The following is a 72,089-nucleotide window of genomic DNA, read 5'->3' on the forward strand; positions in this document are numbered from 1 at the left end:
AACTGATCAGCAAACTCTGTGCCATTTTGCCATTTCCACACCAGGCCTGTCGGTCTGGAGAGGCCAATCCAGTGGTGTACAGGGCGAGTCAGGTTTACTAGAAAACTCAGATCCCATTGTGTATCAATCAATGCCAAAGTGGCACCAAAGGTGGAGCATTTAGCCTCACTACTATTCCAATCCCTTTCATCTTCAGACTTATAATAACATCTCCCATGGTACCCAATCCAGTGTTGTGGGCAGGCAGTGGTGCCAAGAAAGGGGCATGGTGAGCAAGGCTGTGCCTTTTGGACAGCCATTACAATGATAATTATAAGCAGAACTGCACCCACAAGGGGAACTGCTAAAGATTTCTGCTTCCATAATACACTTCGGGATCCTACAGCTATTGAATGCTGCTGCGGGGACCCTTCTGGGACATCTAAAAAATCCAAACTCCTCATTTTTCTCCAGGAGTTTATCTATGCCACAGTCCTATTTATAATCCACCCCAAACTCAGACCAATGATTTGTCGAGCTGCCCTTGGCCGCATTAGTCCGAGTTTGAAATAAACCAAAAAAAAAAAAAGGCGACTCGTCAAATCCTCAGGGGCGGCCCAAGGCTGGGTGGTAATTCAACCTCTAAGCTCCCTGGGGTGGCTGTCCGACCTTTGACCTTCCAAGCCAGTAGGGGACCCTCCCGAGTTTTCCTTAGGAAGCACCACCGTGTGCGTCCTACGCCTCCAGTCGGGCCCCTGATTTGACCTCCTAGCAACCAAGCAGTCGTCTCCCCCTGTTCTCCTACCCACAGACAGATATTATGCCTGTGCCTATGGCGCGGTGAAGTGCACCAGCAAAGGGTCAGCAATCCTGGGGTATTGATCCAGGGTCCTACCAACCTACGGAACCTCTGAAGGGGGCTCCAGTGAGGCTGATCCTGCAACTGAAAGTCTGGGGAGGGATTCATACGGTTGTACTAGCGAGGTATCGTCGAGGTACTGGCCGACTAACTGGCAGACCACCGCTTTGGTATTAAAGGGGTCCCACCCAGCATCCAAAGTCGCTACGTACCAGGCCAGTTCAGGCTCAACCTGTGGGCTAAGGCTAAGTGAGCTCTTTCCTTCAGAGCAGCGCTTACAATTTCGTGAGTGAAAATCCTTCACAGCTAATGGGTGCTGGGCAATCAGGGGGGACCAATTCACCGCCCTCTTACTGATTACTGGATGGGCAGTTTGGGATTTAATCTCCCAGGCACAGATGCGATCCCCCTCTTTTTGTCTAAGAAAATACCACCGCGCCCAGGTGCCACTCCCCCCAGTGAGAGTCTTCGCTCGTCGCTTAAGTAGCCACCCAGTTGTTGTATCGTTGGACCCTTCCCACAATTGGACCCGAAGGTAGGGGCAAAGGGCCTCTTCCCAACAGAGGGACAATTTATTTGGGGTGCGCACCCAGGGACGAACTATATAATAAAACTTATTGCCTGGAGCCCGGAAGTCACAATCTGCCCAATCGTAGAAATGCCTCCCCTCTTCCCTGGTAAGGGAGGGAGAACACATATGGGAGCCTATTCAGCCGCTTCTCTGTGGTCCCGGCCCACCGTGCTTACGCAGGCGGGAAACGCGGTACTGACAGATCCGCTATCCCTTCAACCCGAAGCACCGTCGCAGGCACACACAATACTTCGTATTGAAGCAACAGCGGACCCGTCACACATCAAGCACGCAGCAGGCATACCAGACAGATTCTATTGCATTAATAAAACTCCTAAGTAATGAGGAGGCACAAAACCCTCCGTTCTTTCCCCACTTTTTGAAAGCTCTGGAAGAAGAGTGGGGTACCTTGCCAAAAACCTGTGTCAGGATGGCAATCACAAAAACAGCAGGGGCATCCCCCAGAGTATAAATCAGTGATGGTTAACCAGACAGGCAAAACATTGAAGACATATTGGACACACAATTTCCCTAAACATTAAACACAAAACTTTCCCCAAAATGGAAGAAGAGGCGGCCTCTCCCTGGCGGGTGACTCAGCCGTTTTAGTTTTCTTCTGTACTCAGTACCCTACCTATAGGAGGCAGAAAGGTCGAGTGCGTCCCTTCCCCTCTTCGAATGCAGCCCGTAGCCTAGTGCAGCGGCTGCATGCGGAACCGACTAAGGCCCGCCGGCAGAAGGGGCTAATACCGCCCTTCTCCGTCGATCAGACACTGTTGGAAGGCCGCAGGCGGAAGGCGACTGTACTCCTTCCCGCTCTGTGGGATCCCACGAGTGCTGCTCAGCGGGGTGTTCCTGCCCGCCCCTCACCGGAGGCGGGCTGTCAGGCGACCCGGTATGGTCACCTACCCAACCATCTCGGAGAGGTTCGCTACTGCAGTCAGACTAGTATACGTAAAAGAAAGCTACGTTGAGCACAAGGTCCTAAAAAAAAGTTGCCACGCCCTTGTGGTCAAGGTACTAGGTTGGGGTCAAGACTCACGCCCCGGGGTCTTCTAAGCAGGGCTGGTTCCTGTCGCCCCGTTCCGCTAGGTCGATTAGGCCTGGTCGAAGCCAGCCGGCGACGGGGGAGACTGAGGACGGTCAGCCCAAAGGAGGGCCGGTGGCCACTACCATTGCTCCAGTCCCACCAGCCAGCAGCCGCAGTCGGCCAGGCTAATAGAAAGGGGCTAAAGGCCCCAAACCGGCCAATGCACCAAATTATGTTGCGGGGAAACCCTATTTATACATTACCAATTTCTGCCGGATCAATAACGGAGGCCGCGGAAACGAGGAATCAGGAAAACAGCTTCTTTATTTAACGTGCATAAGCGCTCTATACACGGGCATCAGAGAGAGAGTCTGGACTCTAAACTCTGAGCAGCAAATTACCGTTGCCTGCCGCCTTTTATTGGGTTTCTTCACCCCAACTGCCAACTCAAAGCACTCATGTTCTCCTTCTTGTGGGAAGGTGCCTACGTCACATTTTAATCACATTTCGGGTTGTTTTTCAGCTTTCTGGGCCCCTGTTAGGGCTTCTGTAAACCCTTGTTCCCTTTTTCTAGAAACATTTCACCCACACACACACATCTTCTTGCTCCATTTCCAGCACCTGTCACGGTTCCTTTTAGGCTTCTTTCCACCGCTTTCACCCTGCGGTTTAGAAAGGTCAATGACCCTTCACAGTTCCCTTTTCTCTCTGCAAGCTAACACTCCTTTGCTACAAACTGCTTATAGAAGATTATTTCTCAAAAGCACTTTCATATATTTCTAGCATCGCTAAAGCCGTATATATTGATTACATATTTGTACTGCTTTTGGCCTGATGCCACAACACCATTTCTTCTATGGGACTCTTGCCCACAATAATAGGTGTAGTGATCCTCTGAGTTAAATTCACCCCTTTCCGTCCATTTTAGTTCACTTATTCCCAAGATGTTGATGTTCAGTCTTGTCATCTCTTGTTTGACTACATCCAGCTTACCTTGATTCATAGATCTTACATTCCACGTTCCAATGCAGTATTGTTATTTGCAGCATCGGACTTTCCTTTCACCATCCACAGCTTTGGCTTTGGCCCAGCCGCTTCAGTCTTTCTGTGGTTACTTGGACTTGTCCTCCGCTCTTCCCCAGTAACATATTGGGCATCTTCTGACCTGAGGGGCTCATCTTGCAGTGCCATATCTTTTAGCCCTTTGTTACTGTCCATGCAGTTTTCTTGGCAAGGATACTGGAGTGGTTTGCCATTTCCTTCTCCAGTGGATCACATTTAGTCTGAGTTCTCAGCTGTGGCCTGTCCATCTTGGGTGGCCCTGCATGGCATAGCCCACAGCCTCACTAAACCGCACAAGCCCTCTCACCACATCAAGGCAGCAATCCATGAGAGGGAGAGAGGTAGTAGGCATGGAGAAATTACCAATGTGGAAATGAGACAGGAAACTAGGTCTTGATTCAATTCAGATGGATACATTGTTTTAAGCTTTGTTATCAGTTGCAATTCAGCAGTATCTCTTTCTAATCTCCCTTTGAAATTCCTGTGTAAGATAACTGCTACTTTTGAAATTCCTTTATTGCACGAGTGATAATTAAATATTTTATCAGGCATCCTTACTCCATTAGTTCTACTGCTTCATACTGAAGCTCTGTAAAGTAGCTTAAAATTAGGTTTAGCTCCCTTTGTGATGGAACTCAGTTGTATGTCTGAAATAGCTGGTCCCCTATATTCAGGCAAAAAATCCAGATATTTGAGTATTATCTATTCATTGTTTATTTTTTATATCAAGGTTTCATATCATTCCACATGCAAGGGATGAATGCTTCTCAGTTTTGCATCAATACACATGATGGCAAGTGGACCCAGTTGGTAGGTGAATTTAATGAATATTACTGATGGTTGTGTAGCTAAGAAGTCACCCAGTTGTTCCACTACACCTGCAGTTTGATTTTCTGCCTTGAAGTAAGTTCTTTTCTGCACATTGCATTATAGACTCTAATTCAACTTGGCCTTGTGATGAAACCATTGATCAAATGTTTGACAAAAAAAAATATTCACCACACACCTAGGGATCATTGCAGATTTTACAAATCAACCCTAGTTTGTTGTGATATCCACATCAAGCTAATTTCTTCCATTTTCCATTCCCGTTATCAGGTTTTTTACATAAGTTTATAATTTCCTCCTCAGATTTTGAGTAACAATCCAATCCAATCCAGAATTACTCCCGTCTATTTACTGAAATAAATAAGCTTAGACAGGAGTAACTGTGACTAGGATGGCACTGTAAATTTAGTAACTGTATTATTTCACTTAAGAGTTTCCATGAAGAGAAAATGCTTAAAATATGTATATTTGAGTGGGCAGATCCTCAGTATAGTTGATATTTTCATGAGGGAACAACTTATATATCACATTTTTAGAAGTCTCTGAATCCAGTAAATGTTTACCAAATGACCAGTTGGCTGAATGAGCAGATCATCCCTGGCTGGATTACATTTTTTATACCAATTCACAATGTCCCCTATTTTACATATTTTCCCCTGGAGTAAGAATTTTTTAAAAGCAAAAAGACCCTGTCAAATTCACTGATGAAAAGGAAACACAGAAATTTCCCTTTTGACATGTTTGTGATTCTGAGTACCCCGTGTACTCAGAACATTTATGTCTAGCTGATTATCTATCTGAATACCAAAATATTCTGCTCTTGTAATCTTTTATCCAAAGATCCAAATGTTCAGATTGTGTATGTGTGTGTGAAAGAGAGAGAGGCTTTGTCCACTATCATTTCCAGCAAAGGAATATTGCTCTCTCTCTCTTTTTTTTAACACTAGATAACTATGCAGAACTACATTTTGTGACAGCAGATGAAAAAAATAGTAAATCTTTTCCCCATTAATGAGGAACACAGCAACTACACATATGGAAATCTTTTAGAAGTATGGATCTAAAGTTAGGAGCTGTCATGAAAAAAATGTATTAGATTATTTCCTTTTGGACTATAAGGGCTCTACTTCAGCTGAACTAACCCCCTCTCCCCCCCAAGTTGTCTTCCTGCACCTTTTTACCTTTGGAAAGTCATTGATTCTTCTCATATCATTCTGCCTAGTTCATTAGAATTTGCCAGCAGCAATGTTTAACAGCTGGGTTCACACACAACAGCGGTACTGATGTGATTGCCTTTTGGGCCACTATCAACCTTGTGCATAGTTATGCTCATGTAGAGATATACCCTTTGGAGGCACTCACTCTTTCTTTCTTCCTTTACTCCCTACTGTTAAATGACTCACCACATAACAGTGAGTTTAAAGGCTCGAGACTAAAATTACTTACTGAAGAGCAAGGTTAAATTTAAAAAGAAAAGAAACTGTATTGAGGGTTAGAAAGAGGTCCTTTGGAACTGTAATTTTTTTTCTTTCTCTGATCTTTTTTAAAATTGTTTCTGAGTGATTGTTTTAACAAAGGAAAAGAATGATTTAAAATACTTTATTACTTAGATTTCTCATGCACTTTGACATTATTTGTCTGTTTTTCTGTCTATCTATCTATCTCTAGCTCAATAATAACAACAAAACATTATGTGTATTATTGTGCATACATGTCCTGTATACAATACATGACATACAGGCATTCAATCAGATAGATAAACAAATATAGAGTCATAGAATTATGGAATATATACTATCTGTTTTGAAAAATTAAAAAAGTAAATTAATTACCAATTGTAAGATTCTCCAGTGAATAAATAGAAAAACAAAACTAAGAGAAAACAACTCAAAGAGAGAGAAAATGCAAACTGGTTCAAAAGGCTTTTTCTTTAAAAAATAAAAATATTTCTGCCTTGTCTCCGTGTGTGTAAAGTGCCATCAAGTTACAGCTGACATATGGCAACTCTGTCAAAGCAAGAGACATTCAAAGGTAGATTCCCATTGCCTGCCTCTGCATAGTCACCTTGGAATTACTTGGTGAACTCCCATATATGCACTAACCAGAGCTGACCCAGTTTAGCTTCTGATATCTGAGGAGATCAGGCTATCCTGGCCCATCCGGGTCAGGGCATTTCTACTCAAAGTGTTCACAAAATGCAGTGATACCCACCTTTTGTCTTGTTAGACTTTGAGAGAAAAGGGGAATTGCTAGAAGGTCAGGATCAGTTTTCAAACATATTGTTTGCAAGGCTTTCATCATCATAAAGCAACATCACAGCTGGGTCCAGATGGTCAGTTTAAGCTGACATAGGTATGGCCCCCAGATAGACTGAAAAATTCAAGTTCAGACGTGCACATCTGCCTCTCATCCCACTTCTGCACTCACCCCATCTTCCAGCATCTCTGAGGCATTTCAAAAAGCTACCACTTCAAAAGTGGTAGCAAACCCTTCATTCGTCTTCTGGGGTGTCTAAACATGGGAGTGCACAAGTGAGGTGGATTGGTGGTGTGAACCTGCCAGGCTGCCCCAAGATGCTTCCAGTAATTTTTTATTGCAAAAAACAAAAAGCTACCAAGTGCATGAGTGCTTGAGCACATATGAGCATGACCACTAAAATGAATTGGGGGTGGAGGGGAGGAAGAAACCCAAACTGAGATAAGGGAATGGTGTAAAACAACCGTCTGACTGTGCCAAAGCACCCCCCCCCACACACACACACACGTGGGATATGGGTGGCTCAGGAGGAAACGTCTGAACAAAATTCAGACACTCCATTTTGAACCAACCTGAATTGAGACACCTCCCATATGCCTAGAACTGCCTGTCTGTACTCAGTCCGTGGTTTGTAAACTAATTTACCCATGAAAGAGCATGGGGGGGGGGACCTTGAAAGGGCTAAAATGGAGGAGAAAATTTAGGGCTTAGTTCTGCTATTTTGATGATGGAAAATAGCTATAGTACCCTCCCTTCTTCATTGTGATTTCAGGAGGAGCCTTCACACAGCCACTCTGACAACAGCCACCCTACTATTCTCCCTTTGATTTGGATCAAAGGCTTTCTCTTGAATGAGAACATCAATGTATAAATGTTCCCATTTAAAGTGGGAGCTTCTGGTGCTCCATGCTGCTTGTGGAATCAGCTGTTTTCTCAGATCCAAAGCTGAAGTTAATATAACCTTTTCTATGTGTTTAGATGTGACCGCAGGTTAACTGCAAATGTCACTCTGGTACAAGCCTGCATACAGGATAGGATTTACACAGGAAGGAAGATACCTTCACAAGGTGTTTGTAAATTATATAGTCAAAACAACAAGTACAGAATTATTTTTGGAAGAGTTAAAAAGCTAATAGATGGTTAAAAATGTTATCAGGATATAAGATTAATAATGATAAATCAACATATTAATATTCAGTTTGATGAAACAGCAAAAGATAAAATTCTGTTGGATAAACAAATAATACTCTATATAAAATATGTTCAGTTTCAGGTAGAAATAGCAAAAGCTTTTTTAACCAAATAAAAATATTTACTTAACTGAACAAACCTTAAATTCAAATTCTGACAAATTCTTCTGACTACAGAAATGAATATACTGCCCTAGATAAACTTTAATTTTGAAAACATATACATAGTCATGAATAAAACTGAAATAGAATTGGATAGAAAAGGATATTATGAATTTTTTAATGAAATGAAACCGTGTCTCTGTATTAATGTAAAGAATACAGTATTGTGAAGTCCACAAAACAGGAAGCTTGAAGGCCAATTAGCAGTATTAGCAAATGCCAGTAACATAATAAGAGAGAGAAAAGCAAGGCAGGGCAAAATGATAAAGTTCAATTAAGTATATGCACATGTGCAGGAGATAGGCTGGAGAAAAGTCCACAAAGTAGTGGTCAAACTTCAGTTCTTCCCTTACAAAAGATAGTTCAGACAGAGCCATTAAAGTATGTTAAGGTGTTGAGGTCCAGATGGTTAGAGTCACTTGACTCATAGCCCCAAGAGGGTTTCTTGCTAATTCATCATTCCTTTCATCATCTGCCTCAGCTGTGAGTAGGAAGCAAATGTCTGGTCTCTAAACCTCATTTAAAAAAAGTAACAAAGTAAGTTGTGTTGAGTCTTTTAGTTAAAAGCAGGGCTTTTTTTGAGCAGGAGCGCACGGGAACACAGTTCTGGCTGGCTTGGTGTCAGGGGGTGTGGCCTAATATGAAAATTAGTTCTTGCTGGGCTTTTTCTGCAAAAAAAGCCCTGGTTAAAAGCAATAACAATTTTATTCCTGTATAAGAAATTTTTTTATAAATTATAAGCCCCCTGTGGCACTAATAGGGAAATTATCCTCTATAAATATTAGTGTTATTTGCACCATGAAGTGTTCCCTCTTGTTATCTGTAAGACACTAAAAACTTTTCTTTTCACATGCATACACGTGCCCATGTACAAGGCCTAAGTAGTATTTATAACATGACTTACCTAACTAGCTGTTATAGTCTTGCTTTCTTCTTGCCAGCATATGTTAGTTCAGTGAATAGGAATGTCTTTTCTTGGTTTGAAAACAATTTTATTCCAGTAACATATGGTAACAATCAATTCTTGCATTATTAATTTTCTTTTTAACTATCCCATATATTACTTTTCTAACCCCTCCTCCCCCTGTTACTTGACCCCCGCCGGTGTTATATACTTAAAATTCTAATATTTAAAGGTATCCTTAACTAACAAAACAAAAGTTTCTATTTTTCTTTCTTTTAAGACTTAATCATTATCAAAAATTGTCCAATGTCCTTTTATTTTCTATTCTTTTTCTATATAACTTTTAAACTTCTTCCACTCCAACTTAATAGTTTCTAGATCATAGTCTCTTAAAATTCTTGTCAATTTGTCCATTTCACTCCATGTTATAACTTTTATAATCCAATCCCATTTCTCTGGTATTCTTTCTTGCTTCCACAACTGAGCATATAATGTTCTAGCAGCTGAAAGCAAGTACCAAATTATAGTTCTATCTTCTTTTGGAAATTTTTCCATATATAATCCCAACAGAAAAGTCTCTGCAACTTTCTTAATTTCGTATCCCAAAATCCTAGATATTTCTTGTTGAATCATCTGCCAATACTTTTTTGCTCTTTCACAAGTCCACCACATATGGTAAAAAGAACCTTCATGTTTTTTACACTTCCAACATCTATCTGGCATCTTATGGTTCATCTTTGCCAACTTTTTTGGAGTTATAAATCATCTGTACATCATTTTAAAACAGTTCTCTTTAATACTTTGACATGTTGAAAGCTTTACAGAATTCTTCCAAAGATATTCCCAAGTTTCCATCTGTATTTCTTTATTTACATTAATTGCCCACTTAATCATTTGAGATTTCACTACTTCATCTTCTGTAGACCATTTCAAAAGCAGTTTATATCATTTTGAAATTAATTTTTTATTATCTCCAAGCAGAACTATTTCCATTTCTGTTTGTTCTTTTTTTATTCCTTCAGTTTTAATGTCTTTTTCCACCAAACTCTTTATTTGTTGCATTTGAAACCAATCATATTTATTGTTCAACTCTTCCGCAGTTTTCATCTCTATATTACCGCCTTGTATTTTTAATATCTGATTATATGACAACCACTTTTCTTCACCCACTTCAGCCATTATTTTTATCACTTCTGCTGGCACTATCCATAACGGTTTCCTTTCATCACCATATTTCTTATATTTCATCTACATATTCAACAGATTATTTCTTATATAATGGTGAGAGAAAAGACCATCCATCTTCTTTTTTCCATAGTACATATAAGTGTGCCAGCCGAATTTATTTCCATGACCTTCCAACGCCAAAAGTTTAGTAGCATCACCCATTCTTTTATCCACACTAAGCAGACTGCTTCATGATACAGTTTTAAATCTGGTAATTGGAATCCTCCTCTCTCTTTTGCATCTGTTAAAATTTTCATTTTGATCCTTGGTTTCTTCCCCGCCCACACAAATTTTGAGATCCTCCTCTGCCATCTGTTAAACTGTTTGCTGTCCTTCACAATCAGAATAGTTTGAAATAAATACATTATTCTTGGTAAAATGTTCATTTTAATTGCAGCTATTCTTTCCAGCAATGACAAATTAAGTTTATTTCATTTTATCATGTCTTCATCCATAGCTTCTCATAATTATTTTTAAACAAATCAATATTCTTCATTGTTATCTCAACACTCAAATACTTTACCTTCGAGGTAACTTCACAACCTGTTAGCTTTTGTAACTCCTTTTGCTTACTTACTTGCATATTCTTACATAAAATTTTGGATTTTTCTTTATTTATATAACCCCCCGCCGATTCTCCATATTCTTGTATTTTAGCTAACAGCAAAGGTGTTACTTGAGTTGGATTTGCATTTATAAATATTATATTATTTGCAAATGCTCTATATTTATAAGTAAATCCTTTTATTTTTATTCCTTCTATTTCTTTGTCTTCTTGAATTTGCATCAGCAAAATTAAGAACAACAGCGGAGAGAGCAGACATCCTTGTCTTGTACCTTTACTAATTATCATATCTTCTGTAAGGTCTGCATTTATACATAACCTTGCATGTTGATCAGTATATATTGCTTTCATCATCCTTATAAATTCTTCTCCCAACTCCATTTTCTCCATTACTGCAAACATAAAGTCCCAGTTTAGATTATCAAATGCTTTCTCTGCATCCGCAAAGAATAATGCTACTTCCTTTTCTGGATGTCTTTCGTAATATTCTACAATATTTACAACAGTCCTAATATTGTCTCTTATCTGTCTTTTGGGGAGAAATCCTGCTTGATCTTCCTTTATAAAGTTTGTCAAATATTGCTTAAGTCGTTCTGCCAGTATTGTTGTATATATTTTATAGTCATTATTCAATAATGAAATTGGTCTACAATTTTTTACATTCGTGACATCTCTATCTTCTTTTGGAATTAACAAAATCACTGCTTCCTTCCATGTATTTGGTATTTTACCTTTTAATCTTATCATGTTCATCAATTTTTGGAGCTTCGGTATTAATTCCTCTTTAAATGTTTTTAAAAATTTGGCTGTATATCCATCTGGCCCAGGAGCTTTTCCAATTTTCATTGCATTGATTGCTGCTTCAATCTCTATTCTTTCAATTAGCGCATTCAAAACCTTTTTCATATTTTCTGTTAAGGATGCTATTTTAATATTTTGTAAATATAGTTCCATCTTTTCTTTATTTTAACACACTTAAATAGTTTAGCATAATATTTTAAAAATTCTCTTTTTATTCCTTCTTGATCCACCATCTCTCTTTGTTCCACCACAATCTTACTGATAATTTTACTTTCTCTCTTTTTTTTCAATTGCCAGGCCAGGTACTTTCCAGGTTTATTTGCTCCTTCAAAAGACTTTTGCTGTAATTTTTTTCAAATTCCATTCCAATTCTTTATTTAACAAATGTCTCATTTGTGTTTGTAATATTGTGATCTCCCTCATAATTTTTTTTTCCCTGGCCTTTTCTTTAATTCACCTTCTTTTTTCTTTATTTCATTTTGAATGTCCAACATCTGTTTATCTTTTGCCCTCTTATCTTTGTTGTTCAATGTTATCAATATTCCTCTCATTACTGCCTTATAGGCATCCCACACCATCTGGAATTCAATATCTTCTCTATCATTTATTTGGAAGAAAGCTTTGGTCTCGTTTTCTAGAGATGTCACTATTTCTTTATTCTGTAGTAAATCCTCATTTAATCTTCGTCTTCTTGATTTTTTCAACGAATTTGTAATCCACATTATTGGGTTATGATCAGCTCCTATTTTAGGCAAAATCTCAATTTTCTTTGTTATAAGGCCCAAATCCTTAGTCCCCCACAACATGTCAATTCTAGAAAGAGTTATGTCTTGCTGAAAAGAATGTATAATCCCATACATCAGGATTAAATTTCCTCCATATATCTTCCAGATTTTCTTGTTTAACCAGTTCAAAAAAAGACTTTGGCAATTTTCCTTCATTTTTTTTGTCCAGATCTATCCAATACATTCTGAATTGTTCCATTAAAGTCCCCCATCATCAAAACTTGATCATACGTCAATTCATCAAGTTGTTGTGTTATATCCTTAAAAAATACATCTTTTGCTCCATTTGGTGCGTACACTCCCAATAACGTTTTTTTTCCCATTCAAATTTATTTCTACTACTACAAATCTTCTATGTTTATCTTTAAATATTAATTTCAGATCCAATTCCTTTTTAACATAAAAAATCACTCCCCTTTTATTCTGCTCAGCCAGGGAATAAAATTCTAATCCCAATTGTTTATTCCATAGAAATTTATAATCCTTCTGTTTTATATGTACTTCTTGTAGACAAACTATATTACAATTTTGCTTTTTAATCCAATGAAATGTTGCCCTTCTTTTTTGTGGTGAATTTAGTCCATTTACATTCCTAGATGATAATTTGTAATCCATCATCGTGCAAATTCTTTATGTTCTTCATAAAATCTACACAGTTCCTGTTCATTTGTAATTGTAGCTCTTTTTTCCCTGAAGTTCAAAGCTCAAACCTTCAGATATTATCCATCTATACCTCATTTCATTGTCCTGTAATTTCTCTGTGAGTTTTTTGTATATTCTTCTGTCATTTATCACTTGCCTTGGTAATTCCTTCATGATTCTTACTCTGCTACCTGCCACAATCAATGTCTTTTCAAAATTTTTGTTCATAATCTTTCCCACCATTTCTTTTGTCATATATCTTATGACCACATCTCTTAGTAGATTTTTTTTTGCATAGAATGAGTTCACTCTGTATATATAGTCATACATATTTTTAGACTCTTCAGGATCTTCCTCCAAAAATTCTGCAATTATTTTTATTATATATTCTTTCAAGTCACTCTCTTCCTTTTTTAGGTACTCCTCTCAGACATATCTGAGTTTCCATCAATTTGCAGTCATGGATTGCCACTTTTTCCTGTATTTTCAATAAGGTAGAATCATGTACTTTCATTTTCCCCTCAACCTCCTGCACTTTCTTAGATGTTTCCTCAGTCTCATTTCTGAGATCCTCAATATCTTTTTTAATTTCTTCTATAATTTCTTTCTTAGAAGCAGTTATCATGTCTTTCATACCTTTCATCATTCTAGCCTCCATTGCCTCTAATTGTTCCTGCATTTTCTCCAGAGAGGTAGCCCTTGTACGGGTTTCCTTGTGCTCTGACATTTAAAAATACCAAAAATTTTGTTCTCACCAAATTAAAATTCAACTATCAAATTTAAAAGATTAGAGCTTGCTTTTTCCATCAAGCCTAATTTCACCATCCTCAGAGCCTCCTAGGCTGCGATATTAATTTTTGAAAATTTTATTTCTTTCAAAATGGCAGTCGCGACTTTCTACTTCCCTTTAAAAAAATTTCCTTTAAAAGCTTCTAAAGTCCAGTAATAACAATAATGCCTGATAGTATTTATCTTTTCATCACCTTTTCAATTGTTTTCAACAATTATTAATGTCCCAAACACCTTAAAATTATTATTTTAATTTTGACCTCCTTGCAATGGCCGCCAATGTTTTTCTATGGTATTATAGTCCTAGAGTAGGCTTTTCATCTAATGCTTCCTGCTTTACTTGCCACCAAATCCCGTTTTCGGTAGTAGAGAGATCTCACGATACTTGATGTACTTCCTGTGTTGACTGTATATGCTGCAGGTCTGTGACGATGGTGCTCTTTTTTTTCAAAACCACAAGTAGACCAAACAATAAATTCCTTCTCACTTTTTAGCACTGTCCTTTAAATTTAAAAAGTCCAAATTTCACCTCTTCATACCTTCTTCTTCCAAGCTTTCTAGATTTTCATTTCCCACCTTTTAAATTTATTCTGTTTAACTTTAAATAGTCCTGGAATGAAAGATAGTAATCTGTACCTTTTCTACAAGTTATCCAGGTCCACACCGGTCTTGTGTAGCTTTAGATGTTTAGTAATGTCCAAGAAGGTTAGGATTCTGTCGAGCTCATGTCAAATAAATGACTCTGAAAACTTCTGCAGATGATGAAAATGCAACTCTTTTCTGGAGACCCCTCAAAGGAGCCCCTGACAGAGGAGTAGTAGAAGTGTCCATGGGGTAACTCTGGTCAGACCAGTCTCAGTTGCAGTTCTAAGGAAGACATTCACACAGACAGCTGGTTCAACAAACTGTATTGGGTTCAGGCAGATATCAGAGTCAAGAAGCAGTCCAATAGTCATACACTTACATCCAATAAAGCCAGGCAGAAGTACAGATACAAAGTCCAAATGAATAGTCATGAATCCGTCCTTTCCTATCCCACACTGAACAGGTAGCTGGCTACTGCATTTCAAGTCACCTTAGCGAATCCCATTCCAAATTGGTTAATGGCTCACACCTGATGACACTATAACACCTGTACTCAAGGATGACATAATCTTTTGGCAATTCCAATTTACCTTAAAGTAATAGAACACTGACAGTGCCCCCCCCCCCCCGGGGACTCCCTTTTAGCCAAGGTAAATCTCCTCAAAGTTTTCTGTGCATATCTTGGACTAATCTCTGACTGAGAAAAGTAGGCAGTAGGCATTAATTTGCCTTCCACTACTCCTAACAGAAGTTCCAGCCTGCTCCCTTTATGAGAAGCTGCTCAGCACGGCATTTTCCTGCCCTGGAAGTCCAGGAATGTCTCTTCTTGTGTTCATTCAAACTATAGCAAGAAAAAAAAACAAATCTTAGAGTCCTAAATCTGTCTTTCATATTGACTTCAAAGATTGGGCAATACCTTTTGTAGATGAAAGAGGATCTCAATTTGATGCAATATAAATCTCTCAAGGAAAGATGGAAAATAGTCAAGGTAAAATAATTTTATTTTGCAGTATTTGGCTACCTTTTATGGGGCTAAGTAAAACCCGTATAAAGATGTTTTCAGCACTGTATACTGTCACATCTCTCTGAAGAGGATTATAGTGCTGAAAAAATACCCTATATAAGCAAAGGCTGTAAACCCAGTGGACTTAAAATGACCTTTGAAATTTTCATTCCTTCTTTTCTTGTTTTATCTTGTTCTTAGTGTGATTACTCTTAGCATATTGTAGAACAGCACTGATTTCCTCCTATCTCCGCACAGGCCGCAATCTTGACATACACTGCTAGTGAGGTGATTGTGCCATGAATGCACAGCTACTAAGGGGAATTTTGGAAAGATGGCTGTCAGCTTCTAATATCCAGGCTAAATCTCTCTTTATCTTCTGTTGTAGATGTTTAAAGTGTGTGTGGCCACAGGCAGGAGCCCTTGGGTGCAAGCCAAATATCAAGAGCTAATGAGTCTTAGTCTTTGGCTCACAGTATTTGGCCTTAGCTGATATTGAGATGTGTTCTGTATGTTAATGTTTTAAAAGAATATTTTGTTGAAATGTATTTAAATTGTATTTCAGAAGCCTTCTTGGGTCCATTTCACATTTAGGGAAAAAATGTGAAAATACACTTAATACTGTAGCTCAGTACATATGAAATAGATTTTTTAAAAAAATGAAGAAAGGCAGAACAATCTACAACAAGGGTGTCAAACTCATTCATTATGAAGACCAGATCTGACATAAATGAGACCTTGTTGGGCTGGGCCATGTCGGGTTGGGCCGGGCCATGTTGGGCTGGGCCATGCTGGGCCGGGCCATGCGTTTACATTGTTTAAGATTAGGTAGCAGAAATATAAACTTTATAAAGAACACAAACACAATTAAAGATTTTTTTTTAAAAAAAATTCCCCTTTAAACATGCTTTTCAGTATTGTGTTTCATTGCTGTCCCAAGTTTGCTACAACTATGCTTGCTATAACAAAGTTTTGCCTGTCTTCCAGTTTAATAGGATAGTATTTCTAAAATATGCAAGTGGTGTAGGTTTGGCACAGTTTGTAATCAGCTCCCCCCAAAGATTACTGATGTTCTCAAATGCATATACACATTGATTACATCATGGAGTGAAAAAAAATGGTGTGACCTTACTATCACATTGAATTCCTTTTTTGCATTATGTTTTAATAAATACATATGAGTGCATTGTGTTTAATAATATTGAAAAGTCTATACACATTAATACATCTTCTCTATATGTGCATCTGTGTAAACAAAGCTAGTTCCAACTTTTGGGGACCTCAAGCAATATGCCCTCTGGAATGTCTTTTTTCTAATTTTGCTGCTCAGTCAAAGAAAGATTGGCAAACGTTATTGTTCCTTCATGGCCACTGCCGGTTACCATTTCCATTGTTTCATCCAGAAAATGAGCAGGGACATCTGTCTGTCAGGAGCCACAGTGAAACAGAAAGAGAGATAGCTCAAGATAGTCATGTTAGACCGTCTGTAGTGGTAAAGCTGCAGTGTCGCAGTCCTAAGAATGACCTGAGTTCAATCCCGGTGGAAGCTGGGTTCAGGTAGCCAGCTCAAGGTTGAATCAGCCTTCCATCCTTCCAAGGTCGGTAAAATGAGTACCCAGCTTGCTGGGGGGAAAGTGTAGATGACTGGGGAAGGCAATGGCAAACCACTCCATAAAAAGTCTGCCGTGAAAATGTGATGCTATGTCACCCCAGAGTCGGAAATGACTGGTGCTTGCACAGGGGACTACCTTTACCTTTTTTAGTAGTAGAAAAGAGCAAGAGTCTAGTAGCACCTTAAAGACTAACAAAAAATGTGGTAGGGTATGAGCTTTTGTGAGACATTGCTCACTTCTTCAGATTCCTGAATCTGAAGAAGTGAGCAGTGATTGGACTACTAAACTCTTACTATTACTGTTTTCTACTGCTACAGAAAGAGGGTGTGTGGGACAAGGAGTGATGTGGACAAGGAGTCAGGTGGCATAGTTTTGTTTTTGTTTTTTACATAGTGAGCACCATCTATGACTAACAGATGAAATATTTATCATAAAAACACAACCACATGCACTAGAATCAGCAGCATTTAGTCAAAAAATATGAGAGAAGTATGAGAGAAAAAAAGTATGAGAGAAGCACTGACACCTATAACAGCTTAGGCAGTGGAAAGTGAGCATGCAACTCCATATTCTCTGAATATTCAGTGGACTCCAGGGTGTATTCACATGGCCCACTTCCCTATGCTTTCATCATGTTACTAGTCACCCCATTTTGTCTTTTCTCAATACTACATCAATAATATTTATAAGCAGTGAGAGTACAATGATATAATTCCATATAATTCAGAATTAACTGACAAGAACCAGGATTGTCAGAGATGAAATGTATAAAAGTCGTTTAATATAGTTGAAGTGTTCAGTATGAGAGATTAACTTTACCGACTTGCTATTTCTTGTTGCTTAACCTGTCAAGAAAATAAGAACTTCCAGTACTTTTGATAAATGATTTGAAAGCTGGGCTTTCTGAACAGCTCTTCAGCATCCTCAGTTAAATTTTTGGTTGTTGCTCCTTTGAGAAATACCCCAGGACTGAATCAAAGGAGGCAATCCTTCAACTGATAAAGTTTAAAGTCTTTTTTTAAAAATTATTTTTTTTCTACAAAATGATTCACTGCCACTGCCACCCCCCCCCCCAAAAAAAAAAAAATGTTCTGGCAATGTTGTCATTGTTTGCTACAAAAGACCAAAATGTGGGAGACATTTTCCATCTAGGGTTCATGTAGTAAGATATGAGGGAATAAACTGGTCTATGTCAATGGCTCCTAATCAGCATATACCCAGTGATAATATTTTGTTGGATTAAGCTGAAGAGGCTGAGCAGTCTAGACCATATGCTGTACTTGAACAGGGATTTTTTTTAAGGATTAAGTTTTAATTTTCTGTCTCTCTGGAATCATGGAAATTCAGTTATATGGAAAAAGTGTTATTTGGATTCTCCAGAATAAATTGGAATATGAATGGTATTCATAGTAGAGAAAAACTCTAGTATGGGATGCTGAAAGTGAGAAATCAGAATTCCTTTTGAATGAGAAGCACATTTTTACCTCCATCCAATGGGATGGATTCTCCTTCCTAATTGACTCTCAGCTGGAATTATATGTATCCACTGAATGAATATCAAGGATTCCTGACCAAGAACCAAAGAGGCCTTTCTCCCTTTGTTTCTCATCCAGCTAAATGCCCATAGCAAGAGGAGGGGAAAAGTAAGCCTAGATCAGTGGTCACCAACATTTTTAAGCCTGTGAACACCTTTGTAATTCTGGCACAGGGTGGTGGGCACAATTGCAAAATGTCTGCTGAAGGAGATGGAGCTAACCACAAAACATCAGAGAGTGAATGTATGTATCACTTTTTAGCATTTCAGGCAAAAGCTCTATTTAACAGAATGCCTTCTAAATTTTATGGCCTGAGGCCTGCATATCTTCGGGACTGCCTCTCCCATATGAGTCCCCCCTAGGCTTCTCAACCCCCCCCCTGCCCTGGCGGGGGACCCCTGAATTTGCAGCTTCCTCCCCCGCTCTCCAAAAATCCAGAAGCAGGGGAGGGGAGAGAACATGCCTGTAGGCATCATGTAGTTGTAGAACTCCTGATCCATTTGTAAAATGTATGCCTTTAAGGCTGTGCAGGAAACAGGAAGGGCTTCATTGGAAAGGGTCAGTAATAGTTTCCATGGAGAACGGCCCCTCCCTTTCTTTTGCTTTCGTTTTCACAGCAAGGAAAGTTCTGCAGGAAGAAGATCTAGTAAGTATTTATGTGTGTGAGAGAGGGAGGGGCAGGGGATTCCCTGGTTTGGAGGCCCTCCCCCCCCTTTAGAAAGCGTGAGGGGGAGGGAAATGTCTACTGGGCACTCTTATTATTCTTTATGGAGAACGATTCCCATAGGGAATAATAGCAAATTGATCTGTGGGTATTGGGGGCTCTGGGGGGGGGGCTATTTTTTGAGGTAGAGGCACCAAATTTTTAGTATAGCATCTAGTGCCTCTGCCCAAAATTTTTAAATTTTGAACCCCCCCCCCCCAAGTTTCAAAACAATTGGACCAGAGGGTTCAATTCTATGAGCCCCAAAAGTTGGTGCCCCTATCCTTAATTATTTCCTATGGAAGAAAGGCATTTAAAAAGGTGTGCTGTGCCTTTAAATGTGATGGCCAGAACTCCCTTGAAGTTCAATTATGCTTGTCATACCCTTGTTCCTGGCTCCACCCCCAAAATCCCCAGATTTTTCTTTAATTGGACTTGGCAACCCTAGTCCCCCCCCCCCCCGGGTTTTGAGGTCAGCTGCACAACATCTTCTTGTGATCCCTGGTCCTAAGGACACCCGACTGGCTTCAACAAGGGCCAGGGCCTTTTTGGTCTGGGTCCTCACCTGGTGGAATGAGCTCCCACTGGAGATCCGGGCCCTGCGGGACTTATCTATTTCACAGGACCTGTAAGACAGAGCTCTTCCATCAGGCTTTTAATTGATCCAGTGGGTGTCCCTTGAAATTATCTCTCCCCTTAGCACCTTACCATCTAGGTGTTTATGTTATGCTGAACACTTACCAGCCTATATGTGATGACTTGTTGCAATGATGTGGATCGTGGTTTCTGTTAATTCTGTAATTATGAAATTATTTAGTTTGGATGTAGTTTGTTTAATGTTTTGTAAGGTTTTTTAATACTGTATGCCAATCAGAGCCCGCTTACGGGATAGGGCGGGGTATAAATAGAAAAACTAAATTAAATTAAACACATTTTTAAAAGATTTCTTGCATATACACACAGTAACAGTGAAGATCCTTATGCTATGGTGGCAGCTGTTGCTAAAACATCCCAGACGGCAGAGTCTGCTGTCTCTATGGATCTTAGTTTGAAAAAGGAAGTGAAGGACTTCCGGGCTTTGGACTCACAATCCAGAAACTTGCCCTTGAATCCCAATCAAAACAATTAAACCTTAAATTTCATGAGCTTTCCAGAGGGAGTAGAGGATTCTAATGATTTTATTTGCTTTGAAAGAAATTGGTTAGTTTGGGTTCTTAATTTGGAAACTAAAGCAGCACCAGTTATTACATGAGCATATCATCTCAGTCCCCAATGGACTGAGATGATATGATGATAAGATCAGTCCCCAATGGAAGGGACCCAGAGACTTATTTATACAATTTGCAGACTGGAGAACAAGAAAACAGATACTGGAGGAAGCTTGAGGCAAGAACCATATTTCATTTAAAGATCTTCCTATACTAGTTTTTCCTGATGCTCCTCAAGAAGCCCTAAAGATCAGGAAGGTGCTGAAATCCATTACTTCCCAATTACAAGCCACCAATGTGTGCTATAAGTAGCTCCCTTCCAGTAGAAGATATTGGGTTTATATTCCACCCTATACTCTGAATCTCAGAGCAGTCACAATCTCCTTTACCTTCCCTCTGCCACAACAGACACCCTGTGAGGTAGGTGAGTCTGTGAGAGCTCTTACAGCAGCTGCCATTTCAAGGACAACTCCTGCAAGAGTTATGGCTGACCCAAGGACATTCCAGCAGCTGCAAGTGGAGGAGTGGGGAATCAAACCCAGTTCTTCCAGATAAGAGTCCGAACACTTAACCACTACACCAAACTGGCTCTAGGTTGTAAGCTGCAGGTTGTACTTCAGGGCAATGTTTTTGTTGCTTCAGATGAAGATGCTAGCCTTGATATGCCCCATACATTGCACATTGCTGAAGACCCTGACTGCAGTTGCCACTCTGTTAAAAGAAGACTTGTATCTCTGACTATGCCAGAACAACTCCCTAAATTTTCATTTTGATCTGTGGACTCCCCCAATGGAAGCAAAGACTATATTGTGCCATTTCAGTTCATAGACATTTTTTTTATTCTTGTAATACTATTGCCTTGCTCTGTATTGCCTGTTACTTAATACACCTATAGTTTGTTATTCCTTTTGCCTATTATAATTGCAACTGTTCAGTATATGTTGTTTGTGTGAGGAGGGATAGGGTTAGGGTTTTCTCTGCCCAGTTTAAAGACACAGTTCACTGTTAGTAGTTTGTCTATAATCTACTGTGTATAGTAGTCTTGACAAACATTGCTTTGATATGTTGGTTTTTTAGTCCACAATTTTGCAGTATTATTTCTCATAGGTTTTATAGTCTCTTGCGCGTACTGGTACACATTTTAACAGTGGTAAACCTAGGCATTCTTTTAAAAAGTATTCTTGTTTTGCACTTTCATAGCATCATTACTTGAGCTCTGATCTTTTAGTTGTTCTTCTTGATGGAGGAAGAGGGGTTGGGGTTAGGAAAAGTTTGCTAATTAACTGTATATCTGCTTGATTAATTCAGTTTGACACTCTGTTTATATTGATTCTTGGGGGTGACTGGGGCTAGACACAACTTTGGAATTAATTTACTGACTACCTGATCTCTTTTTATTTATTTATTTTATTTAGTAGAGTTATATTCTGCCCTTTCCCATGAAAGGGCTCAGGGCAGATTACAAACATAAATAGATAGCAATTAAAAACCAACAATAAAATAATAATAAAACAGTATCAAAATGAAGCCAATAAGACTATCACTTGACTATTGGTGCTTAGGACCACATTGTGCCTTTACCACGTTTTACTTGAATACTTAATTTATTTTGCATTTATTGCTTCATTTTTGTCTGATCAGTTTATATTGAGTATACTTATTCCAATTAATCATTCTTATTTTGTGCAGTTTATTACATTCTTATACATTGGACTACTGCAGTGATTGAGAGAGTAGAAAGTCTAATTATTTATTTCTGTAATTAACAGTGCTGGCTTTTACTTTGAATATATTCTACTAGTCATATTTCTCTCTACTGTTTATTGACGCTTCCTCTTTCAGCAATGGTTTGGCTATCACCCATTGCCTCTAATAGAGTTTTTAGCTCAATTGCCTTTTTACAATAATTTTTATTGTCCCCTTAATTTTATTTTTTCTTTTCGCATATTTTTGTAGTAGTTTTTTTATTATTTCTTGCTATTTATGTATTGATTGCACTCAGAGGTGGGTTTTACTGGGCCTTATTACTCCTTCCTTCCTTCCTCTTGTTCTTTGTTCTTTACTGTTCTTTAGTCATGTCTGGTTCTCTGACTTCCAGCTCTGGCATACTACCCACTGAGATACCAGCTCACTCACTCTAAGAGCCCCCCAAAAGGCTAACAAGGACGCAGCATGAAATAAACATGCCTCGAAAGACGAGGCACACACCACGCCCCATACCCTCTTCAAACCCTGCAGAATCGACGGAGACACTGGATTCCGAATATCAAACTTGGGCCCGGCTCTCTAGACCACCCCTCCAGCATCTTTCGAAGATGAAAATCTGCTGTATCCTCCCTATAACCAAGTGCCTTACTTGCAAAAGCCAATGTAGACAGGCACCCCCTAATAGATCGCACGGCCAACCCCTTACCTCGTAGCAAAACACAGTAATGGAGCAATTCCTCCACCAGGAGGGGCCAAACCCTGCGATACCCTACCTCAGCCCGAAAGTCTTCAAACTGCCGCGCAACCCGTTCGTAAGACTTCCGAGTGCTAGGCGCAATGGCTAGACCTATCGCTCTGCAGGCTTCGGCTCTCCAATTTGCCATAACTCCTGGGGCATTAGCACCGGCTCTCGGTCTGCCTCCGGGGCCAGCTGACGAAACCTCTCCATCTGTTTACGAGATAGAGCATCAGCCACCCCGTTACTCACCCCAGGAACATGCCTGGCTAAAAACAATATATTAAGCCGCAAACAGTGCAGAGTGAAGGCCCTTACCAATCTCATAACCCGCCCCGATTTGGATGAAAGGGAATTAATGACGTGGACCACTGCCATATTATCACACCAAAAATGCACAGTGTGATTGGCCATATCCTTCCCCCACAGCCAAACCGCGACTAAAATGGGAAAGAACTCGAGAAACGTAAGATCTCAGTTTACCCCTTCCTGCATCCAGGAATCAGGCCAAACATCCGCGCACCAATGTCCGCGAAAATAGACTCCAAAGCCTAAAAAACCTGCAGCATCAGACATGACCTGGGGCTCCGCCTCAAGTCTTCCCTCCAAAAGGAGACCCCATTAAATGACTCCAAAAAATCCTGCCAAACCCTCAGATCATCCCTCATGCTGCAGGTAACCCTACTTCTATGCTGAGGCAAGCGTAACCCTGCCATAGCATCACACAGCCTCCTAAGAAAGGCCCTTCCTGGAGCAACCACTTTGCAAGCAAAGTTGAGGTGCCCCACCAACTGCTGCAATTCCAGCAAAGTGACCTTCTTCTTAAGGAGAAAGGCATGAATCCTAGCCCTCAGCTTCACTACTTTCTGAAAAGGCACCCTAGACAACTGATCAATCGTGTCAATTTCAATCCCCAGAAAGGTCAACCTCTGGGTTGGACCCTCCATCTTTTCCGGTGCTAAGGGGACCCCAAGTTCAGCGGTCAGCTCAGCAAAACCAGCCAGCAGCTGCCCACAACGCCCTGTCCCCTCAGGACCCACAAACAAGTAGTCATCCAAATAATGAACGACATCCTGCAAACCCACTTTCTCCCGCACAGCCCATTCTAAAAACATGCTGAAACGCTCGAAAGCAGAACATGACACAGAGCAGCCCATTGGCAATGCTCTATCCATGTAAAATTGGCCCTCAAAAGAAAACCCTAAGAGGTCAAAATCATCAGGGTGGACGGGCAAAAGGCGAAACGCAGACTTAATATCGCATTTTGCCAATTCTGCCCCCACTCCGCAATGCTTCACCACAGCGATAGCGCGGTCGAAGCTGGTGTACCTTACAGAGCACAAATGCTCCGGGATCCCATCATTCACTGACTGCCCCTTAGGAAAAGACAAATGGTGAATCAAACAAAATTCACCAGGTGTCTTTTTAGGCACCACACCTAAAGGCGAGACTCTCAAAGTAGTCACTGGAAGCTGCAAAAAAGGACCAAGAATCCTTCCCTCGGCCAACTCCTTGGCAATCTTGTCTCTAACAACCTGTTCCAAACCCTGAACAGACTTAAGATTTCCAGACATGAACGGAACTTGAGGCCCCTGAAAAGGGATCCTAAACCCAAACTTGAAACCCTCCAACAAGTACAAACCGTCAGCCCTCCTAGGATACCTAGCCAGCCACTGCTCAAGCGGTCCCACCCTTATCGGGCTGGGCCCCTTTCTTGGCTGGAAAAGCTCCTCCGCTCCCACCGGGCCTTTTAGAATTCTTGCGCCCCCGGGCTTTAGGGCAGCTGTCAAAGGCATGGGATCCACCACACATGGGGCACTCGTGCTTAAACTGGCACGCCTTTCTATTACACACCCCAATGGATCCAAACTCCCAGCAGAGCAAGCGGGGTTGAACCGCCTGCCCCGCTGTACCACGGGGAGAGCTTAACGAAGCAGATGTGGATGACCTACTCACTAAATGACCGCTATCTGATCGGTCACCCAGGTTAGGCCTAGCCGGGGACATAACCTGCAGCCAAAGCTGCTGATGAATCTGATCCCACCGGAGGGACGGATATAGGGCAGCCCTCATTCTAAATTCCTGGTCGTACTGTAACCAGGCTGGTCCACTAAAGGCTGTATAGCCCTTATAAATTATGTCCAAGTATTGAAACAAGGATGCCGCCCGCCACGGCTGCGCCCTAGCGATCACCCCGGCATAAATACAGAACCCAGGCAGCCAATTAGCCCATGTTCTGTCAACCTTTCATTTCCTTAACTTCTCCTTCTCCTTCTCATCTAATTCTTCTTTGTCTTTTTTCTAATTCCCGATAAAGAAGAGAAAATATGTCCACATATTCTTCCTTTAAATTTTTCTCCCTTGTGGCAGGAAGCAAATGGTCCCCGAGTGGCAGAGCAACCTCCCCAAAAGGCAAGGCTGTAAAAGGCACCATCCCATACTGAGATGGTGCTCCCAAAAAGGGGCCTGACAAGTTCATCTGCCCTGTACCTGGATGCATGCAAGGTATGCCCTGCCCCCCTGGCCATGCCCAATTCTGTACCAGCCCTGCCCGAGAAGGAGTAGGCACCCCTAAGCTCAACCCTGAGGCACCCTGCCCTGCTGCTGCAGCAGGTCCCCATGTCCCCCATGGCCAAACCTGCCCGGACCTGACTTGCAAACGATCACCAAACCTACCTCCAAGTCCAGCAGGCACCACCGGCAAACCAATGCCCGACGTCCCCGCTGCCTCCACCGCACCTGCATCGGGGCCACAGGAACTGGCATCCTTGCCAAGCACAACTCCACCAGACCTGCCCTCAAGAATGGACAACCTGGTGAGAATATTAGCCTGCCTCGCCTTTTTAGATTGCCTCACATCTCCCCCCCCCACTCAAGGAACACCCGCTGCCTGCTCTAAGGCCCTCAGCCTACTCAGAATACTAAAATCCACCGCCCCTTCACCCTCCTCATCCGAGGAGGATGACGGAGGTGGCGGCCTCCTGGCAGGCGCTTTAGCTGGTCTGGGTGCAGGCTTCTTACCTTTCGACTTGCCTGAACCTTTACCCTCAGCCATTTTTTGCCACACGACTACAACCCAGATAACCCACCAAAATGGCCGCACCCACCTTTCTTATAAAGGCACCTCAAAATGGCCGCACAACTGCCTTTCTGCCCCTTCCTTAAGGAACCTAAAATGGCCACCCAAACTGCCTAGCAACAGCCCCAGCTACCACACAGCCTAAGGCTAGTCCACTATAACCAAGGGTGGGGGGGGGCAACGGATTCCACCTCCCACCTTACACAGATGGCCCATCACCCCCACGGTCAATAAAGACTAAGGCAACCTTAAGCCTGTCACCTGACCCAAGCTTCCACCAGGATCTATCCCAGTATATGAGTAGAGCTTAAACTGCAACACTGCAGCTTTACCACTCTGAGCTACCAAGCTCCTGCAATATATGTGTGTGGAACACACAATATGCAGGAGCAAAAAATGCCAAGCAACCACCCCCAACTCCAACAGGCCAGGCCTCCCTACACCAAACACCCAGCCCCCAGCACAACTCAGCCAGCCGACGTCAATCCGCCGCTAAACGAAGCTCCCGCCGCCGCGCCTCGCGAGGAGCACAAGGGACCCTGGACGCTCCCTCCGCGACGAAATCCAGCCTCCCGACGAACATGCCGACCGACAGCCTCCCGACCACGCTCCAATCACCGAGGGACTGAACGAAGGGACGGGGAGCTAGCTGTTGAAACAGAAAGAAAAGCCTATTATTGCCCATCTTGCACACACTGTACTGAGTATGGCATTTTAAAGGGCAGACATGTCAAGCTTCATGGCCTTTTCTGATGCCTAAAATGTTTTCTTTGTTCTAACCTATCTGGCACTTGAGTCTCTTGATGAGAAATTGTAACAAGACCAGAAAATAGCGGCATGTAACTCCATTCCTGTCACAAAGGGGTGTAACAGGAACAGGCAAGTGGCATAATCCAAATCAGTTTCTCGTGTATTCTCTAAAACATATAATTTTGTACTTCCTGTTCCAAAGACATTGCTCACACTGGTTACCTTATCCCTGAACTGGGAACAGACTGAATGACATCTAATTTCCCAGCAGGTTCTGAAGTCCCATAAGGGAAAAAAAAATCCAATTGTTTCCAAGTCCGTAGTGGGGAACAGTTATGAAGCCAAATGCTTTGTTTTCTTTCAAAAGATTTTTCTTAGCTTATTCATGACTTCTAACTCTTTCTATAGTGAAATCAAGGGGAAATGTATATGTCTTTTATTAAAGGAAATATAAGTACTCTCCTTTAACTGTTTAGATCCCTGTTCGGTTAATAATCCATTGCCTTAGTTTAAACTAGTTTAAATCTTATAAATAAGCCCTTTCTGATTCAAGTTGTAGCTAAAATGAAGGATTACTAGAGGACTTTCAGTGTCTATTGCCAAGTGTCACAAAATAGGAAGTGAATCTTGAAATCTTATCAAAAGCATTAGGAGGTATTGTCAGAGGCATCAAGGCTATATATGAACACCTGCCAGTTTGGCTAGCATTTGGTTTATCTGATAAAGTGTGCATGGACATGTAAGCTTATACCCAGAATTAAATTTGTTGATCATAAAGGTGCTACTGGACTCAATTTTGATTTGGTTTGCCAGTTTACCTAATTTAAACTAGTTTAAATCTTATAAGTCAGCCATAAATAGATGCTGTGGCTTGGATTTTATAACATCATTGTCCCCACACTTTTTTCCAGCCACTATTGAGGCTTTCTACCACTGCAGCACTCGTTTTCTCTGTTAGTGCATATGCATGTTTAAAATGAAAAAAAAATCTTGCACACATAGATGTGCTAGCAACAGAAGAAGCAACTCTCATAATAGAAAAAAGCCCCCACAGTGGTCAGAAAGAAGCACAAGGAGAGCAACGTCATAGGGACAAAAAAAATCTGATCACTCGATGTCTGTCAAAATGTTTTGTTCATAAATAGCAGCTGTTCTGCTTGAACCAGCAGCATTTTTGCACATGCAGTTTCTAAAAATAAATAAATTAATTAATTAAAACCTGTTGAACAGACATTTGAAGCATTCATTACTGAATTGGTAATCAGCACATTTGATTCATTCATTGCTGAATTGGTAATCAGCACACATCTGATCAATACAGTCAAACACTTTTGAAAAGCCACCACAAAATGTGCAGCATTCCTAATCAAAGCTGCTGCCTCAGCACCATGTAAGTACTTGGTACCGCACATGGGCAGGCAATGCCACCTTAGTAGTCATTCGTGTGGACGGACAGAACCTATGAATCCTCTGGAAAACCACTACCTTGATTTTACTTCTCCAGCTGTTGCACCTTGCATTGTATCATAAGTGATTTTCATGGAAACATAATTAAGGTGAGTATTGTATAGCAGATTTGTACTGAGGTGGAGGCACAGAGGGTTGTCCTCAGTAATTAAAGAGATGCAACAAACAACAGTTGTGAACAGCATTCTCTTAAAGCAAAATTTGAAACTAATTTTTGAATTCCTTCACATGCAAAACATACCTGAAGAACCTAGAAGCCAATAAAATAGTACAACTGCAAAAAAAAAAAAATCATGCAAGTTCTGTACTTGCCACATGGTCACTAGATATTGCCAACAAAATTCAAAGCACATGTGAAGGTTACTCCTCTATGAAAATGTGTGAAAAATGTTGAGGGAATTGAAAGATTTTTGATAAGTTAAAGTTAAAAAGCCAGTTTATGTTTCTCCAATCCTTTGTACAGCCACAAGTTGATTTTCTAGTTTATGACGTGCAGATAATCAGAAATGAACAAGAAACTGTTTAATGCATTAAGATGTATTAAATTCACTCTTGTGGGGGAGATGTTTGGCCATTAATAGAAATTAGAAATTAGCGTCGGAAATACCACCGTCACTGTCAGATTAAGTTAAATTTTAATTGTATACTGACTGGTTTTTAAATAATGTTAATTTTAAAGTCTTATATTTATTGTACTGTATGTTTATAAATGTTGTTAGCCGCCCTGAGCCTGCCTAGGCGGAGAGGGTGGGATATAAATAAAATTTTATTATTATTATTATTATACAGAATTAAGAAAACAGTGGGAGCCCATTAACTTAAAACAAACTCAAAAACCTTGCATTGGAATCATTCAGGAATAGCATGAAATGAATAGTAGGTTTTAGTTGGTAACTGTGCCAAATATATTGCCTCAATCTGTTTGAATGGAGGTGGGATATAAAAGAAATTAATAATAACAATGATATCAACTGTATGTAAAAAAGATATAGTTCTAAAAGTGGGAAACTGATTTCAACTGGCTAATCATTTCTTTAACACACACACACTTTCTCTCTCTCTTACATACAGATATATGTGTGTGTGTATTGTTTTTATGTCTTATGTTTTTATTGTTGTTTATTTTATCAGTCACACTAGTGTGCTTGTGTTGACCCTTGGTCTGTGAGCCGCTCTGAGCCTGCCTTCGGAGGGGAGGGCAGGATATAAATAAAATAAAAAATAAAATAAAATAAATGTTCTACCATATATGGCTGCGCATCAGAATTGCAATGGGAAATCTGAGAGATATTCCTGTTTAAAATGAGCCTGAAGTGGAAACTTTCCCAGTATCCTATACCCAAGCTGTACTGGTGACAACTCACATACCCCCCCTTTGGCTGAGCCATGTGTCACTCAATCCATGTGTCACATGCCTCCGCATCTCAGAGAATTTACCCCTTTTAAAGTTAAACGTGGTCGTGGCGGTCTTTTGGGGCAACTCCCTATTTATACAAATAGTGAAATCAATAACGTTATGGTCACTGCTCCCAAGCGATGCAATCACTTTTATATCTCTCACCAGATCTTGGGCATTACTTAGGACCAAATCCAGGATCACCCCACCCCTGGTAGGTTCTGAGACCATTTGCTCCATAGCACAGTCATTGAGAGCATCTAGAAACTCAGTCTCTTTCTCTCAACCAAAACACATATTGACCCAATCAATCTGTGGGTAGTTAAAATCACCTTTGACACAGTTTTTTTGTCTAGCCACCATCTTTAAGCCTTCCATGATATTATAGTCGTCCTCTGTCTTTTGATTTGGTGGGCGATAACAAACTCCCATAGTTAAATTGCCTTTTGGGCCCTCTATTTCAACCCAAAGCATTTCTATAAGGGAGTCCAATTCTCTGACCTCAGTCTTACTGGACCGTATGCCCTCTCTGACATACAGAGCCACCCCACCTCCAACCCTTCCCTCCCTATCCTTCCGGTATAACATATCCAGGAATCACCATGTCCCACTGATTCTCCTCATTCCACCAAGTTTCTGAAATTCCCACAATGTCTATGTTTTCCCCCAACACTAAACATTCCAACTCACCAATTTTACTTCAAAGACTTCTAGCATTTGCGTACAAACATCTATAATTTCCCAGGCAAGCTAGGCCTGCCGCCTTCTTCCTGCCACCTGGAGACTCTGGCAGGCAGTCCATTCTGTTTGTCACCGTCTCAGTGGACAACTCTATTCCATTACCCGGTAGAAAAGTATCAGCTAACCCTTCATCTCTTTGAGATGAGTCTTCCCGAACCAGAGACATTTCATCTCCTGTTGGCTTTCCCCCTAGATTTAGTTTAAAAACTACTCTGCCACCTTTTTGATTTTAAGCGCCAGCAGCCTGGTTCCATCTGGGGACAAGTGGAGACCGTCTTTTTTGTACAGCTCCCGCTTGTTCCAGAAAGCATCCCAGTGCCTAATAAACTTAAATCCTTCCTCCTTGCACCATCGTCTCATCCACACATTGAGACTTCTAATTTGTGCCTGTCTCTCCACCCCTGCACGTGGAACAGGTAGCACTTCCAAGAAGGCTATTTTGGAGGTCCTGGCCTTAAGTCTCCCACCTAGCAGCCTATATTTTTTCTCCAGGACCTCACGACTGCATTTCCCCACATCGTTGGTGCCAACATGCACCATAACCTCCAGCTCCTCCCCAGCACTGTCTATCAGCCTATCTACTACACGTGTAATGTCTGCTACCTTTGCACTAGGCAGGCAAGTCACTATACAATCAGTACACGGTTTTGCTACCCAGCTGTCTACTTGCCTAAGGATCGAATCACCAACTACCAAGACCCTCCCTCTCTCCCCACCCAGGGATGGTTTCTTGGCGCGAAAGGATACCCGCTCACCAACTGAAGAAGAGGTCCCTTCTGAGGGCGCATTCCCCTTATCCTCAGCCCGGTGCCCTGTTCCCTCTCGACCCCCATGCTCCCTGGCAGCAACAGGGCTGCCATGTTCGGAGCGGGGCTCAACTAACATGTCCAAGAGTCTTCTGCAAGTGCCTAACTGACTGTCTCTGCTTCTCCAGGTCAGTCACCTCAGCCTCAAGGGTATGAACTTGTTCCCTGAGAACCAGGAGCTCCTTGCATCGAGCACACACCCAAGACTTGTGCTATCTGCCTTTTTAATAATTAATCCAACTCTTATAACAATATGAGCAATTTCACCAAATAAACATACCAAGAATAAATCTGCTATGTAAAAAATAAATGTGTTGTCTGCACTCTTTAGCTTTGATCCAAATTAACTGTATGTTTGACTAAAATTTTAACAACACCCTTCCTTCCTTAGGATCTCCCTTGGTCTTTTAAAATCACATACCAATTCATTATTAATAATTCCATATTTGTTTACCCACAAGGAAAACCAGAGCTCCGGAATTGTTCTCAAAATTTAAAAACTTTTGGATTCCTTTAGTTTCTATATCCATATTACATCAGAGAAAACCAACTTAGTGTAACCCAGACATCACGCTTTGCCTTTTAAAATCACATGCCAGTTCTTATTGAGAGTTCCATATCCAACTATCCACAAAAAGGCAAAAAGTTCAAGAGTCCTTCTTTCTGAAAGATTTCTACATCTTAATTTGCTGGCCGGGATGCATCTTCTCTCTTCTCAGTGTGGCTTGCCCTCTCATTAATGGGAAGAAAAATTCAGCGCCATTTCCTCCTCTCAGCATGACCTCACTCAATCTTAATTTCCAGTCATGTTTTGTAACTGTGCCATAAGGATCCATTTTGGTTTTGTTTTGGAGTGTATCACTTTCCCATTCTAATTCCGCAGACGTCACCAGAATCTCTTTAGCACTCAGCTCCTGTAGATTTGAAAGTTTGCTAGCTTTCAGCATAAAAGCTCCCTTTTGCTTTCTAATTAGCTTCATTAATGATCCAAGATCCTGTTTCAGAGAAGTGATATTCCATAAGATATCTTTATTTCACTTGGCAGTGCCATTTTCTCTGTCAGCAAACTCAGTCTCTTAATCCAAGTTGAAAAGTAGCTTAAGGATCCAGTTAAATTGTCATTCCAAATCAGCTCCAGCGGAGATTTCAAATGTTATCATTTCAATTGCAGTCCGACAACAAGTACAGATCTCTCTAGAATATATCACATTTATGTTCAGATCATGTTGCAGCCAAATAATAGTCTCTTTAACATATATGCAATTATAATCCGGGTCGATTTAAGCATTTATATTCAGTCCAATTCAAGTAATTACCGATACTTAAGATTGCTCATAGACTTTTTGAGGCCTCATTTGCAAGAGAAGTAGGCATATAATCAGCCTCTATCCCTTCCTTTGAGCTAGCCGCTCGTTGTTATGTAAAATGACCCATCCAGTGGTATTAAAAGCTCACTTACTTGCCAAGTAGAATTGTCACGTTAGAAGTAGAAAGGCGATACATCAAAAGCTTACTGAAAAGAGCGAAAGAAAGCAGTTGGGCATTCATCTTTTACTGCTGCTGTGCCAGCTATCATGGTGGCAGAGCCTCGGGACATGCAAGAAGCACAGGAACAGCTGCCGCTGTACTCCTAGCTCCCAGCAAAAGTCCCATGCCGAAGAAAAACCCCTCCAGGGTCTTCCTTTGGGGGTGCCAAGTCTGTGATGTCCCTCCAACCGCCTGATTTAAAGGTGCCACAGGAGGACGATCTGCAGACACCCCTGAAGGCAAGATGACATAACCCGGAAGTCCACCCGAAAATCTTCAGGAATTTCTCAACTCTGGAACAAGGGGAGCTATTTAAAATACTTCCTCTTTACCATAGCCCTGTATGCCTTTTCCTTCCCCCAAAAAAGGTCTCCTGTTCCTCAGCATCAGTTTTTATGGGGACACAGGGAAGTGCTGGGGAAAGGAAAGTTGGAGCATGTCCACTTTAGGGTTGTCAACTTTCCAGGTGAGATCCGGAGTTTCCCAAGAACTGCATGTGATCTCCACACCACACAGATCAATTCTCCTGGATAAATGGCAGCTTCAGAGGACTGATCATACCATATTGCATCTCTGCTGAGCTCCCACCCTTCCCCACACTCATCCCTCCCCAGGCAACATCCCCAAATTTCCAGGAATTTCCCAAGCTAGAGAAGGCACCCTGCTTCACTTCTCTGAACTTATTCTGTTTGCAAAAATTTAGTTCCATGCTTATGGTTCAAGTTTTTTAGTATTTTGTTTTCTACTGCACATTTTTAAATGTTGTATTTTTATATATATTGTCCGGCTGTGGCTTGGTATTTTTTTTTAAATGTTAATTGTTGGTTGACTATTAGTTTACTAATACCATAGGCATCAATATGCCTGGCTTAGACATTTTTTAAATAAATTAAATATATAATATTTTCTTCAATGACTTAAAACTTTCTTCCTGACAACATATAGCTCTTTTATTAAACTCAAGGGTTTTTTGTTTAATCAGTGCTCTCTCACACATGCTAAGGACACCAGGCTTTAAAGGTAAAAGATTCTCTCACAGCTTAAGAGAAACTAATAATTTGGATGGTACCGAACGATTCTAGAAGAGGGGACAAAAGCTTAATTTGAACTATACAGGTAAAAATATTTTGATGTCTCTCACACTAGAAACATGATAATTAAAGTACTTCCCTCTGAAAGCACAAGAGTGGGTCTAATAAATAAATCTGGAGAAGGCCAAACATCATATCTTACCAGTTGCTAAAATAAAAAAGAAATGAACACCAAAGGCTTAAGCAGGCTTTGTACACCATTAAAATCTGTATGTGCATAGAACGTGATTAAAAGGAATGATGAGATGAACTCCAGTGAAAAGCTCTGCAACCCTAAGACACGCATGTCTGATCTCCATAACAGTTGTCATTCTTTCCTCTTCCTTCTGTTAATATCCCTCTGAGGGACAAAAGATGAAAAGATGCATTAAAAAAAACACCTTAAGTTTGAAATGGTTAGCACAGAGATCATATTAGACTGCCACAAAATATATTGTAAAGGGCAATTAAAAAAATAGCTGATGTATCTATATTACTGTATTAATGTATATGGAACACTTCAATTTGCATGTCATTCTTGGGCAGGGGCCATGCTAATCTTACCTGTATCATTCCAATTTTAGTATATATGCTGCTGACGAACATAAATATGTTTTAACTTGTAAAGGGCAATGGCCATTTGCAATAAACTTACCTACCTACCTATTAATTCATACATACTCCAAGGCTTCATTCAGGTCTTACTCAATGGGTCTATTCGTGCTTTTCTCTTGTTTACATGAAAAACAGGAAAGGAATGATATGCATTTTAATAGTTACTAAGGGAACCATACTGCCTGTGTATATTTTCTTTGGAGGCACAGCAAAGAGGTAGTGGCATTTATGACTTTGTAATGCATTTCACCCTCTTACATTTGATGTCCCTAAGCAAAAATTATCCACAAGACTTTCTGGCTTTGTGCTACTCTGTTTGGCATATCCATTTAGTGGATTTTAATCACTGTCAAAGAAAACATGGGACTATTAACAGCAATACTCTTTGCAAAACATACAGAGCTGTTCCAAAAGAAAGACTTTTCATGGCAAAACAGTAGCTAGGAAACACTGAAATAGTTCATGTTTACTTGCTGCTTGTTTAAAATTACCACTAAGATCTGGTATAAGACGACCACTTTTTACCTAATTGGTCCTCCTGTTTCCTTAACCAGCACCGGCCCATGGATGTGTGGTGCCCTAGGCAGGCATGCCCCCTATCGCCACAACCCCCACGGTGCTGCAATGCAGTGCAGCGCTCTGTCACACCCCCCCAGGTGCCACACCAAGACACCCACCAGCCCCCTCCTCCCTTCCCTTCCTGTCCCATTGCCACCCGCATGATCACAGTGCTGTGCTGGGGCCCTGCCAGCCCCGACACAGCGTGCATCTTATCTTTAGAAGAATGCGCTGAGGCTCCCCCCACCCTCATTTCTGGAACTGGAAGGGAGGGGGAGCCAAGCCTTCACCAGCGCATTCTTCTAAATATAAGATGCATGCCACGTTGGGAAGCACAAACGGCACAGGCGGCAATGGGAAGGGGGGGTGAGAGGCACTGCACCTTGGTGTGGCACCCAGGGGGGTGGGATGGAGCACGGCATGGGAAAGGACAGGTAGCGGCAGATGCATGGCCAAAGGAGGCAAGCTTGCCTGGGGCACCAGAAGGGGGGGAGCCAAATTTGGTACCCCCACCCTCCTGGCGCCCTAGGCAACTGCCTAGTTTGCCTAGTGGGCAAGCTGGCCCTGTCCTTAACATACCACTCTCTGCTACAGAAATACCATTCTCTGCTATACAACCTTACTTCTTATGACTCTGTTATCAGAAATATCTACCCAGCATGTGAAAGGCTCTGATATGGTTAGACACACATGTTGACAATTTTATAGGTACTATGAAAAGGGGAGGGAGCATGAACAATGTGGAGTCAAAGCAGAGAAGAATAGGGATGGAACAATGAGGAAAATATTGTTATTGTGTTACACAAACTCAAGCAGTTCATTTAAAGCCAAGATACTGCTGTGGCAACCTGCTCATCTAACCACCCCTGATGACTTCCCTGTGTAAATGTACCATCTAACACTATTTCCAGATGTTGCTTTAAATGTAAAAATTTCAGTCAGTTTACATACTCACCCAGCAGTCATTGAGAAATGAGTTATCAAATGTTGAGAAATCAAGAGATGTATCATGTTTGAATGTTGCCCCAAGCCATTCTTTTTTTGTGCGTTTTCTCCTAGCTCATAGTACTGGCACAAGTGTGATGGTAGTTGTGACGGAAAGCTAGGGGTTAACCAGAAACTGAAGACGCACAGGGCCTGCGTCAGGTGACCTGAGGGTGGGGGCAAAGTGCTCAGAGCTCTCAGGGAGGGAAAGTGGTTGAGTGACAGAAACTGCTGGGGCACTCATTCAGTCAGTTAGTGTCTGACAGAGTTGGTGCCTGTCAGACGTCTGTCAGTGTTGGGGCCTGACAGAGACTGACTGGGTCAGTTCGTGCCTGACTGAGGCTGAGGGGACAGCTGATCCTGTGAAGGAGCTTGAGACAGTGACGGGAAAGACTTCCAGAGGCTGCAAGCTCGACAAAACCAGCCAAGAGGGCTGTGTGTGAGGAACAAGAGTGAGTCAGGCAAGACCTGAACGGTCACAGACACCTATAGACAACTCTGAAGATCTAGTGAGGTGGTTGAGGGAGTGGATGTGGGTCTGAGACACCAGAAGGACTGGTAGTAGTGGCTCCAGTCGAGGGGTGAGACTTGGCACATCATTCCCTAGAGGCCAGACCTTGGCTAGAGGTGGAGAGAGCAAGTTATAGGGAAATTGTGAACTGTGTAACTGAGAGACTCAAAAGAAGGAAAAAGTTAATGTAAAGCCTGAAACAACTGAGCAACGTGTTAGCCTGTGTAAATATCTCCCTTATCCCCAAGTTAAAGACTTTGTGTTATAATAAATCTGTGGTTTGAGTTAAAGTTCTCGAGAGCCTATATTTTTGGGAAAAACTACAAAGCTGCTGTGGTCCCCTACAAAGAGAATTCTATTTCCATCAGATAATAATTAAGTAAAATACCCCGAAGAGACTGAGTTAAAGAGATCCAGTGAGGCCGTGAGGCGGGCGCTGCTATAGTAGTGCCATATGCATGCAGTTTGTTCTTCCCAAACTGTAGATTCCAGGAGCAGCCATGATGAAACTGGCTTTAAAATTCAATACTCCCTAACCAAATTGGGATGCTCAGCATACGTCAATTACAGAAAGTAGGAGGAATGCTGAGTTGGAAACTGTCAATAACAAACATGCATGATTTCTTATACTCCTGATCTACTGACCATTGGCTCATGGCCATACAGCCAGGGAGCCACCTTTGCCCTCTTGGAAGGAGGCAGAGGCACACTTTCATGGCTAAGCTGCATCTGGGTGTTTGGTCCTGGAGGTGGGGCCAGAGGGCTTCCTAGTTGGCCCCACCTCCATCTTCTGTCTTCATCTGATTACATAGGACACAGGTGCATTTTCAGCATGCTCCTGGAGTCTGCCTGGTTTGCAGGCTTCAGGAGTGACTTTGGAAGTGGCAGTGTGGTCAGATTGGTCAGATGGAACATTTCTGGCTGGCAGCAGCTTGCCAAGGGGGCTATCTGGATGATGAGGCTGTGTGGATAGGCCAGTTCCAGCCTGTGCTGGCATCAGCAGTGGTTCAGTGGAGGCGGCGGCATTGGCAGCATCCCTGAAGAGGTGTTGGCTTACACATGATTTGGTGGAGGCTCTGTTCTGGGGGAGTGTGACTTGGGGGGTGGGGTGCCTGCCTTTACTGCAGAGTTTTAGGGCCTGATGCAGTGCATTGGTGGCCATTCTTAATGGGCAGGGGGTTGCTTGGACATGTTTGTGTGGGCTCCCATTGCCTGCATCCTTTAGGCACCTTAGGAAGACATGTTGGTTTGTATAATATAGTAGATTCAATGCACAAAAGAGACGCTGTTGCAGTGATCACAGCTCTTAATTGAGTTACAGCATGGTAACCAGTAACTAAAGAAGACTGAAGAACTGGGCCAACAGGCCAACTATAAACACTTCAAGGTTCCCACGCAAGGACGCCATTGCATCATACAAACCAGCAGGGAGCATGTGATTGGAGCAGGGCAGCAGGAATTTGGATCCTACTGCCCATTTTTCCTGAGTCCCCAAGCTCAGTCCTAACGGCTCCAATGAGCCAGGCAGGAACACCATTAATTATACACAACCTTAGTCCACATACATAACAGTTTGTGCCTAGAGCTTCTTTTTGGAGGCCATTTTGTCGGATGACTAGGCTTGCCTCTTTCCTTGGGGCAGCCATTTTGTGTGTTCCTCAGGTGACTTGTCTTTGGGCAGCCATTATAGGTTCTCTTAATTAGCCAGTGCTATTTTAGTACAAGGCTAAGTTCTCCATATTGGACAAATCTTTGCTTATATTTGGCCAGTAGCCTTTATGGCTTTTTTGATCCTGTTTATTGATATGGCTCCAAGCAAAGTTAGGGGAGGTAAGAAGGGGAAGAGGCCTGCACCAAAGGAGCCACCCAAGAGAACCATCCCAGTATCATCAGATGATGATCATCAAGGGGATGCGATAGATTAAACTATTCTTGAAAGATTAAAGGCCCTTGAGCAGGCTACTGCTGGACCTGTCAGGCCAGAACCCCATCATGCTGACCTTTGAATGAGACAGTTCTCTGCTGAGAGATTCTCCTGGAGCCTTACTGATTACTCCTGCCTCTCCTCAGTCCATCCCCCCACAAACAATGCTGCCACCATTTTGCCACCTCCAACTAACACTCCCTGTCAAAGTTGCATTCAGCCAGTACACACACCCTGCTGCTACTGTTTGAGAGGTGAGGTATATATATTCTATTTATAAATATGCCAGAAACTCCTCCTTATGGGGCAATATTCCACCTCTTCATTTACAGCACAGTCTGTGATTGAATCCAGTGTGAACTAGTATCATATGGCAGACATACTTGCTTAAGTAACATTAATAACTATATACACTGAAGCAAACTCTGACAGAAAACAGTTAAAACATCTTCAACTGAAATAAAAGGAATGTTCCTGCTGCTGCTGAACTTCCAATGGGGGAAGTTTAGCAGCATCAGAAACAGACTCTATACTGACTCTGTATCACCTTTCCACCTATAAATAGTCTTCACTTTTCCCATTCAAATAAGGCTACAGTGGGCTACTTGCTTTAAGAGGCAGGAACCCTTTCGGAGGCTCCCTTTTGCTCCCCCCTACACACCTGCAAGTGTGAGAGGGTGAAAGGCAGGCTTCTAGTGGCTGCCTACCTTCCTGCCTGCTTGCCGGTCTTCCTGTCATTTCTCTGACTCCCTGTCTTTCTTCCTTCCTTCCTTTCCCTTCATTTTATTCCTTTCTCCCAAACTTCAACATAACTCTCACTTCATTCATTCTGTCTATCTTCCTTCTCCTTTTTATTTCTCTCACAGGCCTCATTTTGGGCAGAAGCTCACAGGAGTAGAGTTCCAGAACCTCTAAATTTCATTGCACTCTTTTTCTTACCCCCCCCCCCCTCCCAAATACTTGCTTCTGGGCTCCATTGTTCAACCGCCCTGTGAGAATTTTTCAAAACTCTAAGATTTGACAAACTTTCTAATATTTTTCCTCACAAAAAATGGGAAATTACTAAACTATATAAAGCAGACAGATAGAAATTTTCAGCATGCCACTGTGGCCACATAGAGAAAGTAATTTTAAAAGTATGATGGGAGTAAGATGACAATTATAATTCAAGAAGTATGTTAAAGTAGATGCTGAGCTGATATAATTTAGTACACCTTCCAGATATGTCAGGGGTGTGTGATATATGGAAATGAGTTGTGCTATTGAACTCTGCACCTCTTCTTCTACACTGACCCCTGCTCTCACTCCCCCCCTCATTTTTCTACCTCCCTTCTGTTCTTTCTCTGTATCTTTGTGTTTCTGACTTTTTATTTCATTCTTGCTGTGATCACACACAATAAATAATGCACTTTCAATTAGGATTGCCAGGTCCAATTCAAGAAATATCTGGGGACTTTGGATGTGGAGCCAGGAAACTTTGGAGGTGGAGCTAGGAGCAAAGGTGTGTCAAGCATAATTGAACTGCAAAGGGAGTTCTGGCCATCACATTTAAAAGGACCATGCACTTTTTAACTGTCTTCCCTCCATTGGAAATAATGAATGATAGGGGCACCTTTTGGGGGGCTCAGAGAATGCTGGTGTTTCTATTCTGCTTTCATCAACAGCAGGTTAGAGTAAGGGTAGTGGGCACAGTATGGATAAAAAGCAATTTAAAACAGAGGTTCTTACTGGTCTTTATTGGAAAGCAGTCCTTCATGCTTAGCAGGAGCCAGCATTGTTGAGTTGGCTGGAAACACTGAGGCTATGAGTGGTGCTGCTGTACAGCAACAACAGGTAGTGAGGGATTTTGCAATATCTCAAGCTGGTCCTTCTGGGGGAAATGGTAAGTCAAACCTTTTGCCACACACTGGTATGGTATGGCCATGGGGGCCTTGGGGTCCACAGCCTGCATCTGGGTTACCCAGCTCTGGCAATGCCAGTCCATCTGCTAGCCAAATACCACATCAGCCTTGGGGATGGCAGCTGGGTCAGGGGTTATCTCAGGGGTCCTGGGTAGCACTGCTCCACCATCACTAGCTGTGCCAAGGACACCTGGTTGGGGCTACCCATCCACCTGGGACATGTTAAATGGAGCAGTGCCCATGGCTGCATTGTCTTTTGGTGATCTGGCATTGTCGCTTGGCTACATGGGACAAAATTATATTATTATTAATAATAACAATAACAATAACAATAATAATAATAATAATATAGTATATTTCTATTCTGCCCATTCCTCGTAGGGCTCAGGGTGGAGTACAACATATGATAAAACAATAAAATACAATAAAACATTATATAAACAGACAACTCAACAGCACTCAGATTACCATGTTATAAAAGGTGAGTATATCTTTATTCTTCTTTACCAGGAATTGGAGAGGAAGGATAAAGAGGATATGGATGACAAAGATAAGGAGAAAGTCATAAAGACGGTCGATAGGACTTGAGCTAATTGGGTGTCTTGCTTTACAATTTATGCAGGATTACAAAGGCTCATCCCTGGAAGGGTGCATCTTTGTGGCAGTATCATCACAGCTATAATAAAAGCCTTATGGGTGGCTTGATCCTCAACTTTTATTGGAAGTTGTGGCTACCATAGGAGTGGGCTTGCACTCTGTCTGTCACCACTCCCTCCTGTCATTGGGTAGCCTTGCTGTGACCTGCCTACTGCTGGCCCTGTCAGGCCAGAACCCCATCAGTCAGTCTCTGACGAAGACAGTTGTCTGCTGAGAGGTTCTCCTGGAGTTTTACTGATTACTACTGCCTTTCCTCAGTATATTTCCCTACCCCAAAACAATGCTGCCACTGTTTTGCCGCCTCCAATTAACACTGCCCATCAAAGCTACACTCCCCCAATACACTCCCCGAGCCCCTACAGTTTGGGAGGTGAGGTATTTATATTTATAAATGTGCCAGAAAATCTACCTTATGGGGCAGTATTCCACCTCTTCATTTACAGCACAGTCTGTGGTTGAATCCAGTGTGCACTAATATCATGTGACACACATACTTGCTTAAGTAACATTGAACATCATTTAATAACTATATACATGGAAGCAAACTGACAGAAAACAGTTAAATCTATCAGAAAAGGAATGTTCCATCACAATGGGAGGAGGGGCAGTTTAGCAGAACAGATAAACAGGCTCTCTATACTCTATATTCTCTATACTCAAGCCCCCTTTCCAACTGCAAATAGTCTTCACTCTTTCTATTCAAACTAGGCTACAGTGGACTGCTTCCTTTAAAAGGCGGGAAGGTATTTGAAGGCTCCCTTTCACTCCCCTCCCACCTACAAGTGGGAGGGGGTGAAAGGCAGGCTTCTAATGGCTGCCTGCTTGACTGTCTTCCTGTCACTTCTTTGTCTCCCTGTCTTCCTTCTTTCCTTTCCCTTTATTTTATGCCTTTCTCCCAAACTCTAACATAACTCTCACTTCATTTATTCCTCTCATTCTTTCTCTTTCTCTGTCTTTGTCTTTTTCTTTCATTCTGTCTGTTTTTCTTCTTCTTTTTTACTTCTCTGACAGGCCTCATTATGGGCAGGAACTCACATGATTGGAGTTCCAGAACCTCTAAATTTTATTGTGCTTTCTTTCTTTAACCCCCTTCCCCCCAAATACTTGCTTGTGAGAAGGAAACTGAAAGGAAAGGTAAATACGGTCAAAACCCTTGGGGAAGCTTGGAGACTATTTAAAACTATAATCCTAGAAGCTCAGATAAAATACATACCACAAGTTAGGAAAGGCACAAACAGGCATAAGAAAAGGCCTGCGTGGTTAACAAACAAAGTAATGGAATCTGTAAAAGGTAAGAAGGACTCCTTTAAGTGGTGGAAAACCAGTCCAAGTGAGATTAGTAAAAGGGAACACATGCTGTGGCAAATCAAATGCAAGACTGTGATCAGGCAGGCAAAAAGGGACTATGAGGAGCATATTGCAAAAAACATAAAGACGAACAATAAAAATTTCTTCAAATATATTAGAAGTAGGAAACCAGCCAGGGAGGCAGTGGGGCCCTTGGATGACCATGGGGTAAAAGGATTACTGAAGGAGGATAGGGAAATGGCTGAGAAGCTGAATGCATTTTTTGGCTCCGTCTTCACTGTGGAAGATGAGAACTTTTTGCTGGCCCCAGAACCACTAATTTCGGAAGGGGTGTTGAAAGACCTGAGTCAGATTGAGGCGACAAAAGAGGAGGTCCTACAACTGATAGACAAATTAAAAACTAATAAGTCACCGGGTCCGGATGGCATACATCTGAGAGTTCTGAAAGAACTCAAAGTTGAACTTGTGGATCTTTTGACAAAAATCTGTAATCTTTCATTGAAATCTGCCTCCATTCCTGAGGACTGGAAGGTAGCAAATGTCACCCCCATCTTTAAAAAGGGTTCCAGAGGAGATCCAGGAAATTACAGGCCAGTCCGTCTGATTTCAATACCGGGAAAGTTGGTAGAAACCATTATCAAGGACACAATGAGTAGGCACATTGATGAACACGGGTTATTGAGGAAGACTCAGCATGGGTTCTGTAAGGGAAGATCTTGCCTCACTAACCTGTTACATTTCTTTGAGGAGGTGAACAAACATGTGGACAAAGGAGACCCGATAGATGTTGTTTACCTTGACTTCCAGAAAGCTTTTGCTAAAGTTCCTCCTCAAAGGCTCCTTCGTGGACTCCTCAAGGCTCCTCAAGACTCCTCAAAGGCTCCAAGACTCTCGTCATGGAGTAAAAGGACAGGTCCTCTTGTGGATCAAAAACTGGCTGAGTAATAGGAAGCAGAGAGTGAGTATAAATGGGCAGTCTTCGCAATGGAGGACGATAAGCAGTGCGGTGCCGCAGGGCTCGGTACTGGGTCCCATGCTCTTTAACTTGTTCATAAATGATTTAGAATTGGGAGTGAGCAGTGAAGTGGCCAAGTTTGCGGATGACACTAAATTGTTCAGGGTGGTGAGAACCAGAGAGGATTGTGAGGAACTCCAAAGGGACCTGTTGAGGCTGGGTGAGTGGGCATCAACGTGGCAGATGCAGTTCAATGTGGCCAAGTGCAAAGTAATGCACATTGGGGCCAAGAATCCCAACTACAAATACAAGTTGATGGGGTGTGAACTGGCAGAGATTGACCAAGAGAAAGATCTTGGGGTCGTGGTAGATAACTTACTGAAAATGTCAAGACAGTGTGCATTTGCAATAAAAAAGGCCAACGCCATGCTGGGAATTATTAGGAAGGGAATTGAAAACAAATCAGCCAGTATCATAATGCCCCTGTATAAATCGATGGTGCGGTCTCATTTGGAGTACTGTGTGCAGTTCTGGTCGCCGCACCTCAAAAAGGATATTATAGCATTGGAGAAAGTCCAGAAAAGGGCAACTAGAATGATTAAAGGGCTGGAACACTTTCCCTATGAAGAAAGGTTGAAACGCTTGGGACTCTTTAGCTTGGAGAAACGTTGACTGCGGGGTGACATGATAGAGCTTTACAAGATAACACATTGGATGGAGAAAGTAGAGAAAGAGGTACTTTTCTCCCTTTCTCACAATAGAAGAACTCATGGGCATTCGATGAAATTTCTAAGCAGACAGGTTAAAACGGATAAAAGGAAGTACTTCTTCACCCAAAGGGTGATTAACATGTGGAATTCACTGCCACAGGAGGTGGTGGCGGCCACAAGCATTGCCGCCTTCAAGAGGGGTTTAGATAAAAATATGGAGCAGAGGTCTATCAGTGGCTATTAGCCAGAGTGTGTGTGGGTGTGGGTGTGTGTATAAAAATGTTTTTGGCCACTGTGTGACACAGAGTGTTGGACTGGATGGGCCATTGGCCTGATCCAGCATGGCTTCTCTTATGTTCTTATGCTTCTGGGTTCCATTGTTCAAACCCGCTGTGAGAATTTTGCTGAACTCTAAGGTTTGACAAACTTCCTCATTTTTTTCCCTACAAAAAATGGGGAAACAACCAAAACATATAAAGCAGACAGATGGAAATCTTCATCATGCCACTGTGGCCACACAAAAGGTAATTTTAAAAGTATGATGGGAGTAAGATGACCATTTTAATTCAAGAAGCATGTTAAAGTAGATGCTGAGCTGATATAATTTAGTACACCTTATGGAGATGTCAGGGGTGTGTGGCATATGAAAGAGTTATGCAAATAAATTGTGCTAATGAGCTCTGGCACCTCTTCTTCTACAAAATGACCCCTGCTCTCACTCCCCCCCTCATTTTCCTATCTCCCTTCTGTTCTTTCTCTCATTCTTTCTCCGTATCTTTGTATTTCTGTCTTTTTATTTCATTCTGACTGTGATCACACACACACTAAATAATGCACTTTCAATTAGGGTTTCCAGGTCCAATTCAAAAAATATCTGGGGTCAGGAGACTTTGGAGGTGGAGCCAGGAAACATCAGGGTGGAGCCAGAAGGCATCAGGATGGGGCCAGGAGCAAAGGTGTGATAACAAACATAATTGAACTGCAAAGGAAGCTCTGGCCATCACATTTAAAGGGACCACACACCTTCTAAATGCTTTATCTCCGTTGGAAATAATGAAAGATAGGAGCAACTTTTGGGGGGCTCAGAGAATTGGACCCCCACATTGAATCTTTTTGAAACTTGGGCACTTTTTTGAGGAGAGGCACCAGATGCTATGCTGCAAATTTGGTGCCTCTACCTCAAAAACCAACTCCCGTAGAGTCCCAAATACCCACAGATCAATTATCCATTATACCCTATGGGAATTGGTCTCCATAGGGAATAATGGAGTACCCAGCAGATATTTCCCTCCCCCACACACTTTCTGATAATGCTGAAGCAGGGCGAGGTCCTCCACACTGGGGTATCCTCTGCCCCCACCTGGGGACTGGCAACCCTACTTTCAATCCACTTCCAGTGAACTTTCTAACTGGATTTTACTGCGTGAACTGGCAAAATCCAGATGGAAAGTGCTTTGAAACTGGATTGAAACTACATTATTTAACATGTGTGATTTAACGTGTGTCTGTCTACCTTCCTTCCATTTCTCTTTGGCTGTTTCTACACTTGGCAGAAAATCCTGTTTGTGAGTATTTAAAAGTAATCATCTACATTGCATATTGCTGTCACTTCCGTCTTGCTTTGCAATTTTTTAAGTCTTCTACATTTTTTTTGAATGAACAACAAAAACGCTTTCATCCTGGAGTTGCCCTGCAGTTCTCAAGAGTACATGTGGATATAAATCTGCAATTGTAGAACCTTCCCTCCCAGTATTAAAACTACTCCCCAAATCCCCATCCATCATTCACTTGCAAGAGCACTGATTTAGGAAGTCACTAGGTGCGCTGCTCAGAAGTGCATTGACATGTGCTCTCCTTCATGCAGGGCTTTCCTCACAAGAAAATTCCAGCTCAGAGGAGAATGCGCCCTGCCCGGCTGCTGTTGTCTTCAAGGCGAAGGCAGCCGTATGGGGCATCGGTGCAGCTTCTCCAAGCTGGGCTTTCCTTGCAAGGGAGGCCCAACTCAGAGGAGAATGCACCCCATCCAGATGCTCTTGCCTTCAAGGTGACCGCAGCCAGGTGGGGCATCAGAATGGCTTCTCTGAGCATCTCAGAGGAGAACGCTTCCGCAGTGTGCTCTCAGAGGTGCTCTGCATCTCCGAAAGTGCACTGTGCAGGCCCAGCTCAGCTGCCCACTCCTTCTTCCACACCGCTGTGCCTGCTCTCCTCATGGGTGGGGTGCGGCGGCAGGGCAGGCACAGTTGGAGGGCACAGGACAGGTGCTGGCCTGGGGTGGCCAAGGCCCTAGCACCGGGCCTGCCAGAGTCCTGGGCAGGCAAAAGATGTGGTGGCAAAGGAAGGCAGCCTCCAAGTGGTGGAGGGGTGCCCCGCCATTCCCTTCAGCTGCCTGGATTCCAGTACAGAGCGCTGCAGCAATGTGTGCACTACCATGGTGTGTGTGTGGGGGGGGAGGAATTCTTGCCTGGGGCTTCCTTCTTTTCAGATATAGAAGTAAAACTCTGCAAAAGGTGAGGAGCATAATTTTAAATGTAGAAGCATTTTGAATGATGCAATTTTGTAGTAGGTCTGAAGCAAAGCTGAATGGAGAAGGGTCTTCCATTCTTTTCTCTCCATCCTTTTCCTACCATTAACTCTCTCTCTTTTTTCATTCTCTTTGTCTATCTTCTTTCCTTCCTGCCACCTACACATTCATCACCCTCCTCCCAAATATTTTTTTCTAGGGCCCGTTGTATTTCTTTTTACAACAGGCTTTACTGGTAGTAGATATAATAAAAGACTTAAGGGTGGCTCGATCCTCAATTTTTATTGGAAGTTGTGGCTACCACAGGAGTGGCCTTGCACTCTATCTGTCACCACTCCCCCCCTGTCTCCCCCCCTGTCATTGGGTAGCCTCGCTGTGACCCACTTACTGATAACCCTGTCAGGCCAAAACCCAGTCAGAACGCCACTGACCTTTGAGTGAGACAGTTCTCTGCTGAGAGGTTCTCCTGGAGCCTTACTGATTACTCCTGCCTTTCCTCAGTCCCTCTCCCCGCCCCCCACAACAACACTGCCACTGTTATTTCCATCTCCAAATAACACTCCTCACCAAAGTTGCACTTGCCCAGTACACACACACCACCTCTACAGTACACACACACCACCTCTATAGTATATATATTCTATTTATAAATATGCCAGAAACTCCTACTTATAGGGCAATATTCCACATCTATTTATAACACAGTCTGTGGGTGAATTCAGTGTGAACTAATATCATGTGGCACACATACTTGCTTAAGTAACATTGAACATCATTTAATAACTATATACATGGAAACAAACTCTGACAGAAAACAGTTAAACTTCAACTGAAAGAAAAGGAATGTTCCATCACAATGGGGGGAGGGGAAGTTCAATAGCAGTAGAAACAGACTGTCTATATTCTATACTCTCTATACTCAAGCCCCCTTTCCACCTGCAAATAGTGTTCACTCTATCCAGATTAGGCTACAGTGGGCTGCTTGCTTTAAGAAACAGGAAGCCATCTGAACGCTTCTTTTGCTTCCCTCCCCCCACCGCCCGTCCCACCTGCAAGTGGAAGAGGAGGAAAGGCAGGCTTCTAATGGCTGCCTACCTTCCTGCCTGCTTGCCTGTCTGTCTTCTTGACATTTCTCTGTCTCCCTTTCTTCCTTTCCCTTTATTTTATTTCTTTCTCGCAAACTTTAACATAATTCTCTCTTCATTCATTCCTTTCATTCTTTCTCTGTCTTTGACTTTTTCTTTTATACTATCTTCCTTCTCTTTTTTATTTCTCTCACAGAACTCATTTTGGGCAGAAACTCACAGGAGTGGAGTTCCAGAACCTCTAAATTTTATCACAGTCTTTCTTTTTAACCCCCCCTCCCAAAAAAAATGCTTGCTTCTGGGCTCCATTGTTCAACCCCCCTTTGAACTCTAAGATTTGACAAACTTTCTCATATTTTTCCCCACAAAAAATGGGGAAACAACCAAAACATATAAAGCATACAAATGGAAATCTTCATCATGCCGCTGTAGCCACACAGGAGAAGGTAATTTTAAAAGTATGATGGGAGTAAGGTGACAATTATAATTCAAGAAGCATGTTAAAGTAGATGCTGAGCTGGTATAATTTAAAACACTTTCTGGAGATGTCAGGGGTACGTGGCATATGGAAAGAGTTATGCAAATGAGTTGTGCTAATGAGCTCTGGCACCTCCTCTTCTACAAAATGACCACTGCTCTCACTCCTTCACACCCCCTTTCATTTTTCTACCTCCCTTCCATTCTTTCTCTAATTCTTTCTCTATATCTCTGTCTTTCCAGAGCCAGTTTGGTGTAGTGGTTAAGTGCGTGGACTCTTATCTGGGAGAACTGGGTTTGATTACCCACTCCTCCACTTGCACCTGCTAGAATGGTCTTGGGTTAGCCATAGCTCTGGCAGAGGTTGTCCTTGAAAGGGCAGCTGCTGTGAGAGCCCTCTCAACCCCACCCACCTCACAGGGTATCTGTTGTGGGGGGAGAAGATATAGGCGATTATAAACTGCTCTGAGTCACTGATTCAAAGAGAAGGGAGGGGTATAAATCTGCAATTCTTCTTCTTCTTTCTTTGTTTTTATTTCATTCTGGCTGTGATCACACACTAAATAATGCACTTTCAATTAGGGTTGCCAGGTCCAATTCAAGAAATATCTGGGGACTTTGAGCATGGAGCCAGGAGACTTTGGAGGTGGAGCCAGGAGGCATCAGGGTGGAATCAGCTGCAAGAGTGTGACAAGCAGAATTGAACTGCAAAAGGAGTTCTGGCCATCGCATTTAAAGGAACCGTACACCTTTTAATTGTCTTCCCTACACTGGAAATAATTAAAGATAAAGGTAAGAGCTAAAGGTAGTCCCCTGTGCAAGCACCAGTCGTTTCCAACTCTGGGGTGACATTGCTTTCACAACATTTTCACGGCAGACTTTTTACGGGGTGGTTTGCAATTGCCTTCCCCAGTCATCTACACTTTCCCCCCAGCAAACTGTACTCATTTTACCAACCTCAGAAGGATAGAAGCCTGAGTTAACCTGGAGCCAGCTACCTGAACCAGCTTCCGCTGGGATCGAACTCAGGTTGTGAGCAGAGGGCTCTGACTGCAGTACTGCAATCCTAAGCTCTGCTCACAACCTGAGTTTGATCCCAGCAGAAGCTGGGTTCAGGTAGCTGGCTCCAGGTTGACTCAGCCTTCCATCTTTCTGCAGTTGGTAAAACAACTGGTGCTTGCACAGGGTACTGCCTTTACCTAATGAAAGATAGGGGCACCTTTTGGGGAGCTCAGAGAATTGGACCTCCTGCTCCGATCTTTTTGAAACTTGGGCAGTTTTTTGAGGAGAGGCACCAGATGCTATGCTGCAAATTTGGTGCCTCTACCTCAAAAGCCAACTCCCATAGAACCCCAGATACCCCAGATCAATTCTCCATTATACCCTATGGGAAGTGATCTCCATAAGGAATAATGGAGTACCCAGCAGACATTTCCCTCCCTCCCCCCACTTTCTGATAACCCTAAAGTGGGGGGAGGACCTCAAAACCAGGGGATCTCCTGCCACACCTGGGGATTGGCAACCCTACTTTCAATCCACTTCCAATACTCTTTACTGTGTGAAATGGAAAAATCCAGATGGAAAGTGCTTTGAAACTGGATTGAAACGACATTATTTAATGTCTATGATTGCAGCCTCTGTCTGTCTAACTTCCTTCCTTCCATTTCTCTTTGGATTTCTACACTTGGCAGAAAATCCTGTCTTTGTGCATATTTAAAAGTAATAATCTACAATTACATCTCTGTCACTTCTGTCTTGCTTTGCATTTTCTTAAGTCTTTTACATTCTTTTTTTTTTTAAACTATATTTCTTTTATTCATCCATACAAAACATATATACTAATCAATAATCAAAAAAAATATAGGATTAACATCATCCTATAACAACAATCCTTTTTCCCGTTTAGGGTGTGACTGTGGCATCAGAGTCCCAAAACTGAACTTATTGCGATCCTTTTCATAGAAAGTCAACATTAATTTTAGTAATACTGACATTATTAAATAAATGTGATACTACTTCGGTTTTCCTAACTTATCTTTAGTTTGTCCCTAACCATAAATATACTTTTTCCCATCTTTTTATTGCATCCTCCTTCAATTTCCCTTGTATTGTATTAGCCAATATGTCCGTTTCAGCCAACTGCATAATTTTATAAATTAGTTCTTCCCTCTTTGGGGGGGCTTTGGATTTCCAGTTTTGGGCCAGTAATATTCTGGCCGCCGTTATAATATAGACTGCAATAAATTCATCCTCTCGGGGGACCGTCCCTCTGACTAGTGATAATAACATACACTCCGGTTTGAGCGGAAAGTTAACCTTCAATATATCAATCAATGTCTTATGAATACCTTTCCAATATTTTTTGGACACCTTACATGTCCACCATAGGTGATAATAGGTCCCTATCTTTACTCCATATTTCCAGCAATTGGGTGCGAATTCATGATTAATTTTATTTATTATCACCGGTGTGATATGCCACCTGTGGAAGAGTTTAAAAAAATTTTCACGGTAGTTGACAGGTTTTATAATCTTATAGTTATTCCTCCATAACATCTCCCATTGTTCCAACGTTATGTTACCCTTTAAGTTCATTGACCATTTTACCATTACGTTTTTGACCATTTCATCCTCCAATTTTAATTGTAATAAGTAATTGTAAACTTTCTTTATCGTTTTTCCGGTCTTTGCGGTAATTAACATATCGAAATCAAAGTTTGTCTTCGTAAACCCAACAATTTTATCATTATTATATTTTGCCAGAATTTGAGTCATTGTCCACCAATCCGGGGAGAACCCTCTTTGCTCAAGATCTGCCTTCTTCCTAATTTTGTTGTTCTCATCTAGTAAATCTGAGTATCTTAAAGACTTTCCCGGAGACCACAGTTGTGGCCGGATTGATACCTCCATTGGTGATATCCACCTGGGCGTTTTATCATAAATTTTCTTTTTTATTTTCACCCAGGTTTGGAGTAAAGATTGACGAATTAAATGATTTTTAAAATAATTTTGAGGTTTCTGTATATACCACACGTTTGCGTGCCAGCCAGCTTGTAAGTCGGCACCTTCTATTGCTAACACACGAGAATCTTCTAACATTACCCAGTCTTTCAACCACCAGACTGAGCAAGCAGTATGATAAATCTCGAAGTCTGGTAACCCAAGGCCACCATTCTCTTTTTTATCAGCTAAATATTTTCCAACCAATTCGGGGTTTCTTCCCCTGCCAAACATAATTTTTGGCCAATTGATTTAATTTCTTAAGGAAAGAGTCCTTCATAGCAAAGTTGACCATTTGAAACAAAAATAAAACTTTGGGGAGAATATTCATTTTGAGTAATGACACTCTACCCATGAATGAAAGTCTCAAATTAGCCCAGCTTTTGATTAGAGTCTCAATTTCTTTTAATAAGGGAACATAATTGTTTTCATAAATAGCACTGCACTTGACTGAGACGACTATACCTAAATACTTTATTTTCTTCTCCCTTTTAAATCCTGAAATTCTTTCAAGATCAACAATAGCCTGTGCCGTCATATTCTTGGTCAGCAATTTTGACTTATTTTTGTTTATTTTTAAGCCGGCAACTTTCCCGTATTCGTCCAAATGGTTTAAAACCTTCTCTATTGACTCCAAAGGATTTTGCAACACAAGAACCATGTCGTCTGTATAGGCTAAAATTTTATAGCTTTCCCCTTTGACTCTTAAGCCCTCAACATTGGTATCTAACCTAATTGAATCAATTAGTACTTCGAGAGAAAAAATGAACAGCAGAGGGGATAGAGGACAACCCTGTCTCGTGCCCTTAGTAAGATGGATTTCTTCTGTTAAGTCTCCGTTAACAATTATCTTGGCATATTGCTTGTCATATATTGCCCGTATATTGTTTACATTCTTTTTTTGAATGGGCAACGAAAGCGCTTTCATCCTGGAGTTGCTCTGCAGTTCGCAGGAGTACTTTTAAACAGGCGATTTCCTGAACATGTGGATCTAAGTTTGTAATTGTAGAGCTTTCCTTCAAGGCGAAAGCAGACGGGTGGGGTGCGGACGCAGATTCTCCGACCTGGGCTTCCCTCTCAAGGGAGGTCCAACTCAGAGCAGAACGTGCCCTGCATGGCTGCTCTTGCCTTCAAGGTGAACACATCCAGGTGGGGCATCAGTGCGGCTTCTCTGAGCATGACTTGGAGGAGAACACTTCCACAATGCGCTCTCAGAGGAGCTCTGCACCTCCGAGAGTGCACTGCATAGGCTCAGCTCAGCCAGAGCCTGCCCAACCCTCCCTCCACACTTCTGCGCCTGCTCCCCCCGTGGGTGGAGGTGCGGCAGCAGGGCAGGTGCAGGTGGGAGGCACAAGACTGGTGCCAGCCTGGGGTGTCAGAGGCCCTAGCACTGGGCCTGCCAGGATCCTGGGCAGGCGAAAGAGGTGGTGGCAAAGGACAGCAGCCTCTCACTGGTGGAGAGGTGCCCTGCCACCCCCTTAAGCTGTCTGAATACCAGGCAGGTGAAAGAGGTGGCCCATAGCAGCAATGTGCACACTGCCATGCAGGGAGCAGGAATTCTTGCCTGGGGCTTCCTTCTTTTCAAATATAGAAGTAAAACTCTGCAAAAGGTGAGGAGCATATTTTTAAATGTAGAAGCATTTTGAATGATGTGAGTTTGTAGCAGGTGGGTTCAGCGCTCAGTAGATCTGAAGCAAAGCTGAATGGAGAAAGGGCCTTTCTCTCATTATTTCCCCCCATCTTTTCCCTACCTTTCCTTCTCTGTCTCTCTCTTTCTTTCATTCTCTTTGTCTATCTCCCTTCCTGCCACTTACATCCCACTCCAATCATCCCACTCCAATATTTTTTCTAGGGCCCATTGTATTTCTTCCTACAACAGGCTTTACTACTAGTTTTGACATAATTTACAAAGGCTATACTAGTTTTATTGGCCCTACCTGGCTACAGTACAATGAAGAATGCAGGCAGCCATGAACCCTTCCCTTCAGTGATACCAGTTCCACCCAGAATTATGACTTCAGGTTATGTCACCAGCTTGGCCTAATTTAGGAGACAGATCTCACAGTGACCATGTGGTTCATCACCTTTCTATTACATCTACTTCCCACAGTTCTGCAGGAAAGGCTGTTTAACCCACCGGCTCTGTTGGGAATTTGGATCACAGGGGGTCTACAATAGAAAGTCTTGCCAATATCAACATGAGTGCCTTTTGTGAGGTGGATCACATGCTTTTTCAGCATGTTTAGAGCCAAGCCCCAGAAAGGAAAAAGAAAGGCAAATGTTGGCAGGTCTAATCAGTCCTCTGGAAAAGGGGCCCAGTCCCATAAGACTGAGAGTGCTTGAAGTCTGGTTAAGGAGGAAATACCCAAAGAGATCAGATAGTCATTATTTGTTGTAGGGTTTTTAGTTTGACTTTTGTATCCATTCTCTGGGACCCAGGTCTTCTTTTATGGCTAGCAATTTATGTTCAGGTGGGGGTATGGAACATATAATGCGAGCAGAAATACAGAAGGAAAGGGCTGAGGGCAGAGTTTGGGTCCTTTTGATGCTCCTCCAGTTCCTAATTTGTGGGTTTCCCCCATTCTCTTGTGCAATCCAGGAAACTGGGCAAAGGAAGCTCTGGCTCTTTCCTTCCTTCCCCAGGTGACCAGGAGGGGGAAGAGCCTCAACCAACAGAAGGAAGAGAGTCTTGGCTCAGAAGCTCTGATGTTCAATTGAGAGATCCTAGTAAATCAAGCTATCCTTCCCCCCCTTCCTCCCTAAGATAGGAGCCTCAGCCAACTGAGAAAATAGAGGCTTCGCTCTATAGCTCCTGTGTGATTGAACAAGCCTGGCAAAGCAAGCTGTGATGTAGAAGGAAGCAAGAGAGAGAGAAGGAAGCAAATGACAACCAGTTGCTTGAGGTCCTGATAAGAGCCCTCCAGGGGCCTCATTCAGCTCGCACACCTGCTCTGTGATCGCCAAGTCTGCCTTTTCTCTTCCTTGTCTCATAGTGGTAGCCAAAGGAATATGCTCCTTGTTACCTTCAAGGCTGCTCTGATTAATGTAGTTTATGGGCATCTCATGGGCCCTAGTTCTTAGGATGCTGTGGCATTGTTGTCCTAGCTATGCTATCCAAAAATTATTTGTCATTAAAGAAGTTAGGGACTGAATCTGGAATTTTACTTTTTATTTATTTCGGATATTTCCACGCTACCCCTTCAGAGACTTGCTCAAACAGCTTAACAAACATAAAAATAAGTCATTAAAAACAAGCCATCGGGCATAGACATAAAAACTGTCTTCTACTTGGAAAGTATGTGCTATTGCACTGAGTTATAACCACTCTCCATGGAATAGCTCTGTCCTACCTGCTAATCTTAACTACTGTTATGAATCCAGTGTATGTGACACTACAGTTAACACAAATGTATATGAACAGACTGTAAATTCCGTGGCACAGGTTCTCAATCTCATGTTTTTACTACTCTGTCTGCTGAAGTGTACACTAGATGATTTTGTGAAATATTACAAAGGTGTCACCTATGTATTCCCTCATCTAAAATAGTGGTGTTCTCTAGAGAACCATTGTATACATGACAGGAGAGCTATGTCTCATGTATGATTAATTCAATCATCTTGTAGGCAGCTTTGTATAAGTCAACATGAAAGCTGAAAATATGAAGGCAGTATCTGTCTTCAAGATATTTACCTCAAGACAATAAATGCATAAAACATAGATAAACCAAGCCAATAGCAACAGTTTGCATCTTTATTTGTAGAACTAAAATATATAAGGTAGGATGTTGACAATGTGCCACAATGGAATTATCCTCTTGGGTATATTATATACCACAATGGAATTATCCTCCTTGGCCTTCTATTATGTTTTCAACTCACTCTTGCATAGGGCAATGTACATTGCTCCCCACATTTAATCTTCACAACAACCCTGTAAGATAAGTGAGACTGATAGACAGGGTACAGGCTCATGGTCACCCATGGTACAGTTTCATGGTACAGTGATGACTGGATATTTGTCTTCCTAGTGCCTATTCTAATCACTGTACCACACATTCATTGTTATCTTTGAATCTGTTTTCTGGAAAACAAAGCCAAAGTTTGCCACCTATGATACATGCTAACTATTTTACTCAACACTGCCCCCCTCCCTTGTTGTGGGCTGTCGGGGTTGCCACTGTACCTTGGCACCACAGTGCTGATGACCACATAGGGAACCTTGTTTCCACCTCCCTCTAGCCTGTTTTTACCAGAACCCAACCCAGCTAGGGAGCTATTGGGTAAACCCAGGCTGGAATAGTTCTCAGCCTCCCTGGTAGTTCTGCCACCGCTCCCTTTTTAAGACTAAGGCCCAGGAGGGGGAAAAAAGGAGAAACCACCTTGCCCCTACCAGGATTAAGGCTGGCATCCCTGCAGGATAGCCTAACTGCAGCCTGCAGCCACACCCAATTTAGCTAGGCAGACTGTGACCTGATGTCTAGGACACTGGACCCTTGGGTAGCTCTAATAGGCAAGCTCACAGACAAGTATTTTAAAAACAGTAAGGCTTTTACTTAAAAAGCAAATCAGAGTTTTAAGGCAATTAAGGCAGTGCCAAAGAAAATAAAAACATTAACATAAACAGTCTAACTAAACAGAGAAAAATTGGCAAGCAATTTACCATGTGGTTCAGCAGCTTCAGTCCTCAGCCAGACAGCACCTCATCACCCTGATATTGGCTGGAAGAGAGTGGCCAGCAGAGCAGCATAACACCTACCACACCCTCCACAATCATACCTCCTAACTGGTGAGTAGTTATAGGAATCCCAATTCCCAGAGGCATTATGGACTGACAATGAGAAGAGGCTCTCAATTGGCTGATGACTCAACAGATGTTAATTGAGTTTAACAGCCTAATTGGTTTTGACAGCTGTCAAACTAACTGTTGTCAACTGCAGTTTCTAGCTTGGCTCCACATTAGGCCTGATTAAGCATATCTCACAGGTGGAGGAAGTTAAGGCCATTCTACCTTCTAGCCTAGATCTTAAATAGTCTTCTCCACCTGCTGGTGTTATTTATCTTATGCACCAGGCCACAGTGCCTGATTCAGGGCTTAGAGATCAGGAAAAGAGTGAGGCCAAAGGCCTTTTTGTGACTCTAACAAACAAGTTTTATATTATATAGTGTTAGAAAAGGTTTTGGTCATGAACTACTGTGAAAATAAGAGAAGTCTGGCCCTATAAATTCCATGGATGGCATGTCTGGAAATCATATATTAATTTGATCTTTTGAAATCATATATAGGCTTATGTTAGGAGCAAAGTACATTGGGCTCAAGCCACCCATTTGTTGTTCAAGTGATGTAACACTATTGTGTCTATATAGTATATGAAGCAGCTCTAAGAATCAGCATAATCCAGAGATGCTTGCAACTGAGATGGTCCGGCCGCTTCCCAGCCAAGCTGGCATCGCCAGCTTTCAGGCTGGGGGCCATTGTTGCCTGCGCGGAAGGAGGGAGCAGCTGACTGACAGCTCTGGTCCATCCGGTGCCTCGTCTGGGAGCGGCGTCGGGGCTATATAAGCCCCGGCCCCGCCCAGAAGGATGCAGTTCGTTTCTGGCTCTCTGCCCGCCTGCCCTCCCCTTTGGCAGTACAGGTCTTCACCGGCCGCCTTATTAGGGGCCAGGTAGGAATTTTTTCATCTTCACAGAATTGGCCCATGTAGAGTTGTTTTTCGCCTACCTTGTACTGCCTAGTAGTGTTAGGAATTTTAGTAGGAGTTTTGTTCGGTCGCAGGCTGGAGGATGTATTGGCCACAATGTTTTCAAGGGAGCACCTATGGCTCAGCACCAAGTGTGTGGGTGGTCTGTATGAACCACAGATGGGCTGTACGGCTCAGTGTGGGGAATGCAGATCACGAAAAAGCCTCACCTGGGCGGATCTTTCCATGGGGGATTGATGTTAGCCCAGGTGGAGGATGGCTTTGGGCCTGGCCGCTCAGCACCAGCCTGAATACAGGGGGCTTGTGCTGGGGGCAGGGTGGCTCGCCCTCATAGGACAAGGCGGGGTCAGGGGTGACCCCAGGGCTTGTCCTTCTAGGCTTACCTCCTGCTGGTTATCAGTTTGATTAAGTTTGTTTCAATAAAATGGCCCGGTTTTTATACCCAACATACTGTGTCAGCCTCTTCATTCCGACTAGGCGGGCAAGACTGTTCGACAAAGAATAGTTGGAAACCAGTCGATACTACTCAATGATTGATATCTAAACATAGCATTCTAAAAAGGGCCTGAACAACATACATGGCAGAAGGCTATTGTTATCCCTCTGAAAAAGCATGTACTGAGCAAAATAATGGTTTCCCATCCCATACATTCAAGGAAAAAATAAAATAAAAATAACCTCCCATTCTCATGAATTTTTCCACAAATGATAATATGTATATTTTATACATAATAGTCATGTATTATTAAATTTCCATTTAAGAAAAACACATTATATCTGTAGTAGCTCTATTTCGATACACAAAACACTTTTTCCCCATACAACTTCAAGACACTAAAAAAAGTGATATTCAGATGATAAATTACAATTTAAATGGTAACTCATTTATAATAATTTTCCTCAATGATACTGAGGGTGAGCCATCAAGATAAGACCACATGTACATACATCATGTGTCAGTGTGGCAATACCACAAATGCAAATAATGGCTTATCAGTCAAAGCACACTGCCAGAATACCTTGGAGATAGATTTCCATAAAAGCGTGTCTTGGCATGTTTTACTTCAATAATTTGTGATTACTCTACTTATTGAAATGGAAGGAAGAAAGGAAAGAAAATGAATTGTTCACACTTTTTTTTGACTTTTTAAAACTGCTTCTACTGTGCTGTTAGATCCTACCCTTCAGTCCATTGTAGCTGATCTTCACTTTTCCCTGCTTCAGACTTTAAAAAAACTAAGTCAGACTGAGAGCAATTAATACATGACTAGGAAAGACAATTTCTGTCCAATTAGCAGCTGCCTACTAGTGCCCTAACTGCCACCTACTAGGGCCCTAGCAGCCATTAGGCTTATGATTGCTTCAATCTTGTCACAACACAGCATAATGTCATTCAGTGTGCAACATTATAGGAACAAGAATTGGATCCTGGTTAGGGTAGCCAGGTCCCATCTTCTCTCTGGTGGAAAGATTTGGGGAGCTCTGGGAGGGGGAGAGGCCATCTCCAATGTGATGATATCACACAGAGTGATGTGATTGCACTGGGGAAACAGCAGCTTGTGTGCCCACAGCCCACTTTCTCCCAACCATTTAAAGGTAACTTTCCCTTTAAATTGTTGAGATAAAAGTGGGTGGTGCATGCACCTGTCTTGCAAGCCACAAATTCACTGGTTGTGGGGCAGGCACACATGGTGCCTGTTGTTTTCAAACAGGACTGTGGATGACTGTCGGGGTTGAAGCTTCCCCCACTGGCCAGCTGACTAGCATCTGGGAGGAGCCTGAAAAATTGGGGAATCCCATGCTCCCACCTGAGGACTGGCATCCCTAATCCTAGTGTATCAATTGCACTCTTATTGTGCTTCATATAAAATGAAATTTCTTGGTGGATTTTAATTTTCCTTCTCTGTTGAAACAGTATCAGGAATTCTGAGGCAACTTAAAAGAATTTCCACACTCTCGCCATCAAAAATGCCCAGTCCACATATATTAACAAATTGCAACAATGTGGCAGCAGCAGAGAATAAAGGACATAATATTCTTAAAAATGAGCAGAAGTAAATTAGCTGCAGTAATGACTATCTCCCCTATACACACAAGTAGTATATAGGGGTACCCTATCATCATCAAGTCACATACCAAAGTGACAGCTGCCCTCCCACACACACCCACACACACAAAAATGAATACCATATGTTTTCCTATGGGGGACTGAGGCAATTGTCCCTGAGGCAATTGTCCCTGATGGATCCACCCACCCAAGGAATGCCAGATGTTTTCTATGTGGGGGGGAATGAGGGGCCAGCCTATGCTTTTGGCATAGTCTGCTTCATAGTGTTTGGGGAAAGCATGTTTTGCAACACAGATGTTATTTAGAGAATTGTAGAGAAGCAACAGTTCTAAGCAGACATAGTTTGGAGAGGAGACATACCCAATGGATAAAATGACGGATTTAAAACTGAACACAGCTAACCTTATACGTGTAAGATGTCCCTTTAACAACAGGTTGAGTGTCGATACAACTCTCTGAGCACTCAGTAATGCCATAGAGTTTTGCATGAATCCTAGATCCTTGGTTTGCCAGCCCCTCACAGTTATTTGTTGAGAGGATGCTGTTGTGTGTGTCAAATGGTAGCTATTTTTGCACTGGTTTGTGCTTGTAACAGGTGTTCTTTTCAAAAACAGACACTTTCCTTTTGCCCCCCCCCCCAGTCAATAGTTTACAGGTGGAAAGTGCAGGTGCCAGAAATGTTGTTGTACAATATATTTGAAATATTGTCGGTTACCCCTGGTTGTCACAGGGCGTGTCCCCGTGACATTTAAACACACCACTGAGTGTCAGTGGTGCTTTCCCATGGAGCTCTTTAAAATAGGGGAGACCCCACCACTCCATGGCATGCGGTTGTTGCTTTTGGCTTCCCAGCTCTGTTGAACCATCATTTTATGAAGAAATGAATGCTGTGGAGGCTGACGGGGTTCCAACTTTGGACCAGGCTGTTCATGAGGATATGAACCCCGTGGAGATTGATGAAGGGAAAGCTGATGCTGGTGAGGAACCTGTTTAAGAGGAGATGAAGCATCTTTCACCCAAAACCGATGGCAAGGAGTCTGGACACGAGGAGGGAAAAGATGAAGCAGAGGAAGAAGAGGAATGGGTGCAGTGTTTTCAGAATTGGAAAGAGGATGTAAGTAGCACAAAGGAAACGGGGATGTTGTTGATAGCGGAGGTCAGGAAATATTTAGAATTGTGTTTTTTCTCTTACAGATAGAGGATGAAGGACTGTGTTGAGGACTGTTTGATTGAATTCTGGAACTGGCGCATAGTAGAGTGGGAACAAACTGTTGTAAATTCTGTAGAACAATAACATATTGTCAAGAGAGTAGTTGTGTGAAAAACATGACACACAAGAAGACTAGACAGGGTGAGGAAGAGGAGGTGGAGGAAAAAGAAAGTATAGTATGTGCCGAATATTACCTAGAGATGGTAAGTAGCACGTGTGTGTGTGGGGGGGGAATGGGACGTGGGAAAGATCCAGGGTTGTGTGGGGGACAGAATAAACATCACTGTTTTTCTCTTGCAGAACCAATATGACGATGTGGAGTGGGAACAGCTTACACAAATTGTGGAAGTTGCACATGAGAAAGTGAATCCTTCATGTTGTGGTTATTATGAAGAAATAGCTTGGTATCAAGAACACAGCTGGGTGAGAAAGAAAATGAAATGTCAGCATCCCCCCTATGTGTGAGATTTATATCCAGGTGTAAGTTTTTTATTTTAAAGGGTGGGATAGGGCTGTCTAGAAGGGAAATAAAAAGACTTAGACACTTTTTTTTCCTGACAAGGTAGGGAAAACTCGCCCGTATTCAAAGCTGGCAGATATTGTCCCTGTGAAGCCAGAACCAAGTTGCTGCTGGGAATGCATGACTGTATATAACATGATTGTATATAACATTCAATCTGTAAAGAAGGATGGTGAGAAAGAAAAAGGAAATTCGAGAGATTCTGCAGGAGATTCTGGAACAGACATGGAGCCTGAAGCCGTGGAAAAAGTGAGGGAACCCCTGGGTTATGAAGCACAAACACCAGAGCCACCAATGGAGGCCGATCCGGCCAAGGAGGGGGAAGAAGACAACCGCCCATGCATTGAGGCTTTATTCCCCGATGTAAGTGTAATAAAACTACACCAACTGTGTGAATGTAACAAAGCAATATTTGAACTAAAATGTGCTTTTTTCTTTGAACACAGGTGTGGGATAGACCTGTTGACTTTGCACTACTGGCCAGATGCATTAGCGAGGAGATAAACCCAGGCTGTTGCTACCGCTGCGGACTGGTCGCCCTGTTTCAAAAGGAGGGATATGGTGCCCAAAGTGCGTCTGTAGATATTCCAAAGTTTACGGTGTTTGAAGTAAAGGGGGCAGACCTGTGTAAATTTCTGCAAAGGAAAGTGATGGAGCGTGCTGAGAAGCAGAAACAGCTCGGAGAAAAAGATGAGAATCAGAAGGAGTCAGAGTGAAGATCCAGTTTTTCTGTATATATGCAGCCTAATAAAAAATACTTTAATTGTGGCAAAAGAGAGCAAAGTGTCATGACGCATCACGGGGATGTGTTAAAAGGGATTTATTATAATCCATGGGAGGTTGGAAGTTTTGGGGGTATTGAACCGTTCTTTCAGGCAGCCTCTAAGAAGAGGTATAAGCTGAGCAGAAATGAGGTGAAAGAGTGGTTGGATGATCAGAATGCATACAGCATGCATGAACTGATCAGGGTGAGCTTCAAAAGAAACAAGGTAATCGTGGGGAATATTGATGAACAGTGGCAGGTGGATTTGGTAGATATGCAACAATATTTCAATTACAACAGGGGCTTTAAATATATTCTGACAGTGATAGACATCCTGTCTAAATACGCGTGGGCGGTGCCTCTGAAAGACAAGAGTGGGACCGCAAACAGACAGGGGCAAGGAGTTTCTCAATAAAAAAGTGGGTACTCTGTTAAAACAACACGGAGTTCACCATTTTGTCACCAACAATGAAGTGAAGGTGGCATAGTACTACATAGCACACTTCACAAAGTACTTGTCACCTGCTGGGAACAAGGCAAACTACCAAAGGACTTTCGCGATGCAATCATCATTACTCTACATAAGAACAAAGGAGAAAAGTCAGACTGCTCCAACTACCGGGGGATAACCCTGCTCTCCATCGCAGGCAAAATCCTTGCTAGAATACTCCTGAACAGACTGGTGCCCACCATTGCAGAAGAACTCCTCCCAGAGAGCCAGTATGGCTTCAGAGCTAACAGGAGCACCACAGACATGGTATTTGTTCTCAGGCAGCTCCAAGAGAAATGCAGGGAACAGAACAAGGGTCTATATGTGACTTCTGTCGACTTTACCAAAGCTTTGGATACCGTTAGCAGGAACGGCCTGTGGCAAATCTTGGAACGTTTAGGATGTCCCCCAAGGTTCCTCAGTATGGTCATCCAGCTACATGAAGACCAGCGAGGCCAAGTCAGACACTGCAACGATCTCTCGGAACCCTTTCCAATAGGCACAGGTGTAAAGCAAGGCTGTGTTCTCACGCCAACTCTCTTTATGATCTTCTTTAGCATGATGCTTCAAAGAGCCACAGTAGATTTAGATGATGATGATGGTGTCTACATCCGCTATCGTACTGATGGCAGTCTGTTCAACCTGAGGCGACTGAAGGCCCACTCCAAGACAATGGAAAAACTTCTCCGAGAGCTACTGTTTGCTGATGCTGCTGCACTTGTCTCCCACTCAGTATCAGCTCTGCAGCATATGACGTCCTGCTTTGCAGAGGCTGCCAAGCTATTTGGCCTAGAAGTTAGTCTGAAGAAGACAGAAGTTCTCCACCAGCCTGCACTCCAGGAAGATTATCACCCTCCTTGCATCACTGTGGGTGAATCAGTTTTGAAGACAGTCCAGCAGTTCAGCTACCTGGGGTGCATCATCTCCTCAGATGCCAAGATCGACAAGGAGATTGACAATAGACTGGCAAAGGCAAACCGTGCATTTGGCTGACTGCATAAAAGAGTGTTGAGCAACAAGCATCTGAAAAAAGGCACAAAGATCAATGTTTACAAAGCGGTTGTGATGACAACCCTCATCTACGGCTCTGAATCGTGGGTATTATACCGTCATCACCTGCGACTCCTTGAGCGCTTTCATCAGTGCTGCCTTTGCACCATCCTCAACATCCACTGGAGTGACTTTGTGACCAACACTGAAGTCCTCAAGCGGGCGGAGGTTACAAGCATCGAGGCATTGTTGTTGAAGACACAGCTGCACTGGGCAGGGCATATCTCCAGGATGGAAAACCACCACCTTCCCAAGATTGCCCTGTATGGCGAACTTTCCACCAGCCATCGAAATAGAGGGGCACCAAAGAAGAGGTACAAGGACTCCTTGAAGAAATCCCTTGGTACCTGTTGCATTAACCATCACCAGTGGTCTGACCTAGCCTCAGATCGCAAAGCATGGAGGCACACCATCCACCAGGCTGTCTCTTCCTTTGAGAACGCACGCATAGCTGGTCTTGAGGACAAAAGGAGATTGAGGAAGAATCGTACTGCTACAGCACCAACCCCAAATCAGACTTTTCCCTGCAGCCACTGTGGCCGGACCTGCCTGTCTCGCATTGGTCTTGTCAGCCACCAGCGAGGCTGCAGCAGACATGGACTACTGCACCTTTCTTAAAACTTCGTCCGCGAAGTCAAGCCGAGAGAGAGAGCACTTTTAAGTATACGGCTGCGTTACTAGACCTAGTCAAAAGTTATAACCATAGTCACCATAGAACTATTCAGACACAGCCTGTAGATGTCAAACCCTCTAACGCGCTTACCATGTGGAAACGTGTGTATGGTGCGGTCCTGGGGTCTCCCAAAAAAGAAACACAAGTTCTGTTTAGAAAAGGGGACCGTGTCAAGGTCTCTAGAACAAAGGGGACATTTGAGAAGGGTTATGAACAGAATTTCACAGAAGAAATTTTTATTATAGAAGAGGTGGGTGGAAGGGGCGGAAGGCCCGAGTACCACCTGGTAGATTTTGACGGTGAACCGATCCAAGGAGGGTTTTACACGTAGGAGTTGCAGAAAGTGACTCTTTGGAAAGATAGAACATACAAGATAGAGAAAATTATAAAAACCCAGACAAACAAAAAACAGAAGCAGAAGGAGTGGAGGGGGTTGCCACCCAAATTTAACAGCTGGGTCCCGGCTGAAGACATCGTTGAACAGGATGGAAGATTACGGTTTTTACATCACGCTCCCCAGCAATGCTTCTAAGAACCTATTTCCTGAAAACACCAGTTCAGCTTTCACAGTGCGCTTGTTTAAGCCTCTGGATTTGAGGGGGGAGTGGGAAGTGGGATTGGTGGAAATTCAGTATCCCCGCACCTGGTACACAATCAGTAAGCCACAGATGTTCCAAATCTGTACCAAGACTACTAGAAACGAATTCCAGGTGAAGCAGGGCTATTATGAAGACGTTCGCCATATATTAGATGCCATGCAGACGGCTGTATGGAAACACGCCGACACACTGCCCGATGTGCGTTTCCTTTATGACCAAACATAGGGAAAACTAGATTTGTCAGTTCAAGCGTTACACACTTCATTGTGGGTGATGAATTAGCGCTGCTGCTGGGGACTCCACCTAACACACCGTTCAAAAACATTCAACATGCCATGGATATTACCAAAGGGTTTAATTCTCTGTGCCTATATATGGATATTATAGAACACCAGCTGGTAGGGCACACAGCAGTGCCCCTTCTGCGCTGTGTTCTGATAAGAGGGAAAACTCACGATTTTGTCACAGTCATCTATGATGAGCCCCACTACGTCCCTGTCAACAAACAGTATATTGAAACGATTCGCATAGAAATAAAGAAGGATCAGAATCAACCCGTGTCATTCCGTTACGGCAAGGTCATTGTAAGGTTGCACTCACGACCGTGGAAAAAATGGTGATTGTGAAAGATTATGGGGACCCCGTGATGTTTAGGGGCTATTACTGTTCACAGGCCAGTTACGCTCTCCCTGGATTTCATGGTGCACCCGTTATGTATGGGTCAGGAGTTGGAGGGATTTTTTGGAGGCTTTTCCGAATGGCTGTACTGCTTTTTAAAAAAGGGGCGGACATTGTCAAGCCGCACTTGAAAACTGCAGCTCACAATATTGCTCATGAGCCATGTGACACACAGAGTTATGAATAAACTTGACCCCCTGGAGGGATCGGTCTTTCTGTATCTTAAAAGAAGGGGCGGACTTAAAAGAAAATAGTCTACTAGAGAGCCAGTTTGGTGTAGTGGTTAAGTGTGCGGACTCTTATCTGGGAGAACCGGGTTTGATTCCCCACTCCTCCACTTGCACCTGCTGGCATGGCCTTGGGTCAGCCATAGCTCTGGCAGAGGTTGTCCTTGAAAGGACAGCTGCTGTGAGAGCCCTCTCAGCCCCACCCACTTCACAGGGTGTTTGTTGTGGGGGAGGAAGGTAAAGGAGATTGTGAGCCGCTCTGAGACTCTTTGGAGTGGAGGGCGGGATATAAATCCAATATCTTCATCTTCTTCTTCTTCTACTACATCCAGGGGCCCCCCAGGCCCCGTTAAAAGAAGCCGTGGAGGCCCCAAGAAGCAGAAGACCCTGAGGAAGAGGGGAGGAAAGAGGAAGAAGAAGAGGACTCCTCACGGGGGACTCAAAGACATTTTATAAGCCGCCATGGCTTTCATCCACTGTGGCTCGGAAGAGTGTGTGAAGTCAGAACTTGATCTGTTCCACATAGCCGGGACACAAACCTGCATCAAGAAAAGCCTGTATATCAAAGTTCCACCCTATCAGCCCTTACAGGATCTGCACCTCTAGAGTTCTACATAGCAGGTAATGGGGAAGATTACATTGATTTAAACAATACACTCCTCGACATGAAATGCAGAATTACTCGAGAAGATGGCACAGACCTCCCTGCTGATGCTAGAGTGGCACTGGTGAACTACCTGATAGCATTCATATTCAGTCAGCTGAATGTGATAATCGGAGATCAGCTGATCAGCCAGAGCAATAATTGCTACCCCTATAGAACAATGATTGAAACTCTGCTCAACTACAGTGGAGAAACCCATGCCACACAATTTTCAGTGGGTGGTTTTTATAAGGATACAGCAGGCCAGCACGAGTCCACCATCCTAACAAACCCCATCAACAAGGGGTTTGCCAAGAGAGCAGAACTAACGGCCGAGAGCAGGGTGATAGACCTTTTAGGTCATCTCCACGCGGACTTATTTTTTCAAGAAAAACTGCTACTAAACAGAGTGGATGTAAAAATCAAACTAACCTGCAGCAGGGACACCTTCTGCCTGATGAGCCATGTGGGAGACGGGACACGTTTTAAGCTCCAGATGAATTCAGCCTCTCTCTTTGTGAAAAAAGTGAGGGTGTCCCCGGGTGTCCAACTGGCCCATGATGTAGCACTGATGACTTCCACAGCAAAATACCCTATGGACTGTGTTAGCATGGAAGTGTTCAGTATCTCAGCAGGTGCCCGTGTAAGCAACCAAAACAACTTATTTTTGGGACAGCTCCCCAAAATGGTGATCATGGGTCTGGTGGACAATAACGCATTCAGCGGCAGCTTCACCAAAAACCCTTTCGACTTTAAAGATTACAACATTAACTTTGCAGCCCTATATGTGGATAGGGAGCAGATCCCCCCAAACCCTTCCAGCCCGACTTTGCCGTGGGGAACAATGAGAGAGAATACATGAGTTTGGTGCAAACGGCGGGGAAACATCTTCAGGATAGACCGCTCGTAATGGATCGTGACGAGTATCGGAACGGGTACACTTTGTTTGCCTTTGACCCCTCTCCCGATCAGGAATGTGCAGACCACTACTCCCTGATCAAAACGGGGAACCTGAGAGCTGAAATACGCTTTGTGGCAGCACTTCCCCAAACGGTGAATTTGATCGTGTATGGGGTGTTTGACAATGTCATCGAGATTATTGATTATTGAATCAATGATCTCTTCCTTTTGACTATCGTGTTGAGGCAATCGGGAAAGGGTGTCTGCCAAAAAGTTCTTAGAGCCCGGTATGTGTTTTAGAGTGAAGTCAAATTTTGCAAAAAAACCCGCCCACCTAATTTGTTTTTCGGTCAGTTTTCTGCACCCTGTTATCGCTTCTAAGTTCTTGCGATCAGTCCAAATCTCGAAGGGGACCCGAGCCCCTTCTAGCCAAGATCGCCATGTTTTAAAGCAAATGTCACAGCGACATTTCCAATTTGCTTTTGTGGAACTCACACTTAGACAATTTGGCGTACAGTTTATGTTCATATAAGGTAGACAACACCTTTCTCACCATTTTTTCATGTGAGTTCATGTCCTTTGAATAGATAACTATGTCATCCAGGTACACCACCACCCCTTGGTACAAGTATTTCCTTAGGACTTCATTGATGAAATTCATGAACACCCCTGGGGCCCCTTGTAATCCAAAAGGCATTACCAGGTATTCAAACTGGCCCATTGGTGTATTGAAAGCTGTCTTCCATTCATCCCCCTCTTTTATTCGCACTATAAAGTACGCGTCTCTCAAATCCAGTTTGGTGAAGATTTTTCCTTCTGAGATAGTGCTCAGGAAATCTCTGATTAGAGGGATGGGATAAGCATTGGAGGTTGAAATCCCATTAATCCCCCGAAAGTCTGTGCAGAGCCAGTGACTGCAGTCCTTCTTTTTCCTGAAAAGCACAGGCGTGGCGTGTGGGGCAGTTGCTGGTCTAATGAAGCCCCTTTTTAGATTTTTGTCTAAGAATTTCCTCAGCTCTGCTTTCTCAGCCCATCCCATGGAGTACAGTTTCGCCTTAGGAAGTTCCTGGCCGGGGATGAGCTCAATCGCACAATCCGTGCTTCAGTGAGGTGGGAGTTCATTTCCTTCCTCCTCACTGAACACCCTTTTCAAGTCCCGGTACTCTTTAGGGATGGACCGGACCTCCTCCACCGTTAGGCATATGCTTTCATTTCGGGGGGAAGGGTCTGATCCCCACGCCTTAATCCACAGGTGGCATTTGCATTTACTGTCCGTAAAGTCTATGCTTTGGTCCCCCCATCTAATGTTCGGTTCATGCTTGGCTAACCAACCAACTCCTAGGACCACATTGAAGGATGCAGAAGGGGCGATCACAAACAACTCTATGTCCCAATGGTCCTCTATGCCTACGGGCACTGCCTGGGTTTGCTCTACGCATGGCTCCCCCCTCATTATTGAGCCGTCCATCTGCTCAAATTGAATGGGATAGGGTAAGGGGGTTCGTGAGAGGCTGAGGGCTTCTACCAATTTGAGGGTATCGTATTTTTTGGACTATAAGACGCACTCCCCCCCCAAAAAAAGTGGGGGGAAAAGTGTGTGCGTCTTATAGTCCGAAGGTACGTACCTTCGGGGGGGGGGCGATCTGCTGCCTCTTCCTCCGAACCGGCGCTTCCCCGCGCCTGCCTGCCTGGCTCCATCTTCTTCAGGCAAGCGTTGGGATCGCTCCACGTGGCCCCAGCGCTTTGCAAGCGCCGGCTGCGGAGGGGGCAGCGTGCTTCCTACTTGCCTGTGTCCCTGCCTTCAGCTGTGATGTTTAAAGCAAGTGCTGGGATCTCTGCCTCCCCCCTCCGATCCCAGGGCTTGCTTTAAACATCACAGCTGAAGGCAGGAACACAGGCAAGTAGGAAGCACCCGCCCCCTCCACAAACACAGCGCTTTGCGAGCGCCGGCTGTGGCGAGGGCAGCGTGCTTCCTACTTCCCTGTGTGCCTGCCTTCAGCTGTGATGTTTAAAGCAAGCGCTGGGATCGGAGAGGGGAGGGAGCGATCCCAGCGCTTGCTTTAAACATCACAGCTGAAGGCAGACACACAGGGAAGTAGGAAGCACGCTGCCCTCGCCACAGCCGGCGCTTGCAAAGTGCTGCGTTTGCGGAGGGGGCAGGTGCTTCCTACTTCCCTGTGTGCCTGCCTTCAGCTGTGATGTTTAAAGCAAGCGCTGGGATTGCTCCCTCCCCCCTCCGATCCCAGTGCTTGCTTTAAACATCACAGCTGAAGGCAGGCACACAGGGAAGTAGGAAGCACGCTGCCCCCTCCGCATCCGGCGCTTGCGAAGCGCTGGGGCCACGTGGAGCAATCCCAGTGCTTGCCTGAAGAAGATGGAGCCAGGCAAGCAGGCGCAGGGGAAGCGCCGGATTGGAGGAAGAGGCAGCGGATCGCCCCCCAGGAGGAAGGTGCGTCCTATCCTCCGGAGCGCCTTATGGTGCGAAAAATATGGTAATTATCTCCCTCATACATCTGGAGTCAATAAGGGCTCTTACATGCTCGAATCTCTTAAGCTTTGGGTTTAATAAAGTCAATGGGACAAAGAATAAAGATCTTGTTATCCTCACCCTCAGTGGTGCCATTACATATACAACCTGCTGCTCGACACCACTCAGTGCAGGTCGTCCTCGTTTTCCACCAGTTCTTTTTCCCAGGACATCTCGCTCATCTCATCCAAGATGATAGTTTCCACCTCGGTGATGGTTGGAGTGGCGGTGCTCCCTCTCACTGACTCTTTGGCATGCGACAGAGCCTTCTTCAGTGCAGCAGCGATGGGCTTCAGGGCTGGGGGGGGGCTCGAGGTCTATCCGGGCAATTCACAGCTAAGTGATTCAGATCCCCGCATAGGAAGCACTTACAAGCTGGGGGGTTTTGGTGGTTCCCCCCACTTGCGGGACCTTCTTCACTTCGGATTTTGCCCCAAACTGAGACTCACATTCCCCCTTTCCCCCTTGCTGCTGTTGCCATTGTAGGGCCACCCTCTTCATGTTGGTTTCTACTTCTCCTGCCAGCTGCACCCACCCCACCAGCATGGTGGGGTGCACTTGTTGGAGGGCCCGATCCAACACACTCGCATTTAGGCCCCTCTGGAACTGCTCTATCTTCATCAGCTCGTTCCACCCTCGGACCTTAGTTGACTTAGATCTAAACTTAGCTGAATTATCACGCACCGATTTCAATCCTTGTTGCATGTCCCGCAAGGTGGTCAGGGCCCATGTCTCTTGCAGCGGGTCCTCGTATTGGGTGAGCAGGGCTTGCAGGAACGCTACTACCATGTCCAGCTCCGGACTCCTGGTCTCGTACAGACTCACGTACCATCTCTTTGCTGCTCCTTTAAGTTTGGAGCCCAGGTAGTCCACCCTGCTGAACTCATCCGGGAACATGTTCCCCCAATAGTGCATGTAACTATTGGCTTGGATGGAGAAGTACTCCACTTATTCTGGATCCCCATCAAAAGTTGCATCAAGCTCTCTCCCCCTACCGTAGTCTTGGGGGCCTGGGAGCATCGGCGGTTGAGCCGGTGTTGCTGGCAGTGTAGGAAGCTGTGGGGCCGGGACCGGCGGTGGTGGGATCACCAGTTGCACTGGCAGCTGGGGAGCTAGAGGTGGCCTTCCTCCTGGGATCCCCGGTATCCCTCTCGGGTCTCCTGTTCTCAACAATCCTTTGATCTGCCTCCGCATCTCTTAGGCCATGAATGCAGTGTTGGCTTGGATCTCATCCCTCAAGCCCCTCGCCGTAGTAGCCATTTTCTCCCTCATCATTTCGAGGATGTCCAGTTCACCTGGCCTCTTGCCTCTGTCTTCATCCTCAGAATCTGAGCCTCTCGGTGCCCCACTGCCATCATCCGGTCGGGGCTCCCTTCACTCCTCATCCTCCCCGGGTGGGTTGCCATCTTGCTCACCTCCCGGGGGCTCCTCCACCCCTACCTCCATGAGTATGCCTTGTCAGGATGGCTTCTCGTCGGGCTGGGGCTTCTTCCATCACGGTGGTTGAAGTCTGCAGTTCCCACTTCCATGGGGTGATGAAAATTGTTGTACGCGTAGAGGGGACCCACGCCCCACAACTCTCCTCACATCCAAGATGTGCCACGAGGGGGTCCACACTTCGATTCTCTCTTCCAGCTCTCTCTCCAGTGGATTAAAAGGTTCTCTGTTATCTGGAACTCCCTCAGCTATTCGGTTCAAAAGTTGCCAGGTCAGCTAAACTTTAACGTGGATCACTTTCAAATTGTCAAGCATACAGACTTCAAGGTAACCAATCGATGATTTTGAAACAAAGTATTGGTTTATTATAAATCCATTGTGCTCATGGTAAGACCATATTGAAAGTGATGCAGTTTGACACACAATAGTTGACTTTAAAGGATACATCAAAGAGATACTAAAAGAACGCTAGGAATTCTTGCATATGCATGTGAAAAGCTAAAATCACAGGTTCAGCTATCTTTTGTGGTTACAAACATTCTGGGTCTCAGGCTCAGGCCTGGGAAATTGTCCCAGGGAGGCACTATCTTCAAAGCTGGCATTTCTACATTTGTTACAGTAGGTGAGAACTAGAGAATGGCTTACATAGCTTTGATATGCAACAGAACAGTAAGATAATAAACAATACAGCTTTCTACTGAGAATAAAACATATGCTTGACACATAATTAGTGTTGCCAAGTCCAATTCAAGAAATATCTGGGGACTTTGGGGGTGGAGCCAGGAGACTTTGGGGGTGGAGCCAGGAGACCATAAAAGTGGAGCAAAGATCAAGGCTGTGACAAGCATAATTGAACTCCAAAGGGAGTTCTGGCCATCACATTTAAAGGGATGGCACACCTTTTCAATTCCTTCCTTCCATAGGAAATCATGAAGGATAGGGGCACCTTCTTTTGGGGTTCATAGAATTGGACCCCCTGGTCCAATCTTTTTGAAACTTGGGGAATATTTTGGGGAGAGGCACTAGATGCTATACTGAAAACTTGGTGCCTCTACCCCAAAAAACAGCCCCCCCCAGAGCCCCAGATACCTGCAGATCACTTCTTCATGGTTTTTATGGGAATAAATCTCCATAGGGAATAACAGAGTTCCCAGCAGACATTTCTCTCCCCTCCCCCCGCTTTCTGATGACCCTGAAGCGGGAGGAGGGCCTCCAAACCGGGGGGATCCCCTGCCCTCACCTGGGGATTAGCAACCCTACACATAATGCAGGCAATAGTTCTACAAAGCTAATAGTTTTACTTTCTTAGTGAGGTTTACAATGGCAGATATATAATGAAAAATTAGATTATGTAGTTTCTCTTATATATGCTATCTAGTAACAATGACCAATGGCATCTAAAATCTTAGCATTGCAGTCCCCATTTTTAAAAGATGTAAATTATCCCATTTTGACTATTGAGCTCTCAGTCTGCAGTGAGAATTTCTTTGGGAAAGATAAATATCCCAGTTTTTCAGTCACCTATAAACTGTAGCTGCAGATTAAAACAGGCTGTATTGACAAATTTAAAACCTTTGATATTTGCCTGAGAAATAATATCTCCCAAAGCAGTGAGTTTGTAATGTGGGTTTGTAAAGTGGTTCCATAGTGTTTGAGGAACCAGTTCATTCCTCCTTGAGTTCTTCCCAAAATTCTGTATTTTGCTGTTTTTTTTTTATGTTAAAACTAGTTTTACACTTGTATTTAATGTACATTTTTTTTAGCCAAAGAGACCCTCTAAGAGACCATTTATTTACTAAAACATCTTCAATGAAACTTAATA

General features: G+C 43.1%; 1 long non-coding RNA gene and 1 other non-coding gene across 2 annotated transcripts; both read right to left on the minus strand.

Moving 5' to 3' along the window:
• Positions 1 to 33,781: 33,781 nt before the first annotated feature.
• Positions 33,782 to 55,550, minus strand: LOC132590076 (uncharacterized). Its single transcript, XR_009556639.1, has 3 exons — positions 55,443 to 55,550; positions 34,240 to 34,306; positions 33,782 to 33,937 (listed from the first exon to the last, which is right to left on the minus strand). It is a non-coding gene; the product is annotated as an uncharacterized LOC132590076 (long non-coding RNA).
• LOC132590335 (U6 spliceosomal RNA) lies at positions 34,081 to 34,182 on the minus strand. Its single transcript, XR_009556679.1, has one exon. It is a non-coding gene; the product is annotated as a U6 spliceosomal RNA (small nuclear RNA).
• Positions 55,551 to 72,089: the final 16,539 nt, after the last annotated feature.

Source organism: Heteronotia binoei, chromosome 21 (assembly GCF_032191835.1).
Source record: "Heteronotia binoei isolate CCM8104 ecotype False Entrance Well chromosome 21, APGP_CSIRO_Hbin_v1, whole genome shotgun sequence".
Taxonomy (NCBI): Eukaryota; Metazoa; Chordata; class Lepidosauria; order Squamata; family Gekkonidae; genus Heteronotia; species Heteronotia binoei.